General features: G+C 41.1%; 1 protein-coding gene, 1 long non-coding RNA gene and 1 other non-coding gene across 4 annotated transcripts; 1 reads left to right on the top strand and 2 right to left on the bottom strand.

Annotated features, from left to right (window-relative positions):
• Window positions 1-5,119: 5,119 nt before the first annotated feature.
• On the bottom strand, window positions 5,120-8,209 carry Gm40226. Its single transcript, XR_868013.1, has 3 exons — window positions 8,055-8,209; window positions 6,730-6,823; window positions 5,120-5,165 (listed from the first exon to the last, which is right to left on the bottom strand). It is a non-coding gene; the product is annotated as a predicted gene, 40226 (long non-coding RNA).
• A 13,789-nt stretch (window positions 8,210-21,998) lies between these two features.
• Window positions 21,999-22,129, bottom strand: Gm22497. Its single transcript, XR_003955514.1, has one exon. It is a non-coding gene; the product is annotated as a small nucleolar RNA SNORA17 (small nucleolar RNA).
• Window positions 22,130-27,870: 5,741 nt separating this feature from the next.
• On the top strand, window positions 27,871-53,836 carry 4930522H14Rik (RIKEN cDNA 4930522H14 gene). 2 transcript variants are annotated; one of them, NM_026291.3, is made up of 5 exons: window positions 27,871-27,956; window positions 31,126-31,231; window positions 34,711-34,846; window positions 44,303-44,339; window positions 53,343-53,836. In NM_026291.3, the coding sequence occupies exons 1-5, from the start codon at window positions 27,941-27,943 to the stop codon at window positions 53,738-53,740; spliced, it is 693 nt and encodes a 230-aa protein (NP_080567.1). In that variant the 5' UTR covers window positions 27,871-27,940; the 3' UTR covers window positions 53,741-53,836. The 2 variants fall into 2 exon arrangements, with proteins under 2 accessions (NP_080567.1, NP_001186019.1); NM_001199090.1 differs by lacking the exon at window positions 27,871-27,956 and adding an exon at window positions 27,964-28,072.
• The last annotated feature ends 1,443 nt before the right edge of the window (window positions 53,837-55,279 follow it).

The following is a 55,279-nucleotide window of genomic DNA, read 5'->3' as shown; positions in this document are numbered from 1 at the left end:
TTTTAGGGTCACTTATATATGCTATCATATCATCTGCAAAAAGTGATATTTTGACTTCTTTCTTTCCAATTTGTATCCCCTTGATCTCCTTTTGTTGTCGAATTGCTCTGGCTAGGACTTCAAATACTATCTTGAATAGGTATGGAGAAAGTGGGCAGCCTTGTCTAGTCCCTGATTTTAGTGGGATTGCTTCCAGCTTCTCACCATTTACTTTGATGTTGCCTACTGGTTTGCTGCAGATTGCTTTTATCATGTTTAGGTATGGGCCTCAAATTCCTGATCTTTCCAAAACACTTATCATGAATGGATGTTGGATTTTTGTCAAATGCTTTCTCCACATCTAACAAGATGATCATGTGGTTTTTGTCTTTGAGTTTGTTCATATAATGGATTACGTTGATGGATTTCCGTATATTAAACCATCCCTGCATCCCTGGAATGAAACCTACTTGGTCAGGATGGATGATTGTTTTGATGTGTTCTTGGATTCGGTTAGCGAGAATTTTACTAAGGATTTTTACATCGATATTCATAAGGGAAATTGGCCTGAAGTTCTCTATCTTTGTTGGATCTTTCTGTGGTTTAGGTATCAGAGTAATTGTGGCTTCATAGAATGAATTGGGTAGAGTACCTTCTGCTTCTATTTTGTGAATAGTTTGTGAAGAACCAGAATTAGATCTTCTTTGAAGGTCTGATAGAACTCTGCACTAAACCCATCTGGTCCTGGGCTTTTTTTGGTTGGGAGACTATTAATGACTGCCTCTATTTCTTTAGGGGATATAGGACTGTTTAGATCATTAACCTGATCCTGATTTAACTTTGTTACCTGGTATCTATCTAGAAATTTGTCCATTCCATCCAGGTTTTCCAGTTTTGTTGAGTATAGCCTTTTGTAGAAGGATCTGATGGTGCTTTGGATTTCTTCAGGATCTGTTGTTATGTCTCCCTTTTCATTTCTGATTTTGTTAATTAGGATGCTGTCCCTGTGCCCTCTAGTGAGTCTGGCTAAGGGTTTATCTATCTTGTTGATGTTCTCAAAGAACCAGCTACTCATTTGGTTGATTCTTTGAATAGTTCTTCTTGTTTCCACTTGGTTGATTTCGCCCCTGAGTTTGATTATTTCCTGCCGTCTACTCCTCTTGGGTGAATTTGCTTCCTTTTGTTCTAGAGCTTTTAAGTGTGTTGTCAAGCTGCTAGTATGTGCTCTCTCTAGTTTCTTTTTGGAGGCACTCAGAGCTATGAGTTTTCCTCTTAGCAATGCTTTCATTGTGTCCCATAAGTTTGGGTATGTTGTGGCTTCATTTTCATTAAACTCCAAAAAGTCCTTAATTTCTTTCTTTATTCCTTCCTTGACCAAGGTATCATTGAGAAGAGTGTTGGTTAGTTCCCACGTGAATGTTGACTTTCTATTATTTATGTTGTTATTGAAGATCAGCCTTAGTCCATAGTGGTCTGCTAGGACTCATGGGACAATTTCAATATTTTTGTATCTGTTGAGGCCTATTTTGTGACCAATTATATGGTCAGTTTTGGAGAAGGTCCCATGAGGTGCTGAGAAGAAGGTATATCCTTTTGTTTTAGGATAAAATGTTCTGTAGATATCTGTCAGGTCCATTTGTTTCATAACTTCTGTTAGTTTCACTGTGTCCCTGTTTAGTTTCCGTTTCCACGATCTGTCCATTGATGAAAGTGGTGTGTTGAAGTCTCCTACTATTATTGTGTGAGGTGCAATGTGTGCTTTGAGCTTTACTAAAGTTTCTTTAATGAATGTGGCTGCCCTTGCATTTGGAGCATAGATATTCAGAATTGAGAGTTCCTCTTGGAAGATTTTACCTTTGATGAGTATGAAGTGTCCCTCCTTGTCTTTTTTGATAACTTTGGGTTGGAAGTCGATTTTATTCGATATTAGAATGGCTACTCCAGCTTGTTTCTTCAGACCATTTGCTTGGAAAATTGTTTTCCAGCCTTTCATTCTGAGGTAGTGTCTGTCTTTTTCCCTGAGATGGGTTTCCTGTAAGCATCACAATGTTGGGTCCTGTTTGTGTAGCCAGTCTGTTAGTCTATGTCTTTTTATTGGGGAATTGAGTCCATTGATATTAAGAGATATTAAGGAAAAGTAATTGTTGCTTCCTAATATTTTTGTTGTTAGAGTTGGCATTCTGTTCTTGTGGCTGTCCTCTTTCAGGTTTGTTGAAGGATTACTTTCTTGCTTTTTCTAGGGTGTGGTGTCTGTCCTTGTATTGTTTTGTTTTTTTTTTTTCTGTTATTATCCTTTGAAGGGCTGGATTCCTGGAAAGATAAGGTGTGAATTTGGTTTTGTCGTGGAATACTTTGGTTTCTCCATCTATGGTAATTGAAAGTTTGGCTGGGTATAGTAGCCTGGGCTGGCATTTGTGTTCTCTTAGTGTCTGTATAACATCTGTCCAGGATCTTCTGGCTTTCATAGTCTCTGGTGAAAAGTGTGGTATAATTCTGATAGGCCTACCTTTATATGTTACTTGACCTTTTTCCCTTACTGCTTTTAATATTCTATCTTTATTTAGTGTATTTGTTGCTCTGAATATTATGTGTCGGGAGGAATTTCTTTTCTGGTCCAGTCTATTTGGAGTTCTGTAGGCTTCTTGTATGTTCATGGGCATCTCTTTCTTTAGGTTTGGGAAGTTTTCTTCTATAATTTTGTTGAAGATATTTGCTGGTCCTTTAAGTTGGAAATCTTCCTTCTTGTCTATACCTATTATCCATAGGTTTGGTATTCTCATTGTGTCCTGGATTTCCTGGATGTTTTGAGTTAGGATCTTTTTGCATTTTGCATTTTCTTTGATTGTTGTGCCGATGTTATCTATGGAATCTTCTGCACCTGAGATTCTCTCTTCCATCTCTTCTTTCTGTTGCTGATGCTCGCATCTATGGTTCCAGATTTCTTTCCTAGGGTTTCTATCTCCAGCGTTGCCTCACTTTGGGTTTTCTTTATTGTGTCTACTTCCCTTTTTAGGTCTAGTATTGTTTTGTTCATTTTCATCACCTGTTTGGATGTGTTTTCCTGTTTTTCTTTAAGGACTTGTAACTCTTTAGCAGTGTTCTCCTGTATTTCTTTAAGTGAGTTATTAAAGTCCTTCTTGATGTCCTCTGCCATCATCATGAGATATGCTTTTAAATCCGGGTCTAGGTTTTCGGGTGTGTTGGGGTGCCCTGGACTGGGTGAGATGGGAGTGCTGCGTTCTGATGATGGTGAGTGGTCTTGGTTTCTGTTAATAAGATTCTTACATTTGCCTTTCGCCATCTGGTAATCTCTGGAGTTAGTTGTTACAGTTGTCTCTGGTTAGAGCTTGTTCCTCTTGTGATTCTGTTAGCCTCTATCAGCAGACCTGGGAAACTAGCTCTCTCCTGAGTTTCAGTGGTCAAAGTACTTCTCTTGCAGGGAAGGTGCACAGATATCTGGCATTCGGACCTGCCTCCTGGCAGAAGATGAAGGCCTGAAACAGGGCCCGTCCCAGAAGCTGTTAGCTTCTGTAATCCACACTCTCACCTGTGCAGAGTAGTCTCAGAGGGATCTGGGAACCAAGATGGCTCCCCCAGGTGCTCTCACAAAGCCCTCCTGGGTGAGTGAACACCTCTCCTCTGGCAGGGAAGGTGCCCGGATGTCTGGAGCCCAAAATGGGCTCTGCCTCAGAAGCTGTCCTCTAGGGACCTTAGGGGTGTCTGCTGACTCCGCGCCCAAGGTGACCCGGTGCTGGCGCCAATACCGACTAACCCTGGTCAGGCCGGGTTTTCTGCTTCCCTAGTGCTGTCTCGGGTCCTGCGTCATTGGATTGGAACAGAAGTTGTGTTCCACTCACCGGTAGTCCTAAGATCAGGTGGAGAGTCCTCTAGGGACCTTGGGGGTGTCCTCCAACTCCATGCCCCGACCCTCACACTCTTTAGCAGGGACTCCCACAACTTGCATTTGAGGAGGTGACTTGGAAGCCTTTCACAAAGTAAGCTAATGGATTCACATTTCTGTATGACAGCTGTGTTAGACATGTACTCAATCTCCTTATACATTGTTTAGAATCTTTTTTTTCCAATATTTTTTACCATTTCTTTGAATTAAAAGAAAATAATCACAGCTGGGCATGAGGATGTACACCTGTAATCCCAGCACCCAGGAAGCAGAGGCAGATCTCTGAGTATGAGGCCAGCCCAGTCTATATAGCAAGTTCCAGGCCAACAGGGCTATATAGTGAAACTGTATAAAATTTTTTTTTCTTAAAAGAGGGCTCAGCAATTAAGAACATATGCTGTTCTTCCATAGGACAGAGTTCAGTTCTTAGTGTTCACATGGAGGCTCACAACCACGTGTGAGCTCCAGCTCCGGGATATCAGAGACTGTCCTCCGGCCTCTGTGAGCACGAGGTACAGATACACACATGCACAGACAGAGCACCTACATATGTAATAAGACAAAAATAAATTTTAATCAACTTAAACTTAAATAAATACATTTTAAAAAGAGGGCACCTGGAGAGGTTGCTCAATGGTTAGGAGCACTGACTGCTCTCCCATAAGACCTGGGATTCAATTCCCAGCACCCACATGGTGGCTCAAAACACTCTGGAACTCCAGTCCTAAGGAATCTAACTGCCTCTTCTGGCCTCCTCCCATACCAGGTACACATATGGTGCACAGATTTACATGCAGGCAAAACAGCCATACACATAAAACAAAATAAAAAACAAAAAGATTTAAAATAAAAAACCATCACAATAATGAAGGATTTAATATTGCAAAAAAGGTGATTTAAAAGCTATGCTTTGTTCTTTCTGTTCTGGTTCTGCTTCCTGATGCTTTCCGTAACAGCTAAAAGAGACCCGTGACCAGAGCTGAACTGAATCACTTATATGTCTGCTACTGTTTTCATATTCAAAGCAGACTACTCTTCAAAGATTAAATTCATTAAAGATTTGGGAAAAGATGGGAATTCAACAGACTATGAGACAAAGTAGAGAGTCATTTACAGAATCTTTCCCTAGGAATGGTTTAGAAATTGTAAAGCAAACAAGAGAAAACACCAATTAAATTAAAATGCCGATTTATAGAGCCGGATGGAGGAACACACTCCTGTAATCCCATCTCTCAGGAGGCCAAGGCAGGAAGCTGAAAGGCAGGCCTGTGCTGGATAGGAAGACCTGTCTCAAACAGACAAGCAAAACGTACACTTACAGAAAACAAACAAAAAAGAAATTCTCCTTTAATAATAAAAAGGCACTATGCAAGGTGAAGAAACACAACAATATCAGATTACAAATTACAAGCCAAGTGTAGTGGTGTGTGTCTGTGATCCCTGCACAGGGGAGGGGGTCTAGAGTTCACGGCCAGCCTGGCTCATCTGGACCACAGAGTTAATTCCAGGAAAGCCAGGGCTACATAAAGAGACTTTGTATTAAAAAAAAAAATGATAATAATAAATTTGTAAAAAAAAAAAAAAGGTAGATGACAAGAATATTCCCTAAGTATACTTTAAAAACCCTGCTGGGTCATGGATGCATTTAGAAAAGTCCTGAAAAATAAAAGGGAATCAGTAAATGCCTCAGTATTAAATTTAGCCAGCTCTGCTTTCTTTTTTTTTTTTTTTTTCTTTAATCACATCTATTTCTTTTCTCTGTGTAGGTGTGTGAGTATACCAAAGCACACATGTGGGGTCAGAGGACAGCCTGTGGGAGTAGAATCCTTCCTTCCACCGTGTGGATTTCAAGGATTGAACTCAGATTGCTGGACTTGGCACCAAGTGTCTTTACCCACTGAGCCAATTATTTTCAAAACGTCAGATACAATTCTTTCAAATCAACTATGAGAAATGGATTTGTTCTCAGCTAGCATTTTTTTTAAAAACTCAAATCCAGGAGAGTTTGGGACTATTCAAAGTTTATATCTAATTGGTTCACTCAAAACCATTTTATGTGTTAAATAAGGAAACAAAGAGGGCTATCTTACAATGGTTAATGTAGAGAGATGCTCTTATAAGCAACACCTGTCAATAAAAAAGCCTATGGCCAACGAGCTGAGGCAAGAAATAGGAGGCGGGCCACTGGCAGAAAGAGAGAATTCTGGGAAATTGTGAGAGACTAAAAGAAGATGCATGGGAAAGACTCAGGGAGAGATTTAAGTGAGATGCCATGAGGGATGCTGAGACAGGAAGGAAGAAATGGGCTGGTACTGAAGGACAGGTAACTAACCATTTGGAAGACAGAATGGTTTGAATGGGTTAAGTAAGTAATGAGCTAGGCAGGGAATGAGCCAAAGCGTGTGTCCAACACATTTAATAATAAATAATTACTCTCAGAGTCGTCTTTCTGGCTGAAAGGAAAAACGGATTTTTTTTTTAAAAAACAGCTTTATAAGCCGGGCGTGGTGGCGCATGCCTTTAATACCAGCACTCGGGAGGCAGAGGCAGGCGGATTTCTGAGTTCAAGGCCAGCCTGGTCTACAAAGTGAGTTCCAGGACAGCCTGGACTACACAGAGAAACCCTGTCTCAAAAAAACAAAAAAACAAAAAACAAAAAACAAACAGCTTTATATAAACATGTCTTGGAGGGCTGTAGTCTTTATTGTTTGTGATGGAAATCACCACCCAAGGTCACCCAAGGTCACCCAAGGCCCAACCTCTCACAGGTGTATTCGTCTTTTTTTTTTTTTTTCCTGTTGGCGCTGTAACAAAATACCTGAGAAGTTTACTTAAAAACAAAGTCTTACTTTTATATTTTTCTTCACTCAGCACTGTGGCTTCTGGGCCTGAGCACTGTGAGGCAGGACACTGGGAAGGAAGCCACTGAAGAAAGCTCTTCACCTAGTGGTGGAAGGAGGCAGAGAGACAAAGGAATCATCGGGAGGTTGGGGGTGGGGGGGTGGGAGAGGAGATGTACCCTGTTAAAATGTGCCCTGGTGACCCACTTCTTCCAGCTAGTATCTATCCAGCTATGAACTCATCACAAATCAGCAATGGATTAACTCATTGATGAAGATAAAAACATAATGATCCTCTCTATAGCACCAGGAGCTGGAGATCCCCTTCAACACATGCAGCTTGGGAGGGGACGCTTCGCATCCAGCACCGGGCCAGTACTCTGCTGTTGAGCCCTGTGAGTAGCTTACTGAAAGAAACATTTGACAGACAGTCTCAGAGAAAAATTTTTACAAAAGCTCACCCTGAAATGAACATATTACTGAATGTCCTGCAGGCCTCTTGACCTCTAATGAGCAGATACCAACAAAACTCAACAGAGTCAAACTGCTGAGAATGGAGGCTTGATTGTTAATAGGGAAAGAGTAGGACTTAGGGATAAAGTGAGCATATTGGAATGGTTGATCAAGTCATTTTATAAATTGAAAGAAAGTAGCACCTTGAGAATTTATTCAGGAAAAGCTTTAAGTCTTATGCATGTTAATCCTTACTATGAGAGAATGAGACTGAAATATGGCTGTGTGATGGACTCTCCGGAACAGTTTCAAAGAGTTCTACCTAGCTATCGAACACAGTGGCTAAACCCAAAAGGCCAGAAAAGAATCGGAAGTTGTCTGTGAAATTGATAAATGATGGTAAATTGATAAATAACTTGATAAAGAAAAGAAAATACACGGGTATAAATTTGGTCTCCACTCAGTATCATATTCAGGTTATTGTCAGATTAAATACGGTAAAATGACATTACATTTATTTAAAAATGCATCTCTCTGTGTCTCTCCCCCCCTCTCCCCCCACCCAACTGAGCAGCTTCATTGAGACACATCCCCCACCCCCTGTCTTTTGCTCCCTGTTGGTACAGGCTCACAGCCCCGGTAGTGTAAATTTTAGATTTCTTTTTCAATGCTAAATGGCATCTGTCTCTGTTGATCTTGAATTAAATTCTAAACCCTTCATTTGCTAACTTTGCTTTAGCATGCACATATCCAAGAGCCTCCTCCTAATTCCTGAGGGATTTTTTTCCTCAAGCACAGAAAGAGAGAGAGAGAGAGAGAGAGAGAGAGAGAGAGAGAGAGAGAGAGAGAGAAGATTGCCCTTGGAGGACAAAGAAACATACCTCTGAAGAAGGAAGAAGTTTACCATCTAGTGGGAAGGACCAGCATGGTTGTGAAAGCTCCTTAGCTTCCTCAAGGAAAGGGAGTGTAAAATAAACATTCGCTTTGGGTGTGAGGTTTAGTGGATTTGCCTTGAAGCTGAATTTGCAGAGCAAGCTCTGTGGTGGCTTTCAGACTGTGTATTTATTTAGGAGCGCTTGGGAGGAGGCCAGCTGAAATTAAGGGAGAAGTGATCAGGCTGCCTCTCTTGCTGCCAGTGCTTTTCAGGTTCCAGTTCTGGTTTTATGTGACTTTGTGAGGAGATGTACTGGTGAGATAGGCTGATGGTGCCTTAGATAAACCGTAAAAGCCGGAGAGAAGGAGCTGAGTTAACGCCAACTGCTAAAACTCCGGTGACTTGGTAGAGAAGGTGGCGTTTGACCACAGCCTTACAAACAGGCATGCCTTCAAGAGTACGAACGGGGAAAGTGTTTCACAAGGATGCCATTTGGTAAATAGTAACTAAACGTTGAAAAGCTGAGCCAGTCCGGCCAGAGGCTTTTGAGTTTAAGCTCAGCCTTGACTACACAGCCAGAGCCTTGGGGGGTGGGGGTGGTTTGCAGTGGGGAGGAAGAGGGAAGGGACAGGCACAGAGAGACAGAGAAACAAAGAGAAACAGAAACAGAGATAGAAGGGGAGAGAAAAGGAAAAGAGAAGAGAAGAGAGGAGAGGAAATGAAGGGAGAGGAGAAGTGAGGGGGGAGAGGAGAACAGGGGAGGGAAGGGGAGAGGAAAGGGGAGGAAAGAGGAAAGGAAGAGGGGAGGGGAGGGGAGAGAAGAGGACAGGAGAGAATAGAGGAGATTAAAGTCACCCATTATTGCTGTCTGGAGTTTATCTGTAACTTTATGTATAGCAATTTTTTGTTTGTTTTATAAAATTGAATGTTCCCATCTTTGGTGCATACATATTTAGACTTGCAATATCCTCTTGATGGATTCTTCCTACAGCTGATGGAAGTGACTTTTATCTCTTCTGACTAGTTTGGCTTGGTGTCTATGTTGACAGATTTTAGAAAAGGGATGTCTGCTTATTTCCTAGTCTTCATTGGCTTGGAATACCTTTTTCCACCTTTTTACAAATGTAGGGATGGTTCAACATCTGAAAATCACTAAAGGGTAGAAATCACACCATCATCTTAACAGATGCAAGAAAGGCCTCTGGCAAAATATGACACCCCCTCATCATGATAAAAGTCCTGACGGGACTCAGAATATTGAGAAAATATCTCAACATCATAAATGGCATACATGACAAACTTGTAGTGAACATCATTCTGAATTATGATGATGTGTGTAGCTTGTGTTACAGCCACTAATATCTTGTCATTGAAACTGTGGACCAGCTTTTCCTTCTTTGTTGGACTCATGTACGTCAATCACTGCAGAGACTTCCTACGGGATAAATTCACAATTATATCACCCCCACCCCATCCCTCACTCCAGTTCCATGCACAAAACTGCTTCCTATGGTACACAGCTGAAACCTCCTCTCTTCTTAAAGGTTTATTTATTTTTATCTTATATGTATGGGAGTTATACACACACACACACACATGCGCGCGCGCGCGCGTGCATACATGCATGATACCCTCAGAGGCCAGAAGAAGGTGTCACATTCCCTGGGACTGCAGTAATAGACAGTTGTGAGCCACCATGTGAGTGCTAGAAAGTGAACCCAGGTCTGAAAGAGCAGCCAGTGCTCTTAACCGCCAGCTCTCTCTCCATCCCCAGCCTTCCTTTCCTGGAGCAGTGGTAAGCTGCCTCCTCACCAGGTCTCATTCTAGGGCAAGCTGAACTGGAGGGCAATCTGAAACAATATGCTTTCAGAGTTGTAAATTACGCTCTCCCTGCTTTCTTTCATTTTTTTTCTTGCCATCTACCTTCTTACACAGCATATCTATTAAATAGTATACTGGTTACAAATATGTTCATGCATCATAGAATTCTACCTTATCAATTTTAATATGCTTCCTAGTCTTCAACTTCCTAACCCTGAAGGGGAAAGAAAACAGAAGATCTTGTCATCAAAATTATTTTCATTTTTCTAAATTTTCACCACTAAAGACTCAATTACCCCTTCGAAATATGTATTTTTTAACTAAAAAGGATATATTTGTTTTTACTTTGTGTATATGAGTAGTTTTGCTTATAGATATGTATGGGTACTGTTGGAGACATAGAATCTGGAAGACATAGAGAAAAGGATGCTGTGCCCAGGGGTCTAGTGGGGGGCTGCTGGTGGCCGGAAGAAGGGGGATGAGAAATAGAATCTGGCAGGAGTAGAACAGGTGACAGACCCCAGCAGACCCAGAGAAAGAAGAAACCTTGAGGCTAGGAAAAGCTACCCCCAGCATCCACACCGACACAAGGGACTGCCTCCAGAATTAGTCCTATTCTATTGGTGGGTCTTTCCACTGAGCTTTTCAATTTGGTTTTCTTCGTTATTTCTATCTCTTTGTTGAGTTGTAAGTACTTCCTTGTTTGGTTCAGCTGTTTGCATTCTCGAAGAATGAATTCAGTTTATTTGTGTGCTCTGGTTGCTTTGAATGTACTTATAACCATTCTTTTGGATTTGTTACCAGGAATTTTGCTCATGTCATTCTTTTGGGGGCCGTTACTGCTGGGTTGGTCAGTTTGTAGGAATTTTTTTTTTTTCATGCTTGTATTTTTGTGTTGGGATTTGTACATCTGGAGTTTGGTCATAAATTGAATTTGGCTTTTATTTAGATCACCTTTCTTCTTTAAGTAGAAGCGTTGCAATGTTCAAGAGGGACTAGGTTGTAGAGTTCTGGTGTTGTTTTTCTCTGTTAGAGTGGTGATTCAATGGTCCAGGCTCTGTCCTCAGAATTCCTTGTCTGTCTGTGTATTAGTAACTTTTCTATCGGTGTGGTTAAAACTATATGGCCACAATAACTTATAAATGAAAGAGTTTGTTTGGGCTTACCATTCAAGAAGACTTTAGAGTCCATAATGTCAAAGACACCATGGCAGCAGGCAGCAGATATACCTGCTGGAGCTGGAAGCTGAGAACTCACATCTTTCACCATGAACAAGAATCAGAGACAGCTAAGTGGGAATGCTGGGAGGCTTTGAAACTTCACATCCCATCCTAGATGATATTCTTCCTCCAGCAAGGCCACACTTCCTAAAGGTCCCCCAAACAGATTAGTTATTGTGCATATGAATGGAAAGGAGATGAAAGGAAAGGAAAGGGAAGGAAAGGAAAGGGAAGGGAAGGGAAGGGAAGGGAAGGGAAGGGAAGGGAAGGGAAGGGAAGGGAAGGGAAGGGAAGGGAAGGGAAGGGAAGGGAAGGGAAGGGAAGGAAAGGAAAGGAAAAAGGAAAGAAAAAAAGCAGAATAAGGGGGTTGGGAATCTAGGAATGAAAACAGAACAGAGAAATAAAGGAATTTTTGCTAATGGTAGACTGAAGGGGGGTATGCAATCAAATAATAAAAAGGAGGCTGAGACATAGAGACCTTTAAAGCCACGGGAAGAACACTGTGTCCAGGCAAAGACAGGGCAGAGCCAAACTAGCCTGCTAAACTGCCATTGGGTGTTAAATAAGGAGGAGGAACCGATGTAGAGGGTGGGAGGAGCTGGGTGGAGCTACATGTGTAGATGTGACCTGACAGCTTGGCTTCAGTCTGGAGCTCTCAGTGTGTCTTCTCTAGCTCACAGAAGCCTATCTCACTCCTTGTAGCTCTTCTGTGATGGGTTCTGGCCTCTGGGTCTTCCTTTGGCTGGTTGGATTATAGATTCTGGTCCAGTCCATTAGAGCTGCTTCACCACTGGAGTCCCAGAATCTGCTCCCACATCTGTTATCCCTTCAGGATTCTGTTTTCTTCAACACTTGTGTGGTCCTTTCCAATTTCCAGTATACTGGTTGGAGTCTGTGTTAACCATCACCTTTGGGTTTTCAGCTCATGGGACACTACATGATCCTGATTTAAGGTTTTTTTGGTTGTTGTTTTTGTTTTTGTTTTGTTTTTTTTCCTCCTGCAATCTAGTAATATTCTGCAAGCTAGATTTGAATGTATAGACTCCTGATTCTTGCTCTGAACTTCCTGAGTGTGGTTTAGAAAGGGTCTCAGGACATCAGGATGCCAGGGCAGCAGGAGTCTTTGTGAAGTAGCTTCCCACTTGTGTTCCATCAGGTACTTACTTGGTGAAGAGAGCGGGATTTTCTCCCAGCATTTCCTTCTGCTAAAGCTGCTATTAGCCTGGGCATGGCTTTTATTCCCAGCCCTTTAGAGGATCTGCCATTGTAAAGGTTTTCTATTCTCTGGCTTCCAGTCTGTTGCCAGCATTTCCTTATTGGGTGCAAGGAGCTCCCCTAACAAAGCTAATTCCGCTGACACCAGCTCTGAATTTTCTCTTCTGCTTTTGGAAAGTTTTCTATTTCACTTCTCCAATTAAGGGAGAAATATTCTGAAGCTGTTTTGAGCCTTCTCCAGATTAGACCCTGAAGACTTTGTCAGACCATGTGTGGGTATCATCCACCACCTTTTTTTCCCTATGGTGCAGTTTTATCTGCTTTATTAATTTTTTTGTATGAGTGGTGTGTTGATAAGCATAGGGTATTGAGCTCTACTGCTGTTGTTTCTTGACCTATCTGTTGCTTGATATCCACAAGTGTTTGCCTTGTGAAACAGGGATGCACAGTTTGTCTCTTTGTTGCTCTGTAATGACTTTATACTTTCTGATTTGGACTTGAAGTCTACTTTTTCAGATGTGAGTAGAGATATTCCAACTTGCTTCTGGTATATCGTTCTTTATCCTTTACCCCTTGGTCTGTATTCTGATAGTGAAATACATGTCTTGCAGGCAACAAACAGTTGGGCCTTGTTTCCTAATCCATTCATTCAGTCTGTGTCATTTAATTGGTGAGTTAAGACTGTTTACACTTAAGTTATGATTGAGAGATATTTGCTGATTCCCATAAATATATTGAGTGTTTTGTGTTTTTCTAGTTAATTCAATACTTTGTTCTTTTATTTCTTCCTATTCACTGTAGGACTTTCCCATTTTATTCTGTTAAACTATGTAATTTGATTGTTTCATGGTTCATACATTCTTCTTGTGAAATGTATTCTTTGTGGGACCCTCCTGTTTGTGGCTATCTCTCTTCACTCTGTGTAGGATTCCTTTATGTATCTTCTGCAGTAATGGCTTGATGGTAATTAATTGATTTATTTTGTGACTATCAGGGGAGATCTTTACTTTTCTGTTGATTTAAAGAATAACTTTGGTGGATATAGTAACTTTTGTTCATAATTATCTACTGTCATGGGTTAAAATATTATTTTATGCTTTCATGGTTTTCAGAATTTCTTCTGAGAGGTCTCATGTAGTTCTGATGAATTTTGCCTTTGTATGTAGTTAATTTGGTATTTTCAGTTACTTTTAGCAATATTGTTTCTCTGCTTTGTACTCTTGGTATTTAAACGGTTATGTGACATAATCAGACACACTAGAAGAGGGCGTCAGATCTCATTATGGGTGGTTGTGAGCCACCATGTGGTTGCTGGGATTTGAACTCAGGTCCTTCTGAAGAGCAGTCAGTGCTCTCAACTGCTGAACCATCTCTCCAGGCCTTTATTTCTAAATCCTTAACATTTTATTGATTCTTTGTGAATTTTACATCATGTACCCCAATCCCTTTCACCTCCTCATCCCCTTGCTTCCACCTTCCACCCTTACAACCTCCCTCACCCCATCAAAGGAAAGAAATCTCATTGTGGAAGTTGCATGTATCACAGTTTACCCCACAGTATACCCTTTTGTCCACACTTCCCTGCTTGCAAATGTGCATTGCAATGACTCGTTGGTCTGGTGTGAGGCTATGGGACAGTAGACCATGCCAGGAAACTTGGTAAGGTAGAGTGGGCCTGAGACCCCAGAAACTCATGCCTGAGCCAGCAGGCACCTCCCTGCTACCTGCCAGATTCCTGGGCTGGAACATGCGCCATGCTCCCCATGTTGGATGTAGCCCCAAACAGAGTTCTCCATGCTAATGAGGTACCTAGAGGTTCTGAGGGTTTACCCAATAAGCTTCCCTTCCTGAGCATTTCTTCCTGCAAATGGTATTCAATCTCTAGTCAACCCTGAGATGTTGGTACGCATCCATTTTCCACAATGAACAGTCAATAAACAGTATGGATAAACATGTGCTGTCTTGGGGGGCTGGAGAGATGGCTCAGCGGTTAAGATCACTGACTGCTTTTCCAGAGGTCCTCAGTTCAATTTCCAGCAACCACATGGTGGCTCACAACCACCTGTAATGGGGTCCGATGCCCTCTTCTGGTGTGTGTCTGAAGACAACTACAATGTACTCATATACATAAAAATAAATAAACTTTTTTTAAAAAGTGCTGCCTCTTTAGTAGAGAAGCACAGTAGGGAGCATGGAGAAGGCCTTAAAGTCACAGCTTAAGTCTCCTGCAGAAGGTCTCTCTGCACTTCCAGACAGCCACCTCTATCTTCACCAATAAACTAAGCTGGAGTTCCTATTCCCCCCTGGCCCCTGACTACTCACTCTCTTCAGTCTGCTGCAGACTTTTTTTTTTTTTTTTAAATGAAATCTTTATTTTCTTTTTTTTTTTTTTCCATTTTTTATTAGGTATTTAACTCATTTACATTTCCAATGCTATACCAAAAGTCCCCCATATCCACCCACCCCCACTCCCCTGCCCACCCACTCCCCCTTTTTGGCCCTGGTATTCCCCTGTACTGGGGCATATAAAGTTTGCAAGTCCAATGGGCCTCTCTTTCCAGTGATGGCCGACTAGGCCATCTTTTGATATATATGCAGCTAGAGTCAAGAGCTCCGGGGTACTGGTTAGCTCATAATGTTGTTCCACCTATAGGGTTGCAGATCCCTTTAGCTCCTTGGCTACTTTCTCTAGCTCCTCCATTGGGAGCCCTATGATCCATCCATTAGCTGACTGTGAGCATCCACTTCTGTGTTTGCTGGGCCCCGGCATAGTCTCACAAGAGACAGCTACATCTGCGTCCTTTCAATAAAATCTTGCTAGTGTATGCAATGGTGTCAGCGTTTGGATGCTGATTATGGGGTGGATCCCTGGCTATGGCAGTCTCTACATGGTCCATCCTTTCATCTCAGCTCCAAACTCCGTCTCTGTAACTCCTTCCATGGGTGTTTTGTTCCCAAATCTAAGGAGGGGCATAGTGTCCACACTTCAGTCTTCATTCTCCTTGAGTTTCATGTGTTTAGCAAATTATATCTTATATCTTGGGTATCCTAGGTTTGGGGCTAATATCCACTTATCAGTGAATACATATTGTGTGAGTTTCTTTGTGAATGTGTTACCTCACTCAGGATGATGCCCTCCAGGTCCATCCATTTGGCTAGGAATTTCATAAATTCATTCTTTTTAATAGCTGAGTAGTACTCCATTGTGTAGATGTACCACATTTTCTGTATCCATTCCTCTGTTGAGGGGCATCTAGGTTCTTTCCAGCTTCTGGCTATTATAAATAAGGCTGCTATGAACATAGTGGAGCATGTGTCCTTCTTACCTGTTGGGGCATCTTCTGGATATATGCCCAGGAGAGGTATTGCTGGATCCTCCGGTAGTACTATGTCCAGTTTTCTGAGGAACCGCCAGACTGATTTCCAGAGTGGTTGTACAAGCCTGCACTCCCACCAACAATGGAGGAGTGTTCCTCTTTCTCCACATCCTCGCCAGCATCTGCTGTCACCTGAATTTTTGATCTTAGCCATTCTGACTGGTGTGAGGTGGAATCTCAGGGTTGTTTTGATTTGCATTTCCCTGATGATTAAGGATGTTGAACATTTTTTCAAGTGCTTCTCTGCCATTCGGTATTCCTCAGGTGAGAATTCTTTGTTCAGTTCTGAGCCCCATTTTTTAATGGGGTTATTTGATTTTCTGAAGTCCACCTTCTTGAGTTCTTTATATATGTTGGATATTAGTCCCCTATCTGATTTAGGATAGGTAAAGATCCTTTCCCAATCTGTTGGTGGTCTTTTTGTCTTATTGACGGTGTCTTTTGCCTTGCAGAAACTTTGGAGTTTCATTAGGTCCCATTTGTCGATTCTCGATCTTACAGCACAAGCCATTGCTGTTCTGTTCAGGAATTTTTCCCCTGTGCCCATATCTTCAAGGCTTTTCCCCACTTTCTCCTCTATAAGTTTCAGTGTCTCTGGTTTTATGTGAAGTTCCTTGATCCACTTAGATTTGACCTTAGTACAAGGAGATAAGTATGGATCGATTCGCATTCTTCTACACGATAACAACCAGTTGTGCCAGCACCAATTGTTGAAAATGCTGTCTTTCTTCCACTGGATGGTTTTAGCTCCCTTGTCGAAGATCAAGTGACCATAGGTGTGTGGGTTCATTTCTGGATCTTCAATTCTATTCCATTGGTCTACTTGTCTGTCTCTATACCAGTACCATGCAGTTTTTATCACAATTGCTCTGTAGTAAAGCTTTAGGTCTGGCATGGTGATTCTGCCAGAAGTTCTTTTATCCTTGAGAAGACTTTTTGCTATCCTAGGTTTTTTGTTATTCCAGACAAATTTGCAAATTGCTCCTTCCAATTCGTTGAAGAATTGAGTTGGAATTTTGATGGGGATTGCATTGAATCTGTAGATTGCTTTTGGCAAGATAGCCATTTTTACAATGTTGATCCTGCCAATCCATGAGCATGGGAGATCTTTCCATCTTCTGAGATCTTCTTTAATTTCTTTCTTCAGAGATTTGAAGTTTTTATCATACAGATCTTTCACCTCCTTAGTTAGAGTCACGCCAAGATATTTTATATTATTTGTGACTATTGAGAAGGGTGTTGTTTCCCTAATTTCTTTCTCAGCCTGTTTATTCTTTGTATAGAGAAAGGCCATTGACTTGTTTGAGTTTATTTTATATCCAGCTACTTCACCGAAGCTGTTTATCAGGTTTAGGAGTTCTCTGGTAGAATTTTTAGGGTCACTTATATATACTATCATATCATCTGCAAAAAGTGATATTTTGACTTCCTCTTTTCCAATTTGTATCCCCTTGATCTCCTTTTGTTGTCGAATTGCTCTGGCTAATACTTCAAGTACTATGTTGAAAAGGTAGGGAGAAAGTGGGCAGCCTTGTCTAGTCCCTGATTTTAGTGGGATTGCTTCCAGCTTCTCTCCATTTACTTTGATGTTGGCTACTGGTTTGCTGTAGATTGCTTTTATCATGTTTAGGTATGGGCCTTGAATTCCTGATCTTTCCAAAACTTTTATCATGAATGGGTGTTGGATCTTGTCAAATGCTTTTTCTGCATCTAACGAGATGATCATGTGGTTTTTGTCTTTGAGTTTGTTTATATAATGGATTACATTGATGGATTTTCGTATATTAAACCATCCCTGCATCCCTGGAATAAAACCTACTTGGTCAGGATGGATGATTGCTTTAATGTGTTCTTGGATTCGGTTAGTGAGAATTTTATTGAGGATTTTTGCATCGATATTCATAAGAGAAATTGGTCTGAAGTTCTCTATCTTTGTTGGATCTTTCTGTGGTTTAGGTATCAGAGTAATAGTGGCTTCATAAAATGAGTTGGGTAGAGTACCTTCTACTTCTATTTTGTGAAATAGTTTGTGCAGAATTGGAATTAGATCTTCTTTGAAGGTCTGATAGAACTCTGCACTAAACCCATCTGGTCCTGGGCTTTTTTTGGTTGGGAGACTATTAATAACTGCTTCTATTTCTTTAGGTGATATGGGACTGTTTAGATGGTCAACTTGATCCTGATTCAACTTTGGTACCTGGTATCTGTCCAGAAATTTGTCCATTTCGTCCAGGTTTTCCAGTTTTGTTGAGTATAGCCTTTTGTAGAAGGATCTGATGGTGTTTTGGATTTCTTCAGGATCTGTTGTTATGTCTCCCTTTTCATTTCTGATTTTGTTAATTAGGATTTTGTCCCTGTGCCCTTTAGTGAGTCTAGCTAAGGGTTTATCTATCTTGTTGATTTTCTCAAAGAACCAACTCCTCGTTTGGTTAATTCTTTGAATAGTTCTTCTTGTTTCCACTTGGTTGATTTCACCCCTGAGTTTGGTTATTTCCTGCCGTCTACTCCTCTTGGGTGAATTTGCTTCCTTTTTTTCTAGGGCTTTTAGATGTGTTGTCAAGCTGCTAGTATGTGCTGTCTCCCGTTTCTTCTTGGAGGCACTCAGCGCTATGAGTTTCCCTCTTAGAAATGCTTTCATTGTGTCCCATAGGTTTGGGTACGTTGTGGCTTCATTTTCATTAAACTCTAAAAAGTCTTTAATTTCTTTCTTTATTCCTTCCTTGACCAAGGTATCATTGAGAAGAGTGTTATTCAGTTTCCACGTGAATGTTGGCTTTCCATTATTTATGTTGTTATTGAAGATCAGTCTTAGGCCATGGTGGTCTGATAGGATACATGGGACAATTTCAATATTTTTGTATCTATTGAGGCCTGTTTTGTGACCAATTATATGGTCAATTTTGGAGAAGGTCCCATGAGGTGCTGAGAAGAAGGTATATCCTTTTGTTTTAGGATAAAATGTTCTGTAGATATCTGTCAGGTCCATTTGTTTCATAACTTCTGTTAGTTTCACTGTGTCCCTGTTTAGTTTCTGTTTCCACGATCTGTCCTTTGAAGAAAGTGGTGTGTTGAAGTCTCCCACTATTATTGTGTGAGGTGCAATGTATGCTTTGAGCTTTACTAAAGTGTCTCTAATGAATGTGGCTGCCCTTGCATTTGGAGCGTAGATATTCAGAATTGAGAGTTCCTCTTGGAGGATTTTACCTTTGATGAGTATGAAGTGTCCCTCCTTGTCTTTTTTGATAACTTTGGGTTGGAAGTCGATTTTATCCGATATTAAAATGGCTACTCCAGCTTGTTTCTTCAGTCCATTTGCTTGGAAAATTGTTTTCCAGCCTTTCACTCTGAGGTAGTGTCTGTCTTTTTCCCTGAGATGGGTTTCCTGTAAGCAGCAGAATGTTGGGTCCTGTTTGTGTAGCCAGTCTGTTAGTCTATGTCTTTTTATTGGGGAATTGAGTCCATTGATATTAAGAGATATTAAGGAAAAGTAATTGTTGCTCCCTTTTATTTTTGTTGTTAGAGTTGGCATTCTGTTCTTGTGGCTGTCTTCTTTTTGGTTTGTTGAATGATTACTTTCTTGGTTGTTCTAGGGCGTGATTTCCGTCCTTGTATTGCTTCTTTTCTGTTATTATCCTTTGAAGGGCTGGATTCGTGGAAAGATATTGTGTGAACTTGGTTTTGTCGTGGAATACTTTGGTTTCTCCATCTATGGTAATTGAGAGTTTGGCCGGGTATAGTAGCCTGGGCTGGCATTTGTGTTCTCTTAGTGTCTGTATAACATCTGTCCAGGATCTTCTGGCTTTCATAGTCTCTGGTGAAAAGTCTGGTGTAATTCTGATAGGCCTTCCTTTATATGTTACTTGACCTTTCTCCCTTACTGCTTTTAATATTCTATCTTTATTTAGTGCATTTGTTGTTCTGATTATTATGTGTCGGGAGGAATTTCTTTTCTGGTCCAGTCTATTTGGAGTTCTGTATGCTTCTTGTATGATCATGGGCATCTCTTTTTTTATGTTTGGGAAGTTTTCTTCTATTATTTTGTTGAAGATATTAGCTGGCCCTTTAAGTTGAAAATCTTCATTCTCATCAATTCCTATTATCCGTAGGTTTGGTCTTCTCATTGTGTCCTGGATTACCTGGATGTTTTGAGTTAGGATCCTTTTGCATTTTGTATTTTCTTTGACTGTTGTGTCGATGTTCTCTATGGAATCTTCTGCACCTGAGATTCTCTCTTCCATTTCTTGTATTCTGTTGCTGATGCTCGCATCTATGGTTCCAGATCTCTTTCCTAGGGTTTCTATCTCCAGCGTTGCCTCGCTTTGGGTTTTCTTTATTGTGTCTACTTCCCCTTTTAGTTCTAGTATGGTTTTGTTCATTTCCATCACCTGTTTGGCTGTGTTTTCCTGCTTTTCTTTAAGAGCCTGTAACTCTTTAGCAGTGCTCTCCTGTAAATCTTTAAGTGACTTATGAAAGTCCTTCTTGATGTCCTCTATCATCATCATGAGAAATGTTTTTAAATCTGGGTCTAGATTTTCGGTTGTGTTGGGGTGCCCAGGACTAGGTGGGGTGGGAGTGCTGCGTTCTGATGATGGTGAGTGGTCTTGATTTCTGTTAGTAGGATTCTTACGTTTGCCTTTCGCCATCTGGTAATCTCTGAAGCTAGCTGTTTTAGTTGTCACTGTTAAGAGCTTGTTCTTCAGGTGACTCTGTTAGCCTCTATGAGCAGACCTGGAGGGTAGCACTCTCCTTAGTTTCAGTGGGCAGAGTATTCTCTGCAGGCAAGCTCTCTTCTTGCAAGGCAGGTACCCAGATATCTGGTGTTCGAACCAGACTCCTGGCAGAAGTTGTGTTCCACTCACTAGAGGTCTTAGGATCACGTGTGGAATCCTGTGTGGGCCCTTGCGGGTGTCAGGCGACTCAGCTGGCAAGGTAGCCAGGGCTCGAGTGGAGTGGAAGGGGTTTGTGCCCTAGATCAAGCCCGGGTAGCCTGCTTCCCTATGTACCGCAGTCTCAAGTTCCACGCGATTGGATTGGGGTAGGCGCTGTGTTCCACTCACCAGAGGTCTTAGGGTCCCGTGGGGAGTCCCGTGTGGGCCCTTGCGGGTGTTGGGCAAGACTCTGCTGGCAAGGTAGCCCGGGGCTCGAGTCTCGAGTCGAGCGGAAGGGACTTGTGCCCCAGATCAGGCCCGGGTAGCCTGCTTCCCTATGTACCGCAGTCTCAAGTTCCACGCGATTGGATTGGGGCAGGCACTGTGTAGAACGTGGTCCCACCTGAGGCCTCTGCTTTCTGCTACAGTACCAATACTAGAACCTCATTAGGACTCATTTCAGTTATCCTGTTGTTCCATATCATGGGGATTCTGTGGCTTTGGATCTGCAGAACTGAGCAGTTCATGCACTCCAGCAGTTCATAGATAGGGTAGATGTTGGAGTGGGTCAATTCAAAGCCCTGAATCTGGGCCTTAGAAGTATCTGAGCTGGTTAGTCTCCCAGCTCTTCCACACCCACCCCACTGGGGTGAACTCTCTTACCCTGCCTCAACTGGCCTGTCCAATGCCACCACCAGGAAGGGGCATGGCCAGCTCTCCTGCTCTCATACCCCCAGGGCCAGCTCTTCCACGATGCCCAGGTAAGGGTGGGCCAGTTCTGCATAGCCCTTAGACACTAACATGTCTCTGGGTGGCAGATCAGACCAGGGACATATGCCTGACCTTTGGTGATAACAGAACTCTGCTGATGAGGGCCACAGACCCAGACATGGTTCCCAATGGCAGCGCAGGCCAGGACCCATCCGTGATCGCAGTTGGCATCACTCGAGACTCTAGTTCTGCCTCTCTTCATTGTGCCCACATCTTTCTGTCTCTTTCTCTTCCATTTCTCCACCACTTACTTGCTCCTCTTAGTAGTGTCCGAGGTCTCTGAGAATCTGGGGTAGTCTCAGGAAGAATCTCAGGAGTCTGTGTATTATAGCACCTGGCAGTGGTCATCCCCTGCATGGTCTGCTCTCCCCAGGCCTGCACAGCACAGGACTGGTGGTCATCTCAGGCTAGCTCCCTGCCTAGATTGGTGGTCATTTGGGGTTCACTCGTCTCCTGGCCAGTCTACATGACCCCATGCTGAGGTATCTGACTAAGACTCAATCCTTGTCTGGGGCCCAGCATTCCCAGGTGGGGGTTCTTCTAGTCTCTGGCTTGCTTCCTAGCCTGGGAGCCCTTCCAGGCCTGTCTGGAACTGGACTGGGGGTCGTCTCAGGCTAGCTCCCTGTCTGGGCCCCCTGGCACCTGACTGGTGGTCATCTCAGGCTCCCTTTTTTCAGGGAGTGTTACACTGCTATCATTCAGAGGCTCACAGGGCAGAACACTGAGCTTAGACCTATCCTCTCTCCTCTCTGCCATCTACTGATGCACGGGTGACACAGAAGCTACACCTGCTGTGCCTCTAGGGGCAGATATTTCTAAACCTTTTAGAAGGTATTCCCCAGAATCTCAATTTTCTTACTGAATTGCTCAGGTATATTATTGGGTTTCTCATCTAGCTCTTAAAATTATTATTATTATTATTGTGTGTGTATATATATGGTATGGGAAGTACATGAGGCAAGCTTATTTACCTACTGAGGTATCTTGCCACCCCTCATCTCTTTTTTTTTTTTCTTTTTGAGAGGAAAGAGTTTATTAAGTTAAAGACATTTTCTTTTTTTTATTATTACATATTTTCCTCAATTACATTTCCAATGCTATCCCAAAAGTCCCCCATACCCTCCCCCCCACTCCCCTACCCACCCATTCCCATTTTTTGGCCCTGGCGTTCCCCTGTACTGGGGCATATAAAGTTTGCCTGACCAATGGGCCTCTCTTTCCAGTGATGGCCGACTAGGCCATCTTTTGATACATATGCAGCTAGAGTCAAGAGCTCCGGGGTACTGGTTAGTTCATAATGTTGTTGCACCTACAGGGTTGCAGATCTCTTTAGCTCCTTGGATACTTTCTCTAGTTCCTCCATTGGGGGGCCCTGTGATCCATCCAATAGCTGACTGTGAGCATCCACTTCTGTGTTTGCTAGGCCCCGGCATAGTCTCACAAGAGACAGCTATATCAGGGTCCTTTCAGCAAACGCTTGCTAGTGTATGCAATGGTGTCATCGTTTGGAGGCTAATTATGGGATGGATCCCTGGATATGGCAGTCTCTAGATGGTCCATCCTTTTGTCTCAGCTCCAAACTTTGTCTCTGTAAATCCTTCCATGGGTGATTGTTTCCAATTCTAAGAAGGGGCAAAGTGTCCACACTTTGGTCTTCATTCTTCTTCAGTTTCATGTGTTTTGCAAATTGTATCTTATATCTCGGGTACTAACTCTTTTTAAAAAGAATTTATTGTTTATTTTTATGTACATGGGTATTTTGTCAGCTCAATGCTCTTGCAGTGCTTTTGGAAGCCAGCAGTGGGCATTAGATCTCGTGGAACTGAAGTTAGATGGTTGCGGGCTACCATACAAGTGCTAGGAATTAAATGTAGGTCCTCTGGATTAGCCAATCTCTTACCTGCTTTTGATTCCCAGAGTCCTGTGGCAGCTCAAAACCTTCTGTTAGTCCAGTCCTAAGGATTCTGAAACCCTCTTCTGACCTGTCACCAGATATATTCACAGTACACATATACACACGCAGGTAAAACAATAAACGAATGTAACAAAGGGATAAAGAGACAATTGTATGGGGTGATGGTAGAAATAATGAGAAAAAACTTCAAACTCTCTACTGAAGAGAAAGAGGGTAGAAATTCTTTGTCCCCCACCTCCACCCAGGTTTGTCCTTCAGCACTTTCCTGGAGGTAGGGAGCAGCTGTTTTCTCTCTGCTGTCCAAATGGACAACACCACTAAGGGACGTTTGCAGATAGAGCTCTGCCCTCCTTCGGGACCATCCTGCTGTGCTGGTTTCCAGGCTGAATTCATGTCAGTGTTTCTCTGTGTGCAGACCTGCTGACATAGAGTACCCAGGAGCTCCCCTCCAGTGCGCCCACCAACTGAGACTAAGGAGCATGTTACCCAGCCCCCTTCCTGAATGCCCCCTCCCACCAGCCAATGTGGGTTTGGCACAAGAAATCCCAGCAGCAGCCACTCTCCACCAAATCTCTCAGGCCCTCTGAGAATACAGAACTTAGTAAGACCAGACCAAAGCCATGTGGGCCAGAGGGTCAAGAGTAATCCTGCGTGCCCTGGCCATGAAGTGCTCTGCCCTATGCAGCTACTATGAAATCTCTCCTTCTACAAGAATTTGAACAAAAGTTGCTCTGATACAATCACTCCCAGATCCCTTCTTCAGAAAGATTCATCGTTTCAACCCAAGTAGATCTGTCTGTTTCTGTCTGTCTCTGTCTCTCTTGTGTATGTGTGTGTGTAAATCAGAGTACTAGTTGCAACCAGGCTCTTAGAGTGGTCACTCATTTAGCTGGGAGTCAGGAGCTATTGGTCTTCTGCTCTCCCTGAATGAAAGACATGAGAGTAAGGCTTCTAGAATGACCCCCTTCCACAGCAGTAGCAGGGAAGCCTGGAGTGCAGGGCCTCCCTCTCCAGTGTACTTGATGCACATGGTTGACGCCCCTCCTTACTCTGCCGCTCTGCCGCTCTGCCAGCTGGTCCCCAAGGAGCTTACACTAGTCTGCCCTGTCGCCTTCATTTCCCTAATGGAAACTCCAAATACTTCTGGATTTTTATCTCCTTCCTGTCTACTGTTCACCACCACCCTTCCTTGTCTTTCTGTGCCATCCGCACCCCCCAGTAATCATTAATCTGAGGTTTTGTTTCACATTTCTGGAAGCATAGGAAAGTTCTGGGTATCTTAAATCCACCATCTTCCATCCACCCCCTGAGGATTTATTTCTTTAGATAAAGAAGTCTATTGCTAATATACTTTCTAGAGGGTCACTTACTACTTGTAATGTTTACTCATTGCATAGTTAATGTTTCAGATTTCATTTGCCCACACCGTCTCTAAGGGGTCAGACAGCTGTCAGTGTAAGACAAGGGCCTGGCAAAGATACAAAGTCAGTCACTCATTATTTCTTAAAGGAGTTAAGTTTATTTTATGTGGAGCATACACAAGCAATAAAGTGGATGCTCTAGTTTGAGAGTTGAGAAAGTCGGCTTCTATCCTCACAAGATTAATAACAAATATTTAATAACTTTGTAGATTTAAAATGTTTTCACTCATCAGCTGCAGTTGTCTTTCTTGTATCTCCCTGAGGTCAAGATGCAGAAGCAGAATTCAGCTCAGTACATTTTCCACTAAGAGTTGACTAACTTCTAGGAAAAAGAGAGAGACAGAGACAGAGACAGAGAGACAGAGACAGTCTCTGGAGGATCTTCAATGACAGCTACATTTTCTTTTGACCAGAGAAACTTCTCTGTCGTTTTTGTTTATTGCAGTTAATGTTTTGATTATTGAAAATAAAATATTTTGGTCTTGTTTGGACTTTCATTTCATGGCAGAGTTGTTTGGTTTTTTTTTTTTCTTGGCATCCATTATAAGACTTGTTTGTACTGAAATTTAATGTCATGTCTAGATTGATGCCTTCGGATGAAATTAGCTACCCAGGTTACAACTGAAAACATAGATCTGAAGAAGAAAACTATTTGCATTGTCTATTTGAAAAACGGAAAGCATTTTCTATAAGTAGAAATATGGATTTGGTCATAATAAAATATTGAGCTCCTTTTTTCTGGTCTATGATGGGAAACCCAGAACATTGTCTCTAACACATGATATTCTTTGCATGGTTGTATGTGTACATACATGTTCCTTTGTCTGCACATGTGAGTGCAGGTGTGTGTACAGGTGTTTGCATGTATGTGTGTATGTGCACATGTGCATGTGGGGGCCACATGTTAATATAGACTATCTTCCTCAATTACCATCTGCCTTAACTTTTGAGACTGAGTCTCTCCCTGAGCCTGGAGCTTGTTTGTTATTTGACTGGCTAGCAAATCCTAGGGATTCCCCTGTCTCTGCCACCACAGTGCTGGAACTTCAGATGCAGACTGCAGAACCCTGCTTTTTATATGGTTGCTGAACTCCTAACCCAGGTCCTTCTGGTTTGTGTAGTGAGCACGTTACCAACTGAGCCATCTCTGATGAGCAGTCACTGATGCTCTTTATGTCTGGAATATAAACTTAAAGAAAACATTTAACAATACAGTAAGAAGTCAAGATTGACAACATATTTTATAAAATAGAAAAATCTACATAATTAATTATCTTTAAAGTAAAACTTAACTCTTAGCCTTCTACAAGGCAAAATGTAAAAGGAAACATGTCAACCACTCCTCTTCTTCCTCCTCCTCTTCCTCCCCCTCTTCGTCCTCCTCTTCCTCCTCCTCTTCCTCCCCCTCTTCGTCCTCCTCTTCCTCCTCCTCCTCCTCTTTTTCCTCCTCCTCCTCTTCTTCTTCCTTCTCCTCCTCCTCCTTTGAAGACAGAGTCTCACTATGTAGTCCTGATTCACTTAGAAGTCACTATGTAGATAAGGCTGGCCTTGAACTCACAGAGGCCTGACTACCTCTGCCTCCCAAGTGCTGGGACTAAAGGCCTGGACCATCATGTCCAGCCAATACATTCTTCTTGTTGGAATTTTTTTTCTTCATTTTTCATGAAGAACTTTATTGAGGAACAATTTGGTGAACTGGGAAAATACATCCCCAATAAAAATCTTTAGTATCGCCTGTAAGTTCAGGCAAAGGCTGTCTCAAGTTATTGAGGAATCATTTTAAGGAAGGTTGGTTTAAATATTTCCTTGTATTATATGAGGCTAAAATTTTACCCAGTCAATGTAACTGTAAGATTTATAAAATTTGGAGGCTGGAGAGATGCTCAGAGGTAAGACACTTGTTGCTCTTGCAAGAGGACCTGGGTTTGATTTCCTATATCCACATCCTGCCTGTGTCTCGCAACCACCTGTAACTCCAGCTCTGGGAGATCTGACACCCTCTTCTGGCTTGTAGGCACCTGCACACACATGTTATGTATATGTACATTCTGGCCTACATATATTCACATACAATTTTTTTAATTAAAAAAAATATTTCTAACCAGGGATGGTGGCAAACACCTTTAATCGCAGCACTCTGGAGTTCAAGTCAAGTGGAAGTCAGGCAGATCTCTGTGATTTAGAGGCCAGCCCCATCTATGTAGCAAGTTGCATGCCACCTAGAGATTCACAGTGAGACACTGTCTCAAACAAACAAACAAACAAACAAGACTGATAGCAAAGGTGTACTTGAAAGTATGAGATAAATAGTTCTAAAATTAGAAACGGTAAGTAGATGGCATTGAACATGTTATCAAGAAAGAAAGAATATTCACAGTGACCAGCAGAAGGAGCTCACTAAATGTCTATATAATTCATGTGAGTTCATTCACATTAAAAACACCGGGAAGACAGAGGCAAGCAGACCTCTGAATTCTAGACTAGGACTACACAGAAATGCTGTGTAGAGAAGAAGAAAGGCGCAAACAAACAAAAAAAAAAAAAAACAAAACAAAACAACAGACAAAGCAGAAGTATGAGAGAAACCATGATTTACTTTTAGGACCCCTTTCATGTGAGCTATTAGACTATGGAATCTAGAGCTATAGTTCACTAAGAATAAAATGGTGGTCTTTTCAAGAAATGTATACCAATGGAGCGACATTTTGTTTGTTTTTGCGACAGGGAAGACCTATGTAGACCTAGTTGTCCTGGGTCTTACTACATAGACCAGACTGGCTTTGAACACAGAAAGATCCACCTACTTCTGCCTCTTATGTTCTAAGATTCGAGGTATAAGCCACTGTGCCTGGCAACAATAATTTTAGATGTCTAGAGAGTTTCTTCCTTATGGGGGAGGGGAAGGAAGAAGGTCAAGTCTAGTCCCCGAGTATTGCTTGCATGGTACCTCACAAACCTTGACATCATATTTCATTCTACCCGTTAAAAATATTTTTCTATATCTCCCTGTGATTTCTTGTTGTCCATGAGTTGCTTCGAAAGGGATCATTTCCAAGTTTACTATTTTCCAACTGTAGACCGCACCCTTACAAAGAATGTGAGTGCCTGTGAGGCTGAATCTTCTATGATGTTGATAAGATGCAGTAGATTGCTGCTATCAACCTGTGACTTCCACAGTTTCCATGGGGATCACCCTTATCCCCCCTCCACAGTCCAGAAGAAAGAACTTCAGACAGCTTTTATGGCATCATTGCTCTCAGATTCCATTGGCCAGAACTCTGTCACATGACTTCACCTAATGGTGAGACAGTCTAGTGTTTTGCCTACAAAGAAGAAAATGTGTTTAGAAGAACAGCCAGAAATCTCTTTCTGTTCTCTGGAAGAACTTGTATAAGATAAGAAATGCTAGCATCATGGGTATACAGTAGAAATTGTAACATTTTGGGGACCACCAGTTTCTTTGGGGAAAAGTTTTTGTAACTGCTGATTCAATGTAATGAATTTGAGTTCTCTTTGGTCTCTCTCTTTCTCTCTACCTTCCCTTCCTCCCTCCCTCCTTCTCCCCCTCCCTCTTTCTCTTGCTCTCAACCTCTCTCTGTCTTTTTTTTTGGTTTGGTTTGGTTTGGTTTGGTTTTTCAAGACAGGGTTTCTCTGTGTAGCCCTGGCTGACCTGGAACTCACTCTGTAGTCCAGGCTGGTCTCTAACTCAGAAATCTGCCTGACCCCGCCTCCCAGGTGCTGGGATTTAAACGCGTGCACCACCACTGCCCAGCTTGTCTTTCTTTTTAATTCCCTTTCTTTATATTTTGAGTAAAAGCGTGTGGCTTACTGTCTTCGTAACAAAATCAGCTTAGAACTGCATGACAAGGCCCTTTCTCTTACTGCTTCCATTTACAATGCTCGCACCTCTCAGCTCTCTGACTAGCCAGTGCTCGCTTAGATCTGTAGTTAGGCTCAGCACAATCTTTTCAGTAGGTTTAACCTTTTCACAGAAAGAGTGTGTTAGTGGCCGTTATAGCCGCTCTGTTTCCAACCGGAACGCCTTTCCCCAGGCACACAAAGAATCCTTGCCTTTGTACTGTGTTGCTTTGTGGGGCTGGTACTATAGGAAGTCGTGCAGGGTTTAGGAAAAGTCACTGTTGGTTGGGGCGCTGTCCGCACAGGAAGCTCTGCCACTTCTTCACTCACTTTTAGAAATGATTTTTCAGATATTCATTATTTTAAGGAAGCTTTAAATATATTAGCATTCATTACCGACAGCATTTTTTATTTCAACTTCTGTGTGTTCTTTCTTTATTTTAATATGTTAACTTATGTTTCAATATAAACTTGTTGATTTTATTACTCATTCTCTGAGTCTTGATTTTTTTTTTTTCCTGTTGCTGGAGTCTACCCCAGGACTTATGTGAGGCAGGCACTCTAGCATTGGAAGAATTGGATAACTAGAAAAGTTTCTATAAAACTGTGTCCAGTGACAGCCCACTGGTGGTTTTCCTTATTTATTTTTCATTGTTCTTTTTGGTTTCAAAATTTAGAACACTGTTTTTTACAATAGTAGAGAAAATTCAAAAAAACGAAGTAGAAAAAAGGGACAATAACAAACACCCACACAATCTCTTAAATAAGTGGGATTTTTTTTTTCTTATTAGCCATATATCTGAGATGGAACATTAAGGTCAGTTTGTATTTCTCCCATAGTCCTGTTCACCCAGAGTAATGGCTGTCATAAATTTGATGTATTGCTAAGTACCATGTGCTAGGGTTGCTGAAATCTCAGTACACATGGGTTTCTCTGGGTAGCCATGGCTATACTAGAATTCTCTCTGTAGATCAGGCAGGCCTTGAACTCACAGAGTTCCATTTGCCTCAGCCTCCCTAGGATTAAAGGTGTGCACTACCACAGTCCAGCTAAGACATATCTTTTTTTAAAAAATATGTAATCCAAAAGCTCTATAGTGCTGATACTGAGGAAGTCTGCACTTAGTTTAACACTATTTTTCACGCATAACTTATTTAATGACTTTCTCATTTGGGCCATTTATAGCCTTTTTGTGTCTAAAATATCACTTTGATAAATAACCTAAATAAATAAAGAGTAAAATATCCATATCAATAACTCTAGAATTTGTTTTGTTTGCTTGCTTGCTTGCTTTTCAAGACAGGTTTTTCTGTATATCCCAGGCTGTCCTAGAACTCACTTTGTGGACCAGGCTGGCCTCCAATTCACAGAAATACTCCTTCCACTGCCTCCCCAGTACTGGGATTAAAGGTGTGCACCACTACTGCCTGGTGAATGTAGATATTTCCAAACTCAGTAAGCTACAAAATGAGAGGCACTATCTTGAAGCTAGAAATCACTTAGAAAATTAAAAATCAAAAAACAAACAAACAAAAAGCCCATGGTACTAAAACAGTCTTTTAAAACAAACAAACAAATAATGGGAGCAGAGAGATGGCTTAGCAATCAAGAACACTGGCTGCTCTTCTCAAGGACCTAGATTTGATCCCTAGCACCCATATGGTAGCTCACAACCATCCCAGGTCCAGAGGATCCAATGGCCTCTTCTAGACTCTGCAAGTTCAAGGCACATAAGTAGTACACAGACATACATGCAAGCAAAACACCTATACACATAAAATAAAAATGAAATTTAAAATTACCATGTGAGTAAATATTGTTTGTTGAGCTTATTCCCCATGGCTCTGTACCCTCTTTTGTCATCCCCCCCCCATTAGTTCTTCTGTTCCCCTAGACAGCTTCACTTCTCCATACATGATTTTATGTCTCTATACATAGGAATCACAAATGAGAGAAAGCATGATGTTTGTCTTTCTGACCCAGCTTAATTCACTTAATATGTCTATGTTCACTTGCATCCATTCTCCTGTATATGACATAGCTTTTCTCTTCTTGATGGCTTAGAAAAGTTTCACTGAGTGCTTGTGACTACACACACACACACACACACACACACACACACACACACCTCTGCTGTTAAATGCCTAGGTTGGTCTATGAAAGCTTTCTCCAGTTTGCCTTATGCTTGTGTAACAGAGTTCACTCTACTTACATCATGGTTTCTTAATTCTCAATTATTTTTTTATAAATACATTGAGATGTTTGCTAGCAACGAAAATAGAAGAAAAAAAAAAAAACCCAGAACACTGGCGTTAATTCCTGCACAGCTTTGGTTCCTTTACTTCTTTTACATGGTCTTCAATTTTGCCATCTCTAAAGTGAGATCCCCTACGGGCTTTCCCAGTTCTATTTATGGTGTGTCCTGTGTTGCTCTCCCACTCTGGGTCTTCCCATTTATTTGGATAGTATAGGACTAGAATTCAGGCTCCCCAATTTCTTGGTCAACCTTAATGTCACATATGTTATATCATTGTAAACATCACCTCCTTAATTTGCCTAGTGAATTAGGTGACATGTGCATGAAATGATCTTTTACCATCTATTTCTATAGGTGTCTTTAGTCACTTAACCTACTTTATGGCTGCTGGAGCTCTTAGTCTGGGAATTGGATTCTTTGCTTTGGCATCTGCTTTGTGGTTCCTGATTTGCAAACGAAGGTAAGGCTTAGTAGAAAGTTATTTCTGTTGCTACTTCATAACTGTAATTTTGTTGCTTTATGAATTGGAGTGTAAATATCTGATATACAGGATATCTGATATGTGACCTCTGTGAAAGGGTTGTGTGACCCCTAATGGGGAGAGGAAGCAATCCACAGGTTGAGGACTGCTGAGCTAGAGAGATACAACAGCAGTCTGTGCATTGAAAACCCGAGGAATAACAAATCCTACTTTACTTACTGGAAGACGTGGATCTGGTAATCTAAGGCTAGAAATCAGGGGTAACCTTCCAGTTTGGAGGTTAAGGCATGACTGAAGGGAGACCCCCTTTCTTTAGGAGCCATTTAAGAGAACTGACAAAAATCCCCTGACAGGGTTAGAAAGTGCTCTCCCTCCAGAAACACACAAAAGATCAACTGACACCTTCTTTTCTTTTCTTTTTTTACTAATCATTTTATTTGTTTATATTTCAAATGATATTCCCCCTTCTCGGTTTCCCCTCCACAACCCTTCCATCCCACCCCCCCCCTTTGGCTCTATGAGGGAGCTCCTCCACCCACCCACCCACTCCCACCCCACCTCTCCAGCATCCCCCTACACTGGGACATCAAGCCTTCACAGTACTAAGGGACTCACCTCCCATTGATGCCAGATAAGGCCATCTTCTGCTACATATGTATCTGGAACCATGAATCCCTCCATGTATTATACTCTTTGGTTAGTGGTTTAGTCCCTGAGAGCTCTGGGTGGTCCAGTTAGTTGATATTGTTCTTCCTATGGGGTTGGCAGTCCCCTTCAGCTTCTTCAGTCCATCCCCTAGCTCTGCCATTGAGGTCCCCAGGCTCAGTCCAATGGTTGGTTGTAAGTACCTACATCTGTCATAGTCAGGTGCTGGCAAAGCCTCTCAGGGAACAGCCATGCCAAGCTCCTGTGAGCAAGCAACTCTTGGCATCAGCAATAGTGTTGGGGTTTGGCTAATACCTCTTCTTCAACTCTAAAATTTTGTGTTTCTATTTACTTAATCTGTTCAGAATTTGTATTCTGGTATTTTTAAAACTAGAAATTCTAAGTTCACCTTCCCATATTTTCTCCCAGTGGGCTTATAAATCTCAGCACCTATCTCTTTACCATGTACAAGTTAGAAAGTATTCATTTGTTCCTTATTTCAGCAAGTATTTAATATATGTACAATAGAACATGAATAATAAAGGAAAATCTTTGTTGGCTATCTTCTACTGTTATTGGAATTGAGGATACAACTGGGAACAAGGCAGCAAATGTTCTTATATCCTAGACTTGATAGGAAACAGACAACGAGCAAACACACCAGGTAGACAAGGAAGGACTGGATAAGGACTCCAGTCTGAGACTAGAATGAAAAGAATAAGACTTCTGGAATGCCTTGTGCAAAATTTTCTAGGGGCAACAAAATGACCTTGCATATAATGGCACTCACTATGACACCCTGGTGGAAGGAGAGAAGTGACTCCTGGGGCTTGTTCTCTGACTACTATTTATGCATATGTACTCCACAGCGCGTGCGCACACACACACACACACAGTTTATAAATACAATTTTGCAAAAATAAAGCTTTCTAAGCTGAAGGGGTAATAAATACCAGGACCCCAAAAGGCGGAATGATCATGGCATTATCCAATTATCTGAAAGAGTATTTGTGAATAATTACTAGGGAAAAAGAAAAATAATTATGAAATTGAAGAGTCCATAGGAATTAGTAGGCTAGATTATAGGAAGTTGATTTTATTTTCTGTGCCATTGTAAGGTATTAGATGAGAATAGCTTTCTCATCCAGATACTGAGTGTTTACAACATGCTAGGCACTGCTCTAGCTGCTTTATATAGTCTCATCTAGATTTAGCACTATGAAGTGCAAGCAATATTATAACTAATATAAAGACTATAACCAGGCTTGATAGCTCATGCTTATAATACTTGGGAGGCTGTGGCAAGAGGATGAAGAGACCTGGCCAGCCTGAGCTGTACAGTGAGACTCTACCTTAGAAAAATAGTTGAGTACAATAATTCATTTCTCTCAACACTTGGGAGGATGAGGCAGGGGGATCAGAAGTTGAAGGCCAGTCTACATAACATAGTGAATTTGAGGCTGTCTCATTAAGAAAGAAAGAAAGAGAGAGAGAGAGAGAGAGAGAGAGAGAGAGAGAGAGAGAGAGAGAGAGAAAGGAAAGAGATAAAGAGAAAAATGGAGCAACGTCAGTCAGTTTTTCTGCTTAGTAAATACCTAAGACAGATTTGTTAGACCACATGATTGCTTTTGTTTGTTTGTTTGTTTGTTTGTTTAGATAGACTTTTACTATGTTGCCCTGACTCAGCCATAACTCACTATGTAGAACATGCTAGCTTTGAACCCACAGAGATCCTCCTGCAAGTTCTGGTATGTGCCAACATCACCCAGCACATTTTAAGAGACTGCAGATAAAAGTGAGTGTGCACTCCTAATAAGAAAGTATGGCTGTTATGGCTTATAGTCCCAAAAGATGTTTCTCTGTGAAGCCTGAACCTTAATGGAGCAAGTAGAAAGGAGACAGGCAAATAAGAAGCCTAGCTTTCATCTGCGAGAGACGGGAGGATGTTTTGAACTAGTGAGACCAGAGGAAATGAAAAGAAGGGGCTGGACCTGCGATATTTTACAGGTAGAGTGGCGACTTGATAGATCGCATGAAGTCAGGAGAGAAGAGGGAGGTGACAGGATTAAGGCTGACACCTAGGACTTTATCAGGAGCAGCTGAGTAGCTGTGCCATTTTCTGAGGTGGGAAAATTATAATGGTGATCAATTTTTGGGGAGAGACAATAAACTAGAAGTTGTGTGTTCAGTGTGAGTTTAAAAGCCTACTGGAAGTCCAAAATGGAATTGCTGTGTTACAGTTGGATGTGCCGGTATAAACTAGGAAGCCGGAATGGACGATTAGGTGTAGTAAATCTAAAGTCATAGGACTGGGGGAGACTAACCAGGGAGGGGTTGCTGAGAAGTGACCTGTGGCTGTGCCCTTCACACTGCCTGCATTTGGAAACTTGGCAGATGTGTGGGAGAAAAAAAAATCAATATTTGAGAAGAAACTGAAAGGTGGAGAGTCAAGGAAATAGACATTTTAAAATGTCACAAGAAGGAGGTGAGAGCCAGTTCTACTGAAGTCATGACGTTAAGGAAGATGAGGACAGAGAAGTGGCTTTGATTTGGGGAAATGGAGAGCATTTAACCTTCATGAAATGTTGGTGCAATGACTGGTTCAGAGGCCAGTCCTTGAGAACAATGAGATGTGAGAAAATTGAGAAAAGTATAGATGTCTCTCTCAAAAGGAGTGTGCTGCTTTTTAAAGGTCTTGCAACATATGCTGATTAAAACCCCTGTGTATAAATACTAGCGACTATCTCAGGTAGCATAGACAATCATCTAATCTGATTCTTGTTCAATAACATTTTATGTGCAATGTTTTTCAGAGAACTATTTGAGGAGTCCAAGTTTAAGGAATTTGGTGAAAATATGAAGCAAGGATCATGCAAACCAAAGCTTAAAGCTCACCCTCAGTGTGTTTTCATTTCCCGGAACTTCCATGCTGGCTATTTACAATCACAGGTAGAGTGTCACATTTTAAAGCTGTCTCCTCAGAGCTGTCACCAGCATGTTGACGTTGTCGTTTTCACTGTTATGTTTTAGTTTAAGATACAAAAGCATGGAGCCAAAAGTTAAATTATCTAAACTGTAAGTTCATACAACAGGAAAACTGAAGCTTTATATTTGAGGGAGGGGATGTGATAAAGTTTTTAACTGAACAGAAAAATTAAATGAAAACATCTCCAGTTGCTTTTATATACCTTTCAGCCAAAAAACAAGCAAACAAACAAAACAAAAAAACAAGTACAAAACCCCCTACTTTCTCCATATTAGGGTTGAAAGATGGTGGTATGTTGCGGGTGGTGCGGGCAAACTTCTCAGGACTAGAAGAATGAAATTTGGAGATAAGAAGTGCTCAGATTACCAGATAGTCTGATCAAACCAGTTAATTGTAATTTAATTCAACTTGACAAAGGTCTACTAACCCATATTATATTTGAAGATTTTGCCCCTCCCCTGTTGGGAATAGTAAGATACCGCCCCATTCTTCAAGATGCTTGTGTGATACTGATGAGAAGAGCAGACTGCAATTAACAACGTTAAGTGTCAAAACAGTGTCACAGGACAGGGCAGAACACGGTAAAGAGTAATAGAAATGGAACACTATGACATAACCGAGCTAAATCCATGAATTAATGGTAGTGCTGCATTTGGAGGTAGAAACCAATGGCAGATGGGACGACGGGGCTTCGTTACACAACCTTCACCTTGAATTCAAGTTGAACACAGCAACCCCGCCCGTCTCATAACCATATGGTAACACTAATTTGCCACTGTGCAGACAAAGACCAAAAAGAGATGAGCCCAGACCTAGATAGGCTATAGTCAAGGTAGAAGAAAACTAAACATTAGCCTCAGTCTGTCCTTTCACCAACAGAAGGACATAGTTTGGGCAATCATGAACAAAGGTGCAATGTGGAGGCTTTTGTATGGATGTGACTTTTCATCTCATTTGAGACCACACCAAAGAGAAGAGTCACTAATGATAGTGTGTGTGTGTGTGTGTGTGTGTGTGTGTGTGTGTGTGTGTGTGTGTCTTTGTGAGAAACTGTGCCCATTCATGGCCCCCCAGCTATGGAGAACTGCTGTTCCACCCCACATCCTCGTCGTCGCTGGCTGTGTCCAGTTTTCAGCGTTCACTATTTATAAGAGATGCAATCGAAATGCTCACTTGTGATCACAGCTGTCTAAGGACATGCAGTGTTAAGCATGTCTCTAGGGCTAGGGCCAGATAGACTGTGGGCTCTGATCTCCATTTACCATGATTTATGTTGGTGCTGAGGAGTCTGATGTCAACCAGGGCTGTCTGCACGTTAATAGTTTTTCTTCTTTGTCGTACCTTAGGCCTCTGCAGCCACACTTAGCTTTTTCAGTCTGTGAGCTGAGCATGGTCTCCCATAATCCCAAGACTTCCGAGTTATTACTCTCTGGACTGGTGGATGTTCTAGCTGAGTAGTTTCTTTCTGCCTGTTTCATCTGAAGCAGGAGAAGCTTCCACAGCACAGGCAAACCTACTTTCATCATTTTAAAATCCATTTAGTAGGGCTGGAGAGATGGCTTTGAACACGGGCTGTTACTGCAGAGGACCAGGGATCCAAGGCCCTCTTCTGGACTCTGAGAGTGCTACAGATATACAGAGAGAGACATCCATACACAACACTAAAAAATAAGTCTTTACTTGAGAGAGAGAGAGAGAGAGAGAGAGAGAGAGAGAGAGAGAGAGAGAGAGAGAGAGAGAGAGAGAGAATATTTGCCTGGAGCTGGAGTTACAGGCAGTTGCTGGTTGAGTCTCTAGAACAGCTTTATCCAGAGTTTCAGAGGGTGCAGACTCACAGTAGCTAACCTCATAGCAGAGAAGGTGGCTTCAGAAGTCGACTCACCTGCTGACGTCAATCAAAGTTATGTTGATGGCATCTTCTCCCAGGCATCAATGGTGGAGCTACCTGCTGCCTACATTTTGGGGCTTCTCAGAATCTGTCCCTTCAACACTCTACAAATGTCCCCTAGAACCGTCTCTGGGACTGGGGCTGTAACAGGTAGAAACCCAGGCTCCTTGGCATAATTCTTGCCTCCTTGGTCCATTCTCAGGACCCTAGGGTAGTTACGTTTTAAAGATTATATCCCCTCTAAAGATGATGCCTAGCCGCATCCCCTGAGCCAGGGAGATGCACTGTGGGATGCTGGCCCATCCCACAGTGGGTTGAAGTCACTGACTAGAGATTTGTGAGTGCTATGGACATGGCCTGTGAGAAGCACTGCCTGTCTCTTTTGACCAGGTCCTCTGAACGACCTTCTGGAGAAGGCTTCTCTGTCCCTTCCCTCTGCTGGAAGCTTTGAGGCCGGAGCTGTGTTGGGCTTGGCCTTGTCAGTGCCTTCTCTTCCTGTTTCTCTCCCCTTTGCAGCCATGCTAGATCACCTCCGTGGATTTGTGAACTCTCTCTTCACCTCCTCCTTTCTTTGAAATACGCTGTGCTTACACTGCACGATTCTTCTTCACAGGACTGTATGGAGGCAGCTTCTAGTGCTCCATCTGACCCAAAATCTCTCCAAAGTTGTTTCTTGAGATGGGATTTACTCCTGATTAAACTGCTAGGAACATTGTTGAAACCACATCAAAGACTTCAGAATATTATATAAAATTAGATGATAGTACAACAAGGTTTGAGAATGGCTCTTTTTTTTTAAGTTCTACATGCTACAAGAGAAAGATTTAGTGAAAAGCTGAGTAATCTATGGTAAGCAACTTCAAACCTCTGTGTCCCATGTGTGCATGTTTGTGTGTACTAGTGTGTATGGTTGTGTGTGTGCTCACACGTGAGCGCGTGTGATTGTTTTTTCAATTCTGACCCGTGGTGCTAGGGCCTTGTGCTAATCCAGCACTCTACCACTAGCTCCACCCCAGCCCTTTCATTATCTTACTCTAAGAAATTGTGGGCCAGTAAGCCAAAGCCAGTTAGATGGCTCTGTAGATAAAGGTGCTTACAGCCAAGTCTGATGACCTCAGTTCTATCACCAGGACACACACTTTGAAAGGAGAGAATCAAATCCCAACAGGCCAACAGGTGTCCTCTCACCTCTGCTTGTGTGCAGTAGTTCACACACATGTACTAAGAGTAAGAGAGAAAAAAGTTTCCTTAGCCACTACCCACAAGTCAAAAGCTGTCAATACCAAGGCAAGATCCATGTCTTTTTCAGTATAAATCAAGATATTGTTTTAATTTTTATGTGCCAGTAAGTGGTTTTGCATATATTTGAATCTATACTCTACTAGTAAAATCTCTCTTTGAATCTCATATTTTTTCTAATTGTATTATTAATATTGAATTAAGAGTATGTTATCTATTGTGGAAGCAACTCCTTTGTTGACTATATTTTTCATTTGTCATTGTTTTTGTTTGTTTGTTTGTTTGTTTTTGAGACAGTCTTTTTTATTAGATATTTTCTTTATTTACATTTCAAATGTTATCCCCTTTTCTAGTTTCCCCTCTGAAAAACCCCTATAACCTCCTCCCTCCCCCTGCTCCCCAACCCACACACTCCCATTCCCAGTCCTGGCCTTCCCCTATACTGGGGCATAGAACCTTCACAGGACCTAGGGCCTCTCCTCCCATTGATGACCGACTGGGCCATCCTCAGCTACATATACAGCTAGAGTCACAAGTTCCACCATGTGTTTTCTTTGATTGGTGGTATAGTTCCAAGGAGCTCTAGGGGTACTGGTTAGTTCATATTGATGCTCCTCCTATGGAGCTTCAGACCCCTTCAGCTCCCTGGGTACTTTCTCTAGCTCCTTCATTGGGGACCTTGTGCCCATCCAATGGATGATTGTGAGCATCCACATCTGTATTTGCCCGGCACTGGCAAAGGCCCTCAGGAGACAGTTATAACAGGCTCCTGTCAGCAGTTTCTTGTTAGCATCTGCCATACTGTCTGGGTTTTGTGGCTGATTATTGGATGGATCCCCAGGTGCAGCAGTCTCTGGATGGTCCATCCTTTCATCTCAGCTCCAAACTTTGTCTCTGTAACTCCTTCCATGGGTGTTTTGTTCCCTATTCTAAGAAGGAACAAGGTATCCATGCTTTGGTCTTCCTTTTTCTTGATTTTCTTGTGCTTTGCAAATTGTATCTTGGGTATTCCAAGTTTCTAGGCTAATATCCACTTATCAGTGAGTGCATATCAAGTGAGTTCTTTTGTGATTGGGTTACCTCACTCAGGATGATATCCTCCAGATCCATCCATTTGTCTAAGAATTTCATAAACTCATTGTTTTCAATAGCTGAGTTGTTTCCATTGTGTAAATGTACCACATTTTCTGTATCAATTCCTCTGTTGAGGGACATCTGGGTTCTTTCCAGCTTCTGGGTATTATAAATCAGTACCCCCAGAGCTCCTTGGAACTAAACCACCAATCAAAGAAAACACATGGTGGAACTTGTGACTCTAGCTGTATATGTAGCTGAGGATGGCCCAGTCGGTCATCAATGGGAGGAGAGGCCCTAGGTCCTGTGAAGGTTCTATGCCCCAGTATAGGGGAAGGCCAGGACTGGGAATGAGAGTGTGTGGGTTAGGGAGCAGGGGAAGGAAGGAGGGGATAGGGGTTTTTCAGAGGAGAAACTAGGAAAGGGGATAACATTTGAAATGTAAATAAAGAAAATATCTAATAAAAAAATAGGGCTGCTATGGACATAGTGGAACATGTGTCCTTATTACATGGTGGAGCATCTTCTAGGTATATGCCCAGGAGTGGTATTGCTGGATCTTTCAGTAGAACTATGTCCAATTTTCTAAGGAACTGCCAAACTGATTTTCAGAGTGGTTGTACCAGCTTGCAGTCCCACCAGCAATGGAGGAGTGTTCCTCTTTCTCCACATCCTCACCAGCATCTGCTGTCAACTGGGTTTTTTAACTTAGTCATTCTGACTGGTGTGAGGTGGAATCTCAGGGTTGTTTTGATTTGCATTTCCCAGATGATAAAGGATGTTGAACACTTTTTTAGGTGCTTCTCATCCATTTGGTATTCCTCAGTTGAGAATTCCTTGTTTAGCTCTGCACCCCATTTTTAATAGGGTTATTTAGTTCTCTAGAGTCCAACTTCTTGAGTTTATATATATATTGGATATTAGCCCCCTATCAGATTTAGGATTGGTAAAGATCTTTTCCCAATCTGTTGGTTGCCTTTTGGGCTTATTGACAGTGTCCTTTGCCTTACAGAAGCTTTGCAATTTTATGAGGTCTCATTTGTCAATTCTTGATCTTACAGCACAAGCCATTGCTGTTCTGTTCAGGAATCTTTCCCCTGTGTCCATACCTTCGAGGCTCTTCCCCACTTTCTCTTCTGGAAATTTTAGTGTCTCTGGTTTTATGTGGAGTTCTTTGATCCACTTAGACTTGAGCTTTGTACAAGGAGATAAGAATAGATCAATTCACATTCTTCTACATGCTAACTGCCAGTTGACCCAGCACCATTTGTTGAAGATGCTATCTTCTTTCCACTGGATGGTTTTAGCTCCTTTGTCAAAGATCAAGTGACCATAGGTTTGTGAGTTCATTCCTGGGTCTTCAATTTCATTCCATTGATCTACCTGTCTGTTGTTGTACCAGTACTATGCAGTTTTTATCACAATTGCCCTGTAGTACAGCTTGAGGTCAGGCATGGTGATTCCACCAGAGGTTCTTTTATTGTTGAGAATAGTTTTTGCTATCTTATGATTTTTGTTATTTCAGATGATTCGCAAATTCTCCTTTCTAACTCTGTGAGGAATTTAGTTGGAATTTTGATGGGGATTGCATTGAATCTGTAGATTGCTTTAGGCAAGATAGCCATTTTGACTATATTAATCCTGCCAACCCATGAGCATGGGAGATCTTTCCATCTTCTGAGATCTTCTTTGATTTCTTTCTTCAGAGACTTGAGATTCTTGTCATACAGATCTTTCACTTCCTTAGTTAGAATCACACCAAGGTATTTTATATTATTTGTGACTATTTTGAAGGGTGTTATTTCCCTAATTTCTTTCTCAGCCTGTTTATCTTTTGTGTAGAGAAAATCCACAGATTTGTATGAGTTAATTTTATATCCAGCTACTTCACTGAAGTTGTTTATCTGTTTTAGAAGTTCTCTGGTGGAATCTTTAGGGTCTCTTATGTATACTATCATATCATCTGCAAATAGTGATTTTTGACTTCTTCCTTTCCAATTTGTATTCCGTTGATCTCCTTTTGTTGTCGAACTGCTCTGGCTAGGACTTCAAGTACTATATTGAATAGGTGGGGAGAGAGTGGGTAGCCTTATCTAATCCCTGATTTTAGTGGGATTGCTTCCAGTTTCTCACCATTTAGTTGATGTTGGCTACTGGTTTGCTGCATATTGCTTTTATTATGTTTAGCTATGGGCCTTGAATTCCTCATCTTTCCAAGACTTTTTTTATCATGAAGGGGTGTTGGACTTTGTCAAATACTTTCTCAGCATCTAAAGAGATGATCATGTGGTTTTGTCTTTGAGTTTGTTTATATAGTGAATTACATTGATGGATTTTTTGAATATTGAACCATCCTTGCATCACTGCGATGAAGCCTACTTGATCATGATGGATGATTGTTTTTATGTGTTCTTGAATTTGTTTTGTGAGAATTTTATTGAGTATTTTTGCACTGATACGCATAAGGGAAATTGGTCTGAAGTTCTCTTTCTTTGTTGGGCTTTTGTGGTTTAGGTGTCAGAGTAATTGTGGCATCATAGAATGAATTGGGTAGAGTACCTTCTGTTTCTATTTTGTGGAACAGTTTGAGGAGTATGGGATTAGGTCTTCTTTGAAGGTCTGATAGAACTCTGCACTAAACCCATCTGGTCCTGGGCTTTTTTTTTTTTTTGGTTGGGAGACTATTAATGACTGTTTCTATTTCTTTAGGGGATATGGAACTGTTTAGATCGTTATTCTGATCCTGATTTAACCTTGGTACCTGGTATCTGTCAAGAAAATTGTCCATTTCAACCAAGTTTTCCACTTTTGTAGTAGGATCTGATGGTTGGTTTTTGTTGTTGTTGTTGTTGTTGTTTTTTGGTTTTTGGGTTTTTTTGCATTTCCTCAAGCTTCTGTTGTTATATCTCCCTTATCATTTCTGATTTTGTTAATTAGGATACTGTTCCTGTGCCCTGTAGTTAGTCTGGCTAGGGATTTATTTATCCTGTTGATGTTCTCAAAGAACTAGCTCCTGGTTTGGTTGATTCTTTGTATAGTTCTTTTTGTTTCTACTTGGTTGATTTCAGCCCTGAGTTTATTTTCTGCCTTCTACTCCTCTTGGATGAATTTGCCTCCTTTTGTTCTAGAGCTTCCAGGTGTGCTGTCAAGCTATTAGTGTATGCTCACTCCAGCTTCTTTTTGGAGGCACTCAGAGCTATGAGTTTTCCTCTTAGGACTGCTTTCATTGTGTCCCATAAGTTTGGGTATGTTGTGGCTTCATTTTCATTAAACTCTAAAAAGTCTTTAATTTCTTTCTTCATTTCTTCCTTGACCAAGTTATCATTGAGTAGAGTGTTGTTCAGCTTCCACATGTATGTGGGTATTCTATTATTTATGTTGTTATTGAAAATCAGCCTTGGTCCATGGTGATCTGATAGGGTGCATGGGGTCACCTGTTTGGTGACTGATTACATGGTCAGTTTTGGAGAAGGTACCATGGGGTGCTGAGAAGAAGGTATATCCTTTTGTTTTAGGATGAAATGTTCTATAGATATCTGTTAAATCCATTTGTCTCATAACTTCTGTTAGTCTCACTGTGTCTCTGTTTAGTGTTTTTCCAGATTCTGTCCATTGATGAGAGTGGGGTGTTGAAGTCTCCCACTATTATTGTGTGAGGTGTAATGTGTGCTTTGAGTTTTAGCAAAGTTTCTTTAATGAATGTGGATGCCCTTGCATTTGGAGCATAGATATTCAGAATTGAGAGTTCATTTTGGTAAATTTTACCTTTGATGAATAAGAAGTGTCCCTCCTTGTCTTTTTTGAGAACTTTAGGTTGAAAGTCGATTTTATTTGGTATTAGAATGGCTACTCCAGCTTGTTTCTTGGGACCATTTGCTTGGAAGATTGTTTTCCAGCCTTTTACTCTAAGGTAGTGTCTGTCTTTGTCCCTGAGGTGGGCTTCCTGTATGCAGGAAAAAGTTGGGTCCTGTTTATGTAGCCAGTCTGTTAGTCTATGTCTTTTTATTGGGGAATTGAGTCCATTGATATTAAGAGATATTAAGGAAAAGTCATTGTTGCTTCCTGTTATTTTTGTTGCTAGAGTTGGAATTCTGTTCATGTGGCTATCTCCTTTAGGTTTTTTTTTTTTTTTTTTTGAAAGATTATTTTCTTGCTTTCTTCTCTAGCTTAGTTTCCCCCTTTGTATTGAAGTTTTCCCTCTATTATCCTTTGAAGGGCTGGAGTTGTGGAAAGATATTGCTTAAATTTGGTTTTGACATGGAATACCTTAGTTTTTCATTCTATAGTAATTGAGAGTTTTGCTGGGTATAGTAGCCTGGGCTGGCATTTGTGTTTTCTTAGGTCTATATGACATCTGTCCAGGGTCTTCTGGCTTTCATAGTGTCTGGGGAGGAGTCTGGTGTAATTCTGATAGGTCTGCCTTTATGTGTTACTTGACCTTTTTCCTTACTGCTTTTAATATTCTTTCTTTGTTTTGTGCATTAGGTGTTTTGATTATTATGTGATAGGAGAAATTTTTTTTCTGGTCCAAACTATTTGGAGTTCTGTAGGCTTCTTTTATGTTCACGGGCATCTCTTTCTTTAGGTTGGGGAAGTTTTCTAAATCATTTTGTTGAAGATATTCACTGGCTCTTTAAGTTGGAAATCTTCCTTCTCGTCTATACCTATTATCCTTAGATTTGGTCTTCTCACTGTGTCAGAATTCATCCTAACAATAGACCACAAAGAATGTATCTACCTTCTTTTTGAAAGTCTTTCTTTTCAGCACCCTTTGTTTTGCACATACTAGCTTAATGGAGATGCAGGTCAGTTGCTGCCAACACTTATATGTGGCTTGTCTCTAGAAGGCTCATGGGATGGAAAGCCGCCTCTGGGGCAGCACAGACAGGGCAGAAACTTTAGGAGGTGACGCTCTAAGCAGAGTTTCACCCTCAAGGGTGGACGATGCAGCCTCGCAGAGAGGATCAGGATCATAGGAATGGACAAAGAGTAACACATGCATGCTTAGCCACCAGGTCATCTCTAGCCCTCAGATTTTCAAATGATAATTGGTTTTTCAGTTAATATATTTTAGCAAAGCAAAACATCTTGTGGGGAAAAAATTTCTTCAAAAACATAACATTTCTTACTAAAATATAGAGAGAGTATATGAATTGTAAAGATACAAATATACAAATTTCCCTCATTTTAAAAAAATTCAAATGATTTTTTTATGTAGACGGAGAAAAGAGAAAAGGAAGAAGCAGAAAAAAAAGGTACTTTTTGTTTCCCATAAATTGTTAGAAGTCTTACTGTGTAGCAAATATTACCTTAAATCTTAAAGAATCAACAGGCTATCCTAAGTGTTATTTATTTAATGTTCCATGAAAAATCAAAAGAAATTATCAATGGTCTGTGAATTGGCATATCTTTTTAAAGAAAAAAATCGTAATATCCCATCTTAGAGTGTGAGATTCATTCTTTTTCGTATTTGAAATCAAAGGTATCATAATGGTGACCATGCATTAATGCCAGAAGCCTGGACTGAGTCAGGGTATAAGACAAAAATCAAAATTTTAAGTTTCTTGTAGCCATTTAACTGTTTATTCCACGTCTCCATATCTCAAAACTTGTCCTACATAATTTAAGAAATGATTATAAAATACATTTTGAACAATTTTGAATTTAATGTATAAAATATAAAAGTTAACATGTAAAGTATTGTAAAACGTATTTTAGGAAATGTGATCTTTTCTAAAACTTAAAGTTTGAGGTTTGGTGGGTTTTACTTGGTTGTTATTTTGCTTTTCATTTTGGGCTTGTTTTGTTTTAAGACAGATTTTCCCCTACTTAACTCTAGCTGGGCTGAGCTGGACTGATGACCTCAAACTCTGTTCTGCCTTGGCCTTCCAAGTATAGGGATTGCAGCATGTACCAACACACTGGCCTAAATAATATGAAAAGCATGCGTCTTCATATGTAGGTTGAAATCAGCCTTGTGTCTGATTGATGATGGGTGATTTCTCTGTTTCCATCTGCTCATTTGTAAAGTGGTACCAACAGTAACTACTCTGAAGAATTTTAGGGATAGCAACTGAGTTCTGGAAGCATGATGAAGTGCTCTGTAGGCCCTAGAGGCTCTAGAGAAATGCTTGCTGGTGCTGGAGAGATGGCTTAGCAGTTAAGGGCACTGACTGCTCTTTTTAGAGGACCACGGTTTGATTCTCAGCACCACCATGGTGGCTCACAACTCCATAACTCCAGCCCCAGGACACCCATCACCCTCTTCCGTCCTCCAAGAACACCAGTCACTCACACACAGAAAAGAAAATAAATCTGTTTTAAAAATTTCAAAGCTAGTTGTGGTGTCACACACCTTTAATCTCAGGGAGGCAGAAGTAAGAGGATATCTGTCAGTGCAAGGCCATCCTGGTCTATATAGTGAGTTTCAGGACAGCCATAGTATGTAGAGAGACTCAGTCTCAAAGAACATAAATAATATGTATATACTTTTATGTGTATATTTCTAAATACAGCCTGTTCAGTCCATATGTTACTTGTATGTATGTGTTCAGGGATGACCGTTAAGTACTGGATAACCAATTGGTGTGCCCGTCCCTGGAGACCACTGCTCCTGCTCCCAGATTTCCCCATTTTCTTGTAGTCCTCAGTGTAGGGCTGAGGCCTTGTGCACTTTCCCCTGTGCACTTTGGCATGTGCATTGGTGCCAACCCTGTTCAGCTTATAGTTGGGCAGTCATGTTGGTGAGATGTTATGGGTGTAGCTTCAGACACAATTTCATAGCAAACTCCCTGATTGTCTAGTCTTTTTCTCTTTTCATCCTCCCTCTCTTCAGCAACATTCCCTGAGCCTTAGGTACTGGAGTGTTTTGTAGATGGACCTATTGGGAGTGGGTCCACGACTCTGTGTTTTGATTGGTTGTGGTTTTCTATAGTAGTCCATGAACTTTATTTATGTATTTAGTTAGTTAGTTAGTTAGTTAGTTAGTTAGTTAGTTAGTTAGTTTTTGTTTTTTCGAGACAGGGTTTCTCTGTGAAGCCCTGGCTGTCCTGGAACTCACTCTGTAGACCAGGCTGACCTTGAACGCAGAGATCCACCTGCTTCTGTTTCCCTATTGCTGGGATTAAAGGCATGTGCCAATATTATCTAGCAGTAAATGTGAAATGTTGTATGTCTTTGTATATATCTTAAACATTTATTATAAAAATATCAAAATAACTTTAAGAGGACAAAATATGTCATGCAGTAATGGCTCATGTCTTTAATCTTAGCACTTGGGAGCAAAGGCAAGAGGATCTTTATCAGTTCAAGGCCAACCTAGTCTACATAGTGAGTTCCAGGACATCCATAGCTATGTAGAGAGACTCTGCCTCAAAATAAATAAATAGATAAATAGAGTTTCAAAGAAAAAAATGCCTCCTATTGTTATTGGCAGAAGGCTACCCCATACATGGGATCTTACCACTCACTTTGGGTAAAATGATTTTTTATGATCTTGCTCATTATTTTTTCTCAAAAAATAATATAATATTAAACTATAAATTATTAAGAAAATTTTTAGCTTTAAAAAAATTTTAAGTCAGGCATGGTGGAACATGCCTTCAGTCTGAGCACTTGGAAGAAAAAAAAATTGTTCTGCATTATAGGCCAGCTTGGTCTACATAGTACAGGCCAGTCAGGGTCACCCAAAATTACATAGAGAGACGCTGTCTCAAAACAACAATAACCACGTTTTTTAATTTGGGGAGGGGGGTATGCAAGTGAGTTCAGTTGTCCAAGTTATCCAGAAAAGGGTGTTAGATCCCCTGGAGCCTGAGGTACAAGTGAATGTAAGTCCCGTGACGTAAGTGCATGAAAATAATAATAATAATAAAAGCCCTTCACAAGAGTAATGTGTGCTCTTAACTGCTGAGCCTTCTCTCCAGCACCAAGGCAACTTTTAAAATTATAATTACATTTCTCTATTCCCTTTCCTCCCCCAGTTCTCTCATTTACCCTTCTCCAATTCCCTTCAAATCTAAGACTTCTTTTTTTCATGAAATGTTACTGCATACATAGACTTAATATGCATATACATATACATTGCTAAGTACAACCTGTTCTGTCTATACTAATTGTATGTTTTCAGAGCTAACCATTTGGCACTGGACAACCAGCTGGTGAGCTCTTTCCTGGGGAAGACCTCCCCTCTCACCCCCAGCTCTCCTATTTTCTATTGTTCTCAGTGTAGGGTTGAGGCCTTGTAGACTTGTCCCTGTCCACCTTGGCATCTGCATTGGATTCATCCTTGTTCTGCTCACAATTGGGCAGTCACATGGGTGAGTCTTTATGGGTGTAGCTTCAGACATCCCAGGAGACACAAACTCATAGCAAACCCCCTGATCCTCTGGCTCTTATGATCTCTGCCCTCTCTTCCCTGAGCCTTAGGTGTGGGGATGTTTTGTAGATGTATCCACTGGGACTGAACTCTACAACTGTGTTTTGATTGGTTGTAGTTTCCTATAGTTTCTTTCTTATCTTTTCTTTTTCAAAATTTTTCATTAGATATTTTCTTTATTTACATTTCAAATGTTATCCCCTTTCCTAGTTTCCCCTCTGAAAATCCCCTATACCCCGCCTCGCCCTGCTCCCCAACCCACCAACTCCCATTCATGGTCCTGGCATTCCCCTATACTGGGGCATAGAGCCTTCACAGGACCAATGGCCTCTCCTCCCATTGAACTACTACATCCTCTGCTACACATACAGCTAGAGTCACAAGTTCCACCATGTGTTTTCTTTGATTAAAGGTATAGTTCCAAGGAGCTCTGGGGTTACTGGTTAGTTCACATTGACGATCCTCCTATGGAGCTTCAGACCCCTTTAGCTCCCTGAGTACTTTCTCTAGCTCCTTCATTGGGGACCTTGTGCTCCGGCCAATGGATGATTGTGAGCATCCACATCTGTATTTGCCAAGCACTGACAGAGCCTCTCAGGAGGCAGCTATATCAGGCCCCTGTAGGCAGGCTCCTGATGGCATCTGCCTAGTGTCTGGGTTTGGTGGTTGTTTATGGGATGGATCCCCAACTGGGGCAGCCTCTGGATGGTTGTTCCTTCAGGCTCTGCTCTGGGCTTTGTCTCTGTGACTCCTTCCATGGGTATTTGATTCCCCTCCTAAAGAAGATTCTGAGCTTCTGGGCTAATACTCACTTATCAATGAGTGTATATCAAGTGACTTCTTTTGTGGTTGGGTTATCTCACTCAAGATGATATCCTCCAGATCCATCCATTTGTCTAAGAATGTCATAAATTCATTGTTTTTAATAGCTGTGTAGTACTCCATTGTGTAAATGTACTACATTTTCTGTATCCATTCCTCTGTTGAGAGACATCTAGGTTCTTTCCAGCTTCTGGCAATTATAAATAAGGCTGCTATGAACATAGTAAAACATGTGTCCTTATTACATGTTGGAGCATCTTCTGGGTATATGCCCAGGAGTGGTATTGTTGGATCTTCTGGTAGAACTATGTCCAATTTTCTAAGGAACTGCCAAACTGATTTCCAGTGTGGTTGTACCAGCTTGCAGTCCCACCAGCAATGGAGGAGTGTTCCTCTTTCTCCACATCCTCACCAGCATCTGCTGTCAACTGGGTTTTTTAACTTAGTCATTCTGACTGGTGTGAGGTGGAATCTCAGGGTTGTTTTGATTTGCATTTCCCAGATGATAAAGGATGTTGAACACTTTTTTAGGTGCTTCTCATCCATTTGGTATTCCTCAGTTGAGAATTCCTTGTTTAGCTCTGCACCCCATTTTTAATAGGGTTATTTAGTTCTCTAGAGTCCAACTTCTTGAGTTTATATATATATTGGATATTAGCCCCCTATCAGATTTAGGATTGGTAAAGATCTTTTCCCAATCTGTTGGTTGCCTTTTGGGCTTATTGACAGTGTCCTTTGCCTTACAGAAGCTTTGCAATTTTATGAGGTCTCATTTGTCAATTCTTGATCTTACAGCACAAGCCATTGCTGTTCTGTTCAGGAATCTTTCCCCTGTGTCCATACCTTCGAGGCTCTTCCCCACTTTCTCTTCTGGAAATTTTAGTGTCTCTGGTTTTATGTGGAGTTCTTTGATCCACTTAGACTTGAGCTTTGTACAAGGAGATAAGAATAGATCAATTCACATTCTTCTACATGCTAACTGCCAGTTGACCCAGCACCATTTGTTGAAGATGCTATCTTCTTTCCACTGGATGGTTTTAGCTCCTTTGTCAAAGATCAAGTGACCATAGGTTTGTGAGTTCATTCCTGGGTCTTCAATTTCATTCCATTGATCTACCTGTCTGTTGTTGTACCAGTACTATGCAGTTTTTATCACAATTGCCCTGTAGTACAGCTTGAGGTCAGGCATGGTGATTCCACCAGAGGTTCTTTTATTGTTGAGAATAGTTTTTGCTATCTTATGATTTTTGTTATTTCAGATGATTCGCAAATTCTCCTTTCTAACTCTGTGAGGAATTTAGTTGGAATTTTGATGGGGATTGCATTGAATCTGTAGATTGCTTTAGGCAAGATAGCCATTTTGACTATATTAATCCTGCCAACCCATGAGCATGGGAGATCTTTCCATCTTCTGAGATCTTCTTTGATTTTTTTCTTCAGAGACTTGAAATTCTTGTCATACAGATCTTTCACTTCCTTAGTTAGAATCACACCAAGGTGTTTTATATTGTTTGTGACTATTTTGAAGGGTGTTGTTTCCCTAATTTCTTTCTCAGCCTGTTTATCTTTTGTGTAGAGAAAGGCCACTGATTTGTTTGAGTTAATTTTATATCCAGCTACTTCACTGAAGTTTTTATCCAGTTTAGGAGTTCTCTGGTGGAATTTTTAGGGTCACTTATGTATACTATCATATCATCTGCAAATAGTGGTATTTTTTACTTCTTCCTTTCCAATTTGTATCTCCTTGATCTCCTGCTATGGCTAGGACTTCAAATACTATATTGAATAGGTGGGGAGAGAGTGGGTAGCCTTGTCTAATCCCTGATTTTAGTGGGATTGCTTCCAGTTTCTCACCATTTAGTTGATGTTGGCTACTGGTTTGCTGCATATTGGTTTTATTATATTTAGGTATGGGCCTTGAATTCCTGATCTTTCCAAGACTTTTATCATGAATGGGTGTTATATTTTGTCAAATGCTTTCTCAGCATCTAACAAGATAATCATGTGGTTTTTGTCTTTGATATATAGATAGATAGATAGATAGATAGATAGATAGATAGATAGATAGTTATGAGCTAAGAGTTTTCCTCTTAGGACTGCTTTCTTTGTGTCCCATAAATGTTTGGGTATTCTGTGGCCTTAAATTTTCATTAAACTGTAAAAAGTCTTTAATTTCTTTCATCATTTCTTCCTTGACAATTATCATTGAGTAGTGTTGTTCAGCTTCCACGTGTATGTGGGTTTTCTATTATTTATGTTGTTATTGAAGATCAGCCTTAGTCCATGTGATCTGATAAGGTGCATGGGATTATTTCAATATTTTTGTATCTCCTGAGACCTGTTTGGTGTCCAATTATATGGTCAGTTTTGGAGGAGGTACCATGAGGTGCTGAGAAGAAGGTATATCCTTTTGTTTTAGGATGAAATGTTCTATAGATATCTGTTAAATCCATTTGTCTCATAACTTCTGTTAGTCTCACTGTGTCTCTGTTTAGTTTGTTTTTCCAGGATCTGTCCATTGATGAGAGTGGGGTGTTGAAGTCTCCCACTATTATTGTGTGAGGTGTAATGTGTGCTTTGAGTTTTAGCAAAGTTTCTTTAATGAATGTGGATGCCCTTGCATTTGGAGCATAGATATTCAGAATTGAGAGTTCATTTTGGTAAATTTTACCTTTGATGAATAAGAAGTGTCCCTCCTTGTCTTTTTTGAGAACTTTAGGTTGAAAGTCGATTTTATTTGGTATTAGAATGGCTACTCCAGCTTGTTTCTTGGGACCATTTGCTTGGAAGATTGTTTTCCAGCCTTTTACTCTAAGGTAGTGTCTGTCTTTGTCCCTGAGGTGGGCTTCCTGTATGCAGGAAAAAGTTGGGTCCTGTTTATGTAGCCAGTCTGTTAGTCTATGTCTTTTTATTGGGGAATTGAGTCCATTGATATTAAGAGATATTAAGGAAAAGTCATTGTTGCTTCCTGTTATTTTTGTTGCTAGAGTTGGAATTCTGTTCATGTGGCTATCTCCTTTAGGTTTTTTTTTTTTTTGAAAGATTATTTTCTTGCTTTCTTCTCTAGCTTAGTTTCCCCCTTTGTATTGAAGTTTTCCCTCTATTATCCTTTGAAGGGCTGGAGTTGTGGAAAGATATTGTTTAAATTTGGTTTTGTCATGGAATACCTTAGTTTCTCAATCTATAGTTGAGAGTTTTGCTGAGTATAGTAGCCTGGGCTGGCATTTGTGTTTTCTTAGGTCTGTATGACATCTGTCCAGGGTCTTCTGGCTTTCATAGTCTCTGGGGAGAAGTGTGGTGTAATTCTGATAGGTCTGCCTTTATGTGTTACTCGACCTTTTTTCATTACTGCTTTTAATATTCTTTCTTTGTTTTGTGCATTAGGTGTTTTGATTATTATGTGATGGGAGAAATTTCTTTTCTGGTCCAAACTATTTGGAGTTCTGTAGGCTTCTTGTATGTTCACAGGCATGTCTTTCTTTAAGTTGTGGAAGTTTTCTTTTATAATTTTGTTGAAGATATTCACTGGCTCTTTAAGTTGGAAATCTTCCTTCTAGTCTATACCTATTATCCTTAGGTTTGGTCTTCTCATTGTGTCCTAGATTTCCTGGATGTTTTGGGTTAGGATTTTTTTGCATTTTGCATTTTCTTTGATTGTTGTGTGAATGTTTTCTATGGTATCTTCTCTACCTGTGATTCTCTCTTGTATCTCTTGTATTCTGTTGGTTATGCTTGCATCATTGGCTCCTGACTTCTTTTGTAGGTTTTCTATTTTCAGAGTGGTCTCCCTTTGTGATTTCTTTACTGTTTCTACTTCCATTTTCAGATCCTGGATGGATTTGTTCAATTCTTTCACCTGATTGGATGTATTCTCCTGTATTTCTTTAAAGGAGTTATTTATTTCCTTCTTAATGTCCTTGATCATCATCATGAGAAATGACTTGCTTTTCTGGTGTGATATTGTATCGAGGACTTGCTATGGTGGGACAGTTTGGTTCTGATGATGCCAAGTAACCTTGGTTTCTGTTGCTTCTGTTCTTATACTTGCCTCCTGTCATCTGATTATTTCAAGTGCTTGCTGCCCTCAATATATCTGATTGGAGCCTGTCCTTCCTGTAATCTCGGTTGATTCAGGACTCTTCAGAGTCCAGCTTTCTCTGTGATCCTGTGATTCCAAGATCCTGTGAACCTGAGATTCTGGGTGTGTCAGAGTTCTTGGCAGTCAAGCTTCCTCTGAGACCCTGAGATCCTGGTGTGACCAAGTTCCTGGTATCCTGATATCCTGGAATCCTAAGATCCTAGGCCTGTTACAGCACCTGCAAGTGGTGTCTCCTCTGGAGACCTTGGGGCTGTCTGCTGTGTTTGAAACCAAAGCATACTAGCACCAACCAGGAGGGAACACAAGCTGCTGGTTAGGCAGGCAGGCCTCCTGTGTCCTTGCTTCTGCTGTCACAGGCCCCTCACGATTGTTTTGGAACAGTTGTTGCGTTCCACTCACCAGCGATCTTAAGATCCTGGGCGTGCTAAGGCGTCTGAGGAGTGCAGTCCTCTGGGGACTGTGGGACTGTCTGCTGAGTTCACGCCCAAGGTGCCCTATAGTTTCTAAGGTTTCTAAGAAACATTTTAGGCATATTGTAGAACTGACATTTCCAACCTAATTAGAATATTTTCCTGGATTAGAATATTTAAATATCAAGTATTTAATAGTCTACAGTTGATAGTGACTTTGTATTTTTCCTTATAGCATTTTCTTAGCAATGATACCCCTGAAAAGAGCCTTAAGATTTAACTTGTCAGCTAAGCATAGTGGCACATACTATAATCCCAGGACTCCGAGAGAGAGGCAGGTGGATCTCTGAGTTCAAGACCAACCTAGTCTACAGAGCAAGTTCTGGGACAGTGTGAGCTATACAGAAAAGCACTCAGAAAAAAAAAAAAAAAGTCAGGCAGTGGTGGTGCACACATTTAATCCCAGCACACCAACAGGCATACATGAGAAATCCTGCCTTGAACCTCGAGATCCAAAGACTTGACTTGCCTTTTTTTTCCTTTTAAACAGCTGTCAGAAGTCACTCTAAAGTTGAATTCTGCCTCCAGGATCCCATCAGCTGTGAGTCCCCTGAGGTGACCTCAGTAGCAAATGGCAGCAGTGTGTCAACATTGAGCTTATCAACATCAATCTCTAGTTCTTACTGCTGCCAGACCGTAGAAGAAGCCGAAGACTGGCTTACTGATGATTGTCTAGAAACCAGGATTCCCTTAAAGAATCCTTTACTCGGGGAGCCTCTAAAAAAGAAGGTGCTTGCGTACCTGTCATCCATTTCATTAGAAGAGTGGCCTGGGAACACAGTGAGCAACACATTTTGTAGCGAGCAAAAAACTGACAGCCTTAAGGAACTGTTGGTACTGAAAAACACAGAGGTTGGCAAACACAACCTTCAATTTGATATTGAATGACTTTTTTTTCTTTTGAAACCTGGTATAGAGTGAAATCATGTAAAGTTAAAACTGAATTATGAACTTCTGAGTCTCTTATCATGTCTGTACTAATAATATTGCTTTTCTTGTTCTTTATTATAAAGTAGCTCTAGCCCTTACTGGGCATTATATATTTATTTTAACTTATTTATTTATTCTCATTTTATGAGAACTGGTGTCTTGCCTCCATGTATGTCTGTGTGATTCCCAACACAATGTAAAACCAACTCACCTAACACTTAAGCCTTTCTGATCCGTTTCTTGGCTCCTCCTATTGGCGGGCTCAATGTTCAAGTCTGTAGGGACAATTTTAGGTTTGTAGCAAGGGCTCCCTCTGTAGGTGACAGCAGATAAACCGCAGTCTTTTGACAACTCACAGAAGCATTTCTTTGGATCTTTACACTCATACTTTCTTGTTTAAAAAGAAAACATAGCGAGGTGTGCAGCAGGTACACGTCTGTAATTCAGAAGCTGAGGCAGGAGCATCACCATGGGTCTGAGGCTAGTCTGGGCTACATGATGAGTTCCAAGTCAGCCTAGACTACAAAGTTTTAATTTCTCTATTAAAAGTAAATAAATATGAATTTTTGGTTTGCTTTTGTTTTGAGATAGATCTTACTGTGTTGCCCTGGCTGGACTGAAACTTGCTATATAGATCAGGCTGTCCTTAAACTCACAGAGTTCTGCCTCTGCCTCTGGCTCTGGCTCTGAGCCACTACTCCCAGCTCAAAAAAAAATTTTTTTTAAAGAGAAAAATCAAAACTATTGCCTTTAAATTACAATAACTTTAAAAATATTTGCATGAATAATTTTAATTTTGAGTTGAAATTAAAGAAATTTTTTATAATTTCAGCTACTGCACTCAATGCTATTATTTCCATCTTTTCACCAAAACAGACATTTAGAACCGGGTTTGGTGACATAAACCTGTAAGCCCAGCATCTTGGGGAGATTGAGAGGCAGGAGGATTCCAAGTTCAAGCCTTGTCTGAATGTCAAAGAGCATCCAAGAGGCAGCCTGGGTAACAAAACAAGAGTTGGGTATATAGCCCAGTGATGGGATGTTTGTCTAGCCTGTGTGAAGCCCTAGGTTCAAATGATCCTTGGCACTTAAGACATTTTTCAGGAAAAAAAACCTGAACAACTATATACTTATACTTTATAATAGAATTATTCGGATCTCCATTTTCCATTGTGTTTACAGCCAGATAAATAAACTTTGTTGTCGTTTGTTGGTCATAATTATTCATTAAGAATGTAATTTTGTTATTAATGTGTTGTGCTGTGTGTGTGCATGTGTGTGCAGCTGCACACTCTCACAGCGTTTGTGTGGAGTCAGAGAACACCCTCAGTGATGGTCGTCACCCTTTACTTTGGTTGTTCCCTCTCGTTTGTCCCTATACTGTGTACTACAGTGTAGCTGGCCCACAGGTTTCTAGGGGTTTCTCCAGTCTCAGCCTCTTATCTTGCTATAGTAGTTCTATGATAATAGACAGGGCCCACCATGTCAGGCTTTTAG

The sequence above is a fragment of the Mus musculus genome, chromosome 4 (genome assembly GCF_000001635.26).
Source record: "Mus musculus strain C57BL/6J chromosome 4, GRCm38.p6 C57BL/6J".
NCBI lineage: Eukaryota > Metazoa > Chordata > Mammalia > Rodentia > Muridae > Mus > Mus musculus.
This window is presented reverse-complemented; position numbering and strand designations above follow the sequence as displayed.

Excerpts from the sequence above, each read along its gene's own strand:
- 4930522H14Rik (NM_026291.3), top strand. Across the intron at positions 31,232-34,710 it reads TTCCTGATTTGCAAACGAAG|AGAACTATTTGAGGAGTCCA; the intron begins GTAAGGCTTAGT and ends AATGTTTTTCAG. Across the intron at positions 44,340-53,342 it reads GGAAGAAGCAGAAAAAAAAG|CTGTCAGAAGTCACTCTAAA; the intron begins GTACTTTTTGTT and ends CCTTTTAAACAG.